Source organism: Melozone crissalis, unplaced genomic scaffold, assembly GCF_028551555.1.
Source record: "Melozone crissalis strain CALT ecotype California unplaced genomic scaffold, PUWL_Pcris_2 ptg000014l_1, whole genome shotgun sequence".
Lineage (NCBI taxonomy): Eukaryota > Metazoa > Chordata > Aves > Passeriformes > Passerellidae > Melozone > Melozone crissalis.
The window spans coordinates 8,715,441-8,786,918 of NW_026535792.1; the positions used below are offsets into that span (position 1 = coordinate 8,715,441).

Here is a 71,478-nt window from a genome sequence, read left to right on the forward strand (position 1 = left end):
GGCTGGGAGCTCAGTGACCTCCATTCCCCTGCTCCAATCCAGTGGAGTCAGACTCTCACAGGAGCAGAGAGGATCCCCAAGACACACAGAGAGGGGCAGAAACACACCACCTTTGGGGAACTTGACATATTCTAGGTACTTTCAAACTTTGCCCTGAAATAGGGTCTTGCTAGGAAATCCCTGGAGTTCCAATAATCAAGGAACAAGTTTCTGAAGCATTAGGGATTTTGTTTTGGGAAAAGAGACATAAGGGCTGAACAATAATAGGACTGGTGTGATAGAAAATATGATGGAAATCTGAAGAAGCATTACCTATCCAAAAACACCAGAAAAGACTGCACAAATAAACATCCTTCTCCCTGGGACATCTCGGATGCACCTGAAAATTATTTTGTTTTTACAAATTCAAGCAAATTCAGATTCATGCTGAACTGTGAATTTCTCCAGCAATGCCATGTAGCTCCTTTAGGCAGATGCTCAGTGGCATAGTGTTTATCATCTGTTTTTGTTCTTCCTGTTTAATTGTATAAGGAAAAAACCCCAAGAAAAATAATCCTGCAGCTTTATTACCAGGCTGAATTGGATTTATTATCCTGGCTTGGTCTGAGTTTGTAGGACTGTGTTTATTATTGTGGCTGCAAGGAGCCTTTAGAAAATCTGCCTTCTTTGTCTGTATCACCAGTGGAACTTCAGGTACAAAATGCATACATACATATCTTCTTAATTCTGCATCGAAACAGGGGAAAAAACCCCAAACCAAATGCAACAACCCAGTTAAGAGCGCAATGGAAAAACTTTTTCTCTCAATAGGATACCTGAAAATGCTTTTCAAACTACATTGATTTTCAGTCTTGTGTATAACACCTACAGCATCTTTGATTTATGCAAGTACTTACATTTCAATCGGTATCTTCTCTAGAATTGCAACACTGGTATCAGTTAGGTTCTGTGAGGAGAATAGAAAAGTTTGTGTAGTAAATATTATGATAGAGCTTAGGTGAGAGAGTCAAAGTAATTAATTTAGACATCCTCTTGTTGAATGTTTAAGCTGACACATACCTACCATAGCATTTCTGGAAAAAAATTTTTGAGAGAGTTTTAACTACTTTGTTATCTTAAAATGCTCATTATGTTACTCATTTTACAAAAGCTCCAAATTTTGCTATATTTTGATTGTATATATTTTTTACAGTTTATCTTAATTTTATATGTTGAATCATGTGCTGAAACAAACCATTTCTGCAATAGGACACTTTTTGATTGATGTACTGGAGGTGTATTCCTTTATAGAATTCAATCTCTAATCAGATATTCACATCTTAAGTGCTTCACTGGATCCCTCTGTTACTCTTAAATGCACTGTCTAAAGTGAGTTCTGGTTTGCAAAGGTGGAAGCTTTATGGCAGCCTGACATCCCTTACTCTCTCAAGGCTAAGACCGACTTTTGCTAAACCACTTACAACTCGGATGTGCCAGGCAGAGAATTTAGAGTTGACAATTTGATTAATCTTCTTTGTATTATAGTGGTTTCATGAATCAAACTTCAGAAGGAGCTTCTTCTTTCCAAATAATATTAGGAGGATAGAGTAATGCTTTTAAAGTATCTTCCTTTTCAATTTGGGATTTCAACATGCAAATTCAGCAGATGCCCAAAGCAAGCAGACAATGGCAGCATCACAAACATTTATTAAAAGCACTCCACTCTGCTTGGGTAACATGGCAAGAGAATGAAAAGGTGAAGGAGGATCTAGGAGAACTCTGCACAGAAGCAGAATTAGCAAGTCATGAGATATCACGTGGCTGTTCTCAGACTGAAAGGCTCTGTTGATTCGATTTATTCATTAGGGCTTTCCAGTAGCGTAGGTTATTAAGTGGGAGAAAGTAGGGTATATTACAACTTACTTTTATATTTCCTTTCCTGGAGGATATTTAGCACCACAGAAGCAGAGAAAACTACTGAAAGTATCATGCCACATAAATGGGAGAATGATAGGAAAAAGAGCAGCAGCTCTCTGAAGATGGATCAAAAGAACAGTGCTGGGAACAGGAAGTCAAGAAAGTTTCGCTCCATTTCAAGATCCCTCATACTCTGCAATGCCAAAACCAGCGATGATGGGTCGAGTCCCGATGAGAAATACCCTGATCCATTGGAGAGCTCTACAAGCTGGGGTCAAGAGGATTTTAACTGCTGTCCCAGAACTCAGCTGCCATACACAGCAGAGGCAGAGGACAGCCCACCTGATCCTCCACGTGTGGTCACCAGCATCCTCCAGTCCAAAGCTGCAGCAAACGAGAACTGCAACAACACGAGAAGAAAGTTCCTCACCAAGGTAGGCAACTCGTGCTGGGTATTGTAACGCTTCCCACTGCAGTAGTTCCTAAATGGGTTAATTACTATTTCTCAGGAACTTAGGGCTCTACTTGGCTTTTTCAGAGCCTATGAACCTGCAGTGTTCCTGCTCTGCATAAAAGGCATGAAAATATACTGGCTTCCCTGCTGTGCTGTTGCACTCTGCTGATGCACAGCCTGCTGAAATCAGTGCCTCTAGGCCACTGTCAGTGTTCAGACAAGGACAGCTGGCGTGCTCTATCTGCAAGAGACTCTTCAGCTCAAAACATAAACCTGTCACTGTAGCAAAGTGCTCTTGTAGTGTGATACCATGATATCTCACAAGCCAGGCAAGCATGAATTATATTAATACTGTGTCAGAAACAGGAGAATCAGTAGGCAGATGCTCTTTCCCTCTGATTCAGGGAGAAGGTAGTGATGGCTCTAAAACCACCAGAGATGTCACATTTCTTAGAGATGTGAAAAGTCTGAGCCTCTTATTACAATGTTATATTTAACCAGCTATGTGAACCCAAACAATCTGAACAATTTTTCAGTCTGAGTAATATATTTTAGATAGCTTTAGAAAGTTCTTCCAGTAGGATAACCTAATTTTTCCACTTTCTCTCTACCTGTTGCTGTGATGTGTAAAAGGGACCTCACTGCAAGTGTCATCCTGGCACCTCCTTTATTACCTTATGCCTTTATCTATGCAGATACATGCTTACCTGAAAGAACTGATTCTTTCACCTAAATAGTTTTCTTTGTATATTCTATTTTATTTTACATAAAATAAAATATATATTGGCTAAAATTAGACATCTATGTCTAAACACAGAGTGGCACAAGTGGTACTGAAAATCAGAATCTCCCCTTACCCTTGATGATGACGACAGTATGCCCAGAACCACAAAGACTACAGCAGGATGAATCAAGGTGTTTCCACTCTTGACAAAGTCCCTACAGAAAGATAAAACCAAACCAACCTGCTATTGCATTCTGACAGAAAACAAGAGCCAAGGCCCAAAACTCACTCAGTCCCCTGCAAAACCATGCCAACTCCTCCTTTTTGGAAACAGTCCTTATGCACCCTGCTGATGTCTCTGAGTGAAGGAGCTGGCCTCTGTGCACTCCCCATATTTTCTTTTCAAAAGCTGAAGCACTCAGGTGCCACAGTCTATTTCCTTGCACATCTCCCAAGTGTGCAGGGTTCCAATTACTGCTGTGATCCATATCCCCATGCAACTCCTCAGTATCTTATCTCAGACTGGAAGTTTAGGTTGTTTGCTTTTATAGCTGGCAAGCAGCTAAAACAGGGATCTGAGGAACAGAGTAAGCCCCAAAATGCCTTTTCACATATCAAATAGAACTGCTAAGGATACAAATCCACTCTTAGGCTGAAGCATCAGTGTCACTGAAGAGCATGTGTCAATGCTGACATGATTAGTCAGCAGCTCAGTCCCTCACAGCAGCATTGGGGTTGCTTAGTGCTGCTGTAGGCTATGAGTACCATTAAATTCCCACTCCAGAGCTCTCATAGCAATCTAAACCTCTTCAAATGCTACTTGCTAATCTTCCATACCTTTCAGAGTCACGGATCAATGAGTGATTCTGAAGTCTTGGCTTGCTAAGTAGGATGAACATTGGTAACAGCCACACCAACCCTGTCCTGTGCTGCTGAGGCTTTCCCCTGGAGTATGAAAGCAGTGATCTCTACCTTCCATACAGCACAAGCCTGTCAGAACAATCTTCTGTACCACACGTCTTACAAAGCTTAAGCCTTCTCTCTTTAAGAAGTCAAACAGGCATTTTTTCATGTCCCAGTGTAATTCTCTCTCCTCCATCTAAATGTGACACTTCAGAAATTCATGATGTGTGACTCAGAGCCTAAGAATCCTTGTCTTTGTTCAAGGAAATTGATTCCATTCTTTCTGTGGTGTTCTTGAGGATATTCCATTATTCTTCTCCTTTCCAGCACCTCCAGTCCTAAGCGTGACTCTGAAGGTGTTAATAACTCCCACAGAACTGAACAACTTAATATTGCTGTCACAAGGAAGGAGAGAAGAATGCCTAAAAGTGCTGCATGATTTAATGCTCCCTGTGTATTTCTTCTCCAGAGTAAGGGGGAACCTCTGCAATCAGTATTCAAAATGCAAATTCCTTTTTTTCTGTTGAACACCATAAGTGCCTCTCTGAGCCATACTCTTCTGACTGCATGGGATACACCATAAGCAATAAATTATTAGCAAATCAGTGTTGCAGGACTAAATAATAGATTTTTTTTTCCTCCTCTAATATTCTGCCAGCAGTGAAAGCAGATGAACTGTCTTTTAATTAATTTAGCTTCTGTGGCCCACTATTCACTTATATTGACTGTTACTTGCTGTGTCTAGAGGCCCAGGGTTACCCTGCTGACACTTGTTCAGACACTTTCTGAGATGAGGTGTGCTTGATCTGGTATGGTATGGTATGTTGGACTGCCAGCTGGTCTATGTATAAACAAGCAGACCTCCTTCACAGTTTGCTTCTCACAAAATCAGCAATTTTCACATGGCCTGAAAGAAAAGAAACCAAAGAAAAGGTAAGCAGTATCTGATACCCTGAGCATGGACACAGCAGACACTGTGGAAGATGTCTGTGCCTGCTCAGAATGAAATCACTCCAGTTGTTGGAGAACTGGGCAGGAGCAGATGATATCAGCTCCTTCAGAGAACAGCAGTCTCTGCTGAGTGTGAGAGCTGCTGCAAGAAGCACTTCTACTACTCCAAGAAGCATTCCATTACATCTTCCCAACACCCCAAACCCCTGGGAAGTGCTGAGAGCTACAGTGGGGCTGGCAGCAGGGTTGAAATTTCATCTAGAATAAACTAGAATAGAAAAGGGCTGAATTCTGATGAAATAAATGCAAGAACTAAGCTGACCTGACTGCATGGCTTTACTTAGTTCTAGAAACTTCTGCATCCCTTTTATCCTTTAGTCCCTGACTCTCTGCTTGAAAAAGGGAAAAAAGCAAAAGGTAATTTTTCTCCTTTGGTCATCAGCAGAATATAATTTTATTAACTTGCCTTGATGCAAACACCAGTTAGCTGGCCCTTTGGTACCAGGACAAGTGCTATGGCAACAGACTGTAATGTCTCAAACACGAGCCCACGGGCAGGATGGAAAAGCAAAGCCAGGAGAAGAGACTGTATTTATTTAGATATTTATGTGTTCTCCTCAGTTTTCACACTTCTCTCTTTCTGTCTGCCCAGCCTTCTTGCCTTTGGTGCCCATCACCAGGTCATCCTCAGAGCAAGCTGGGAGAGGAGCTGTTCCATTAATGCAGCATGTGGTGCAAAATGCAGGCCAGCAGAGGCTCCCAGGAAAACACACCAAATGGCAGATGGCAGGGGAAAGCTCCTTCTGTAACATCTGCTGTGCTGAACTGTCAGTCTAGGGCACGGCTTGATCTCATGCCCTGCTCCCTGCATCATCCTGGCTTTCCAGCTTCTGCCATTTTACTGGTTTCAAAGGGAATATGCTGCTGGGAAAATGAATTACACCTACTATAAATACTTTTAAAAGACCATGGCATTGGGCTAGGATACGTCAGAGTCAGTGGAGTGAGTTTATGCCAGAGAGACTTTGGCCCTTTCTGTCAGAACTGAGGCAGAAAAAAATTTCTCCTTGAAGAAAGTCCCCAAAGATCATATTCTCTCAGAAATCCCAGCCATTTCACAGTCATAAGACTGTGAAAGACCAGAAAAGCTAAATATTTTAATAAATTATTGTCCTGCTGTTAGATATATTTTTCCTTTTATTTTTTCCTTTTTTTTAAACCAGCAGTCAATTAGCTCATTGTCATGCACTTGGTTAACTGAGTCCAAGACCTTACTTGAACTAGCCTTGTATAACATTTCAATTCAGACAATCTAACTACTGTGTCTTACTTTAAGAGTGCACAAAAGTTTTTCAGTTTTCCACAGATGCCATGGTTACCCTTATTTCTAAACAACATCTGGAATTAGATGTTTTGAGATGGGACTCTGGGTTAGAAATGTCTAATGAAAGCATGAAGGAAAAAAGAATCTTTTAAATGGCAGATAAAAAACATTCTCAGAAGCTTCGCATTTTGGATGACAAAAAAATGGGAACAGGAAGAGAGAGTTGGCCGGGATGTACCAATTATTTTTCCAGAAAAAACACAAGAAAAGTTAATCTATTCTCACCTGTGTAACATTCCAGAAGGCTCTTAAAGTCCTTTACTTTTTATCTTTCAGCCAAGCAGACTCAGTTTAAATACAAATTTTGCTTTGAGTGGAATGTGCAATGAAGATAAAAGTTTCCTCAGAGTCCTTCCAGCACAGAAGAAAAAGCAGAGGGTTTATTCACTGGCAGAAAATATATGTTTAAATATATGTTCTAATAATGATGAGACAAGGCTGACCTAGGATCCACCTGCCCCCACCTCAAATCTGACAATCTTCTTTTTAGCAAATTTTCAGTACTCACTGTATTCAGACCTACAAATCCCCTTTCAAAACAAACAGAACAAAAAAAAAGGATCCTTTAAAAAGGAAAAGGATGTAAAAATAAATACTGTCTTAACTCTTGGAACCATCAGCAGTATCTCTATGCATAAAATAATCAGAGACAGGAAAAAAAATATTAAAGAACTAAACCCAAAGCAAATTGACTGTGCGCACAAGAATTGGTCAAACATTTATTTTTCTGAAGAACAGCTTTTATTAATTTTCTGTCATGTTGCAACAACTTGGATATGAATATCATGATCTATATCCAGGACCCAAAAAATACAGATGTTGACAACATACAGATATTTGCCACATGTCCATAGACCAATAAAAACTTATTTTTTTAAGCAATTCACCTAAATGAATTGCAGCAATGATTGAGACACAAAGCTAATTTGAAATATATCCCAACTGGGTAATATGACTACAAATCTAAACAAAAATTGTTCCCAGGATTTTTCTGCTGTGTACAAGGGATTTAACCTCTACTTTCCTGGTGACTAAGTGCATGCAACTCACAGTTCTTGGAAAAATCTTCATATCAGTTTATATTTGGTGATGTTTCATATGGATGTCCCAATAAAACCCAGAATTTCCAGCCTGGCACATGTCCCATTGTACAGAATACAATCTCTTCCCCAAAAGACTTTCACAGTGTTGCAATGAAAAGCCTCAGAGCCAAACCCACTGCTCTCTGTGATGTCCTGTGAAACTGGGCAGAGACACAACACTTTTGGACAATTAATTAGGAGGATATTTATAAACAGGATGAACACAGTAGCTATATAATGTGAACAAGCTATAGGAAAGGCAGGACTCAGCTTTTATCAGAGATGAGCTGGGAACAGTCTGAAAAGGCCTATGAAAATCAATAAAATGAAGTGTGGAGAACAGCTGTGCAAAGTTGTCTGTGTGTGTCTGACAGGTGTCTGTGAGAAGATATGTGTATCTTTCAAGGGAGCATTTCACAAGAGTAGGGATTCCTAAGAAGAGAAGCTGGCAAGTCCAAACTTGAATTCTGACTACAGGAAAAAGGAAGAAAATTACTTGCTTAAACACTGAGTTTTAAATACCATTATTCTTTCACAACAGCCCCAATCCACAAGCAGCTGACATCTCAGAAATACTCAGCCAAATGGCAGAATAATTTCCTGCCTTTAATATCTATCTTACATCTCTCATGTTTTACAACAAGCACATCGCCTTATTGAAAAACCTGTGAGTTTCAGTGGATGCTCCATGTATGCAGAATCTGACTTCTAATGTCATAATCATGCCTGAAATAAAGGACAGTGCAAACAAACAGAAAAGGAACTCACATTTTTTGCTACTCAAGATCTCAAATTTTAAGGCATCAGAATGTTAATCTTTATTTTGTTACCATGCTGAAGACTTCAAAGAACTGCCATAAGATCATGAAAAAAAAAGAACATAATGTAATCCTGATTTCAAGTAAGCATTTCCCAAGATATTTATCTTGGGTGAAAAGTAAATATAAAAGCTCCAAAACTAATATTACAGTTCAAGCCAACTGGTTTAAGATAGAACTCTGTCCATGCTTATATCCTTACCAACATATTACTCACCAGAAAAATTCTTCAGGAACAAAAAAGGCTTCGTGAAATTCAGACACTCCTCATCAAAGGCAGACAATCTGGAATGCAAGCAAACCCACAGAGTTAACGAGTCAGTCAATACAAGTATAGCCCTTATCCATTACCTACTGAACTCAGCCCAGGGCCCCAAGTTAAGTATTTCATTCATTCACAGCCTTAGATTCACTCTGGCAGGTTTCAGAATGGGAGCCAGGCTTCGGCAGTCAGCCTGAAAGATAATAACCTTTATTGACATTGCTGTAATTTGCATTTTGTGTTTGCTGTCACTTAGGAATGATGCAATACCTATTGATTTTTGGTGAAGCAGCACAATGATTCTCATCCTCAGGGCTGGATGAGCTCTGCCTAGGGAGGAAATGAAGCCCTACTGATGGTGAAAGTGGCTACACAGCTTTCCTTGTGCTCTCAGAGGACTACAGATTACTGGAAAAAGTTTATGCACTTTGACCAGGGGCCCTGGGAGCAGCACAGACAGTTGACCACTGTTATGTTTTGTGGCCTGTCCTAACATATGAAATTTGCCTCCCCTTCAGAAATCTATACCTCAGTCACACAAATCTCTTGGGAACAAGCCTGGATCCAGGATACACTGAGAGCCCTCTTCACTTTGTGGAGTATGGAGAGGCTGGCGAGGGCAGAGGAGGTGGGTTCAGCTGGGAGCAGAATAAGGGAGAAATTAATGATTCTCTTCAATCAGGAGAAATACTAAGCAAATGGAAAATAAACTGTGTGCTAACTTTCCGGCTTTCCTCGTCTCTTTAAAATTTCTAGGTGTTCACATTTGTGCCACAGGAGTGTAGTTCCTAGTCAAATGTGTTGTGCTTCATGTGCTTAGTTGCTCCATTCTTTGCTTTCCATATATGTCTCAAAGCACTACTTCTCCTTCTGAATGGCCCTGTGTTAATGATTCATAACTGCATTAAAGATGTGCTTACAATTAGTCCTCCAGATGCAATGCAGACTACAGCAATTTCAACCAGTCTGGAGTGGACAAAAAATTTTCCACTGCTGCAGACCTCTCTGGTCCCCTGCCCCCACTTAACAAGTCAGCAGCAGGGGTGGAGCTTCTAGTGTTTTGTATACACTTATTTTACTTATTTTCCATTCTGACCTCTTCTGTTTTCCAGAGCATTTAATTTTCTGGCATGTGTATATTTTCCTCCCTGTCTATTCTTACAATAGTTAGCATAGGCAAAGTCTACCCAGTTACTATGAAAAGTCTGTTATTTGTTCTCTTCCCCTCATGCAAAGGGACACTGTATTGTAATTCTTCCCTCTTGTAGCCAGAAGCCACTGAAGTCCTAAGGAAAATAACTTCTGTAAAACACTCACTCTATAACACCATTGTTTTTTCTCAAATGGACAGTGTTAAAGGTTCCTGTTCTCCTGGGAGGCAACCTGGTTCTAAGCCTTTCTTAAAAAGATTCAGAATAAGTGTAAGTAACTTTTAACAGTTTAAGTACATTTTTGCTCATGCAAACTTTTATCTTCTGGATCAGGACAGCTGTATCTGCAGGCTGTGCTCAACATCAGGGAGCAGCAGCTTGGGAATGAAGCTCTCCAGGAGCCCGAGATGTGCATCTTTCTGGAAAGGATTAACAGGCAGCCATGTGCCTGCTGAGGGCCCAGCAAACAGGTACAGTACATGAGGAGTTAGCAAGTTATTATAGAGACATTTGTTTGCACTGAGTTTGCACAACCAGCTTTTTGTGACAAGCTATGCCTTGAGCTCAGTTCCAGAGAAAAGAAATGGTGTCTGGGAATCATTCCTTACATTGCTTCCAGTTGGGGACACAGGTCAAGATTGTAGAAAAATAAAACTGTGACCACTCAGGGATCTATGCTGCTCAATTACACCAAGAAATGAAACCTGGAAGAAGAGAAAGCGTACATAACATCAGGTTTTCAAATGGTGATTCCTTGTTAAAGGGCAGTGTAGGCTGGCATCAGTCCCACAAGGCCACTGGAAAGCAATGTGAGCCAATATGACAGGAAGTAAATGTAGTCTTTGATCAATTTTTCAGTGCAAGACAGCAAGAAGGGAGGAATGTCTTGCCTGAATGTCAGCTGTGTGATCACCAGGCAGCCAGTGATCACCAGGACTAGGCAGAAGAGAGAAGCAACTGGGGAAAATCCTAGCAGGGGATGGGGGTATCACAAACCCAGGCACCTCATGGCAGCACAGGTCAAGGCAGAGGCAGAACTGCACTGACTCCTCAGATGGTGAGACAGGTAGCACATGGAACAGGGGCATATTATTCTTTGTGAAATTATATACAAATTATTCTTTTTTTCCTTTAAGGGATGGTTGCCTGAGCCCAAGGGATGAACTGTTAGCACTAAATGAACAATCACTGAAAGACCTGCCCAGAAAGGAGGCTGAGTCTCTCATTTCCCCACCAACACAGCTGGTGAACATCATGATGGCTCACAAAGTAAGCATGAGCAACTGTGGGGTGATGGGACATTTACTTTAGAGAGGAGGGAATTTTCTCATCAGACATTTGAAGATGGTTTTGCCTTTCATGACAAAACCCGAAACCTCCTGTGGTCAGACTCGGGTGTCTTTCAGCACAGCTTTTTCCCAGATAAACAGAGGCTGTGGGGAAGCCAAGGCTCTGGGAAACTCTAGCAAGGGCTGTTCAAACCCTTCTTTAGAAACACACAGCTTGCCAATGTTAATTTTCCATTTAGAAGAAAGGCAGAACTGGATTTTAGGGAAGATCCATAAATCCCAGAGAAGCCAGAGAGCAGGCCCTGTAACAAATAGTTCTGTGAATCTAGGATCCATAGTTAATAGCAAAGACTTTTCAGCCAGCTAGCTTGGCAAGAGAAACATTGCAAAATCATTTCCAAAATTCATCTTTAAGGATCTTCTCCGTGTTTCTAATTCTGAGGAGTTCCCTAAGGGAAAAGCCCGAGTAGGATTTTGCTACTTGGCAATACCCCCACCTGCTGTCCAAGAGGAAAATTAGCATTCCATAGGCCTTGTATCTCCAACAGAACTCCTGAATGCTCTGACACTGCTCCTGTCTCAGCTCCTGCAGAATAACACTGAGCAAAAATTTGGCATATTGTTTCATTTATATCAGTTTCCATATGGTGTCTGTAGTAAATAATGTTATTCCTTTAACTGGGATTCCCTCAGGATCAAAATAATTGTGTCACAGAAACAGGATCAGAATCAGGACTAGCAGGAACAACTCAAAAATTATTCCTAAGATCAACTGTTGTTCAGATGTGATTATGTAGTTATTTTCCAACAGCTCTAAAAGCCTGTATTTAGAAAGCTAGTTTTTAAATGCTAGAATTAGGGGCCACATTTTCAAAAGCAACAGGAGATTCCAACTGGAAGGTACTGATTTTTTTGAAAGCTCTTGAACTTAGTCCTCAGAGGTTTTTGAATGCTCAGATTGTATTTTTACTGAAAAACATCCATCTGAATCACAAGTTAGACACCTATCCACCATTGCATAGATGGGATTAGGAATTTTTCTCTTGAATTTAACACTTCCCTAAGATATGTAAGGAAGGGTAGCTCATATTAAAAAGTATGAGCTACCTCCAGAAATTAGATAAGCATGGCTATTTCTTACCCATCCATCAAGCTATTCATCTGTCTGGACCAACTGGGGGGGTCCAATTAATTTTCTGTTCATTTTATCTAAGGACCTGAATCTCTTTCTATCTTATCACTTTGTTGTAATCATTTTTATAGCAAACTTTTGAGCTTCATTCCCCTTTATCCTGCTATTTATTTTAAATAATGAATTTTGCTCCATGTTTTTTTTAGATTCAGGCTGAAATCTGTGCAAGCCAAATTAGAAGAAATTTGGTTTTTTAAGAATAGATCACTTTGGAAATTTCTTGCATAGCCATGGCTTTTGTTTGTTGGGGTTTTGTTTGTTTGTTTTAGGAAACACCAACACGTAAGGACAGGCCTTTGGAAATACAGAATGGTTTTCTGCACGGTAAGGCTGCATGCCAGCGGACTCGCAGTAACTCCACCAGTAAGTTGCAGAGAAATAATCTGTTTTCTTGCAATACTCAAGGGGTGCAGATCACCCCATTGGGTGATGGTGCTATGGTGCTAAAAGAAATGTTGAGCATTGTCCAAATTTATCCTGGGATCCTTAGCCAAGAATTGCTGATACATAAAATCATCAGCTGCTGTATTCAGAATATCCTGCATTCTGGTTTAGTGCATAAGGTTTCATTTTATGGTTTGGGGCTTTTTTTTAATTATGTATTCTAAACAGGCCAACACATTTTTGGTAGGGGATGCATGCTTTTCACTATATTTAATATTAATTACTGTTGCCAAAGTGACAACTGAAAACATCAATCCCTTCAAAACGAGATTTACAATGGGAAAACCATTTCTGGGTAACATTTGCCTAACATGCCTGTGCTGTTTGCCCAAGCCTTGTGCAGTAACCGGGCTCTCTGCCCACCCTCAGGTGCAAGCCCGCTCTGGGCCGGGGCTGTGGAGGGCCCGGCACCACGCAGAGCTGGGCCCCTCAGGGAGCGCCCGCCCCACGGCCTCCACGCTGGCCGAAAATCGCTGTCACAGCAGCTGGACTGCCCTGCAGGGAGAGCCCCGGTGAGTGCCACAGAGACACCTGAGGAACACACGGTGCTGTCCCCAACAGGGCTCTCTACATGACCGTGGCACATCCTGCCAGATCCCCCTGCCCCACAGGCCCTGCTGAGGCGACGGTCACTCTGCCTCCTTTCTGCCCCCAACATCTCCTCTCTGAGGAGTGGAAGAGAAGGAAAGGCTCCATGCCAGCAAACCCCCATTTCTGCATGTTCTCCTTCCCATTGCCCAGCAGGTTCTATGGTGTGGCTAAATTCCCAAGGGTGGTTTACACCACCCCGCTCTGAGCTCCAGTGCCACCAGTCTCCCCTGGCACCTGAGATGGCCCGGTCATCACCAAAGGCGGGTATGGACTGACCATGGCCCCACTGAAAAAGACAGATTTAAACACCTGTTAAAGGAGGCTGGAGACTGGCTCAGGTGCTCTCCAGATAGATGCCAACTGATCCATGAGATGTTGGGAAATGTTTCAAGTATTTATGGTCCCCAGACTCAGATGTGGAGAAGGAGATGGAGGCAAAGCTCCTCACATTCAGCTCCCACCTCCCTCCCTGCCTTCTCCTGGCCCATCACCAACCCTGAGGGACACAAGGGTTTAACAGGAATAAGGAGGTTGCAAACCAGAGCACAAACCCAACCAAACCACACCTGAGTGCACAGACAGGTCCTCAGGGATTCACTGGCTTTCCTTCTCCTCAAAGCTCCTGCATGGCTCCCATTTGACGAGGCTCCTTGGCAGCATCCTGGCTTTGGGTATTGCTACCCATCACAAACAGAAATAAAAAATACACCTTCTCACACAGAAACAAAGGAAATTTGAAAATTTCCTGTTTCAGATTCAGAAGACTCATACCAGAATAAACAGTCATACTGGTCTGACAGAGGAATGCATTCTGGAGAGTGTGGTTTTGGTGTTGCATACCTGTTCACCTCTTAGTCCCATTCCAAATCACATATTGAATAGATAAGCCGGTTTTCATGTCAAAATTGAGATTCTCACATATGCAGAAGCCATAATTTTGGCCAATTTTTCACTCTTCAACACCTGCTAGTTTCACTTTGCTGCATAAAAAAAAAGAAAAAAAAAGTGTTGAACTCTCTCAGATGTGTAATGAGTGCAATTAACTCTGACCCTGCTGAACTTCATGCGTAGCTAGCTTTGGGTAATGACTTCTGTCAGTGCTTAAATTATCTTGTAATACCCAATTGCGTGTTGAAATAGGAGGTTTTCATTAAATATTTCACTAAATATTTCATTAAAAGTTTATTAAAATGGGACAAATCTCAGAGGCTGAATTTAGGAAATCCAGCAGAAATTCATATTTTGGGGAAAATGCTGAAAACAGGTTTGGTATGTGCCAAGATAAAGTTTTTAGTCACAAGATGAAGGAAAGATTTTGAATGTCTTGATTCTAGTTCAGTTCTTGAAAGCAAAAATTATAATACTTGTTTATATTCCCTAATGACCACAAATGGGGTTTTGGCATGGGGACTCAAGCCAGAGCACAAATATATCTTTCTACACCATTGTGCCACTTGAAGGACCAACATTCTAATTTTTCTCCGATTTAGTCCCTACAGGAAAAATTCAGTGAGCAGAGATTTTCTGAATAACAAATACATTATGAAAATTACAAGGATTTTTTTAAAGAATTTTTAGTACGATCAATTATAAGGAAGAAAATTTCAAATAAGCAAGTTGCTGCAATGTATGTTCAAGAATTTCTGTTTACGCATAAAAGAAAATGGTGGGTTTTGTTGTTTTTTTTTTTTTTAATGTTCACAGGCAATTTCGAGGCCATCTAGATCCCTAAGTACAGCACAACTTGTGCACATATCCTGTGGCTCACAGGCTTCAGTAATTTCAAACATTGTATTGATGAAAGGACAAGGGAAGGTAAGACTGGCTCTGTTGATTTACTGTGAGTTTTACTTCATGTCACAAATGTGATCTGCAATGTGCAGAGAAGTGACTACAGGTTGCTACTTTTGGGCTGCCAGTTCATATCCAAGAAAAAATTTAAAAAATAATTTAGACACCTTGCTATGTGCATGCAATGTGGATTAATTGATTGGAAAAAACAAAAAGCAAAACATGAGAGGATTCTGCTGAAATTCCCATTTACACTTACTACAGGAATGTGATTGACTATTTTTTCATGTGTTATACTAACCCACTGACAATACTGCCCATGTAGGTAATGCAGAAGGAACTGCAAAGGAACTGTTATGAAAACTGAACATGGGTTCTCACACACTTTTCCTTTCACAAATTAGGGTTTGGGCTTCAGTATTGTTGGTGGTAAAGACAGCATTTATGGACCAATAGGCATCTATGTCAAAACCATCTTTCCTGGTGGAGCAGCTGCTGCTGATGGGAGGCTACAAGAAGGTGGGAAATATCTCTTCTCTCCCTTTTCCCACTTCCCAAAAAAATGACTGAAAGACAGATTGAAGCTGAAATGAGCCCTAAGTGACTTTTACACCTGCATCCATTTTTGCATTTGCAAGAGTCTTTTGGAGTGCATGTATTTTATCATGTAACTTATTGCACAATACAGTAATAGTAATATAAATTTTCTCTTTTGAAAAAGGTGATGAAATCCTGGAACTGAATGGAGAATCCATGCATGGATTAACACATTATGATGCTTTGCAGAAATTTAAGGTTATGTATTCTCCCTCCAGAACAACCTCTGGTTTTAGACACAATGTGCGTGTGAGCTCAACCCATTCACTCACTGTCTGTTCTTTCCAGCAGGCCAAAAAGGGTCTTCTGACACTTACAGTCAGGACAAGCTTCAGCACACCTCATTCTGCTTCCAGCTGTCAGTCACCCCTCCTGTGTCAGTCACTGAGCTCCAGTACATGCATAACCAAGGAAAACAGCTCTTTCAGCTCAGAAAATGGAGCATTCTCCTTAAATCCTACAAAGCCCAATGACAGGGTCATAATGGAAGTTACCCTAAACAAAGGTGAGTGCTGACATTAACTGAGCACTGCCAACAAAGCACTGACTGACAGACCACTGTTCATTTGCTCTGTGAATGTCTTCCCTCACAAACCTGATTCTTTTCCTGAACCAAGTTTTTTTAATACACTAAATTAGATCTTGGTGCCTGTCAGTGCTAACAAGTATCTATCAACAACAGGATTTTGAACTCCATCTGTCCTCAAGAGCCAATCATTGAGGAGTTTTTGCTCTCAAGCATTAGAGTCACATTCATATCCTTCACTTGAAAGAGTAAAGCTCTTGCCAAAAAATGCCTCTTATTAAGCAGACTGTGCAACGCTTACCCATAATTATGCAAGAAGTTAATTTCACTCTTGAAAAGGCTTAAAACCAAATAAAATAAGTATCTACATCTTCTTGTAGTTCTTTCACCTCCTCTCTAACTGTCATCATCTTGTTTTTATAAACAACTACTGGCACAATGAAATAAACTTTTAAATATGGGAACATCAGAGCAACAAACAAAGCAAAGCCTCTATGAGGTACCAGTGACTTACCAAACACACAGGATGGGATCTGACATCAGTGATTGTCCAGAGCAAGAGGGTAAACTCACAGAAGTCTTCATCTGTATTACATAAAACAGAAAGAAGGCTGAAATTATATAGCTAACAGTAGCCATATATCCTTAATTTTAGCTTTTCTTCCCTGTTAATTTTAGCTCCTAATTTTTTTTCTATTCTCTCTCCTTGTAAATTCATTTGAATTCTTCTATAATGACAGGTATTTTGCAAAATAAAACTGCATTCCATATTGTCTGTTACATTTTAATCATGAGGGGGACAAAAGCCCCCATAACAAGCCCACAATAAAACAATAGAAAGGTATAGAAAAATGCAGTGGAAGCAGCAACAAATACTGAATGTGGAACACTCATGAAGACAAGGCTTTGGTTCTGGTTTGTGCAGAAAAAAGAATTAAATTTAATTAATTTTTAGAAGATTCTTCAATGGTTTGCTTTGCTTTGACTGTTTCTTATGGAGTTTTTTTAATTATTATTGATCCTTTCAGAGCCAGGTGTTGGCCTTGGAATTGGGCTATGTAGCATCCCTTACTTCCAGTGTATTTCAGGGATCTTTATTCACACCCTCTCACCAGGCTCAGTGGCACATATGGATGGGAGACTCAGGTAGGATGAGAAAGGCTGGCTGTCTTATGCTACAAATTTCTCATTGATCTGTTTTATGGGTTTGTTTTTGACCTATTTGAGTAGGAAGAAATACTGATTTCTGGGAATTTGGGGTTTAAAGCACATGTGCTATTCTCAGGGTTGGAGCATGTCTTCAGGATATATGGGATTTCCAGAAATACAGCAACCCAGTGAAATCTCTTCCTCTTGTCTAAGCTGTGCTAACTTTGAAGGTATCAGACAAACTACTGGAGGAGATCTACAAACGAGAAAGTATTTGGAAATACCTAAACACATCACATAACTTGGCTTGTTTGAGCGCTCAATTTTTTTCCTGATACTAGCTCCTCAAATTCTATCACTTCTTGCCCAACAGAAAAACAGATTTGCTGAAATGAGCTTTAGTGAGAGTGTAGAAATTCACTTTCAGAGATTTTTGATCAACTAGTAGTGTTGAACATATTGAGAATTGAACTGACCACAGCAGTTTCAGTGAAGTATTTTTGATTTAAGTTTAGGTGTTCTGTAATCCTCCTCTCTAATACTTTAGCTGAAAGACTGTAGTCTTAAATGATTTGAATATTTGTATGATGCAAATCAGTGCCTTCAGTCAGGCTCCTAATGTGTGTGAGAACTAGAGCAGAGCAAGGCAATCTCAGTTTCCATATGAGCCAAATTTTGATTTCATCTATAAAGATCCAGTTTAGCAGATTTTGATAGTTTGTCATTGGAATTTTTCTTTTAACAGGTTATTCACCTATGTAGCAGAAAGATAACATCGTTTCTGACCTTAAATAGCACTAACATAATATAAAGACATGAGAAGTGAAGTGTTAACTGGAAAGGAAGGTGTGGGTGGAAGCCACAGCTGAGCTGCAGACAGCAGAAAGAACACCAAGTGTGCACAGCTGAACACGCAGAAAGCTCAGAAGTTGCATGCAACATGGCAGATCAAAACCCCTTGACATTCAACTCATTCCCATTCCATTTTCTGTAACAGGACAGAAAGACAGATTTAATCTGTAAGAAAATTAATTAGGTCAACCTTATGAATTTGCTTTTTTTATATTTTCACATGAGTAAGATGAGGTCAGGAGAAAAATCTTTCTTCACATTCTCTCTTTTTTTTTTTTAATATCTCTCTAGGTGTGGAGATGAAATTCTTGAAATTAATGAAACTTCAGTACAAAATACAACCCTTAATGAAGTTTATGCTGTGCTGAGCCATTGCGATCCTGGTGCAGTACAAATCATTGTTAGCAGACACCCTGAACCACAGGTAGCACAGTCTGTATTCTTTCTGAATTTCAATATAGCACATATTGAGAACTAAGATGGAGGAAATGCTGATCTAACACAGGTGGAAAAATGTTGACTACAAAGATGCTTATCACTTTATGATCATCCCTGCACACACAAAAAAACCTGAGATATGCACTCTCTTAAGTAGAATCATTTAAGATTTGAAGATCACTGGTGACAGTCTTACATGAGTTTCCATGCACTGAATAAGGAAGCTACAGAAATAGCATTTAAAGAATAGCCCAAAACATAATTCTTATGTAAGAAAGAATTGACAATAATAAGTAAATAATTTGAAAGAAGGAACATACCTCCCCAAGGAAAAAAAAATATTTACACACTGTCTTTAAATTTAAACTAAAATTTAGGTCTTTCTCTGCCAATATTTATAATTAAATTGATATTGCAGTATAATGTTTTATTCCTGCAAGGTTTTTCAACAAAATGCTTCCTAACACCAAATACTGTAGAAATTATTATTAAGTTTAAATTGTTACATAAACTATGCTGTATTGAGTTACCTTATACTGGTGAATCTAGGACTCCACTTCTAGTGAAATCTGCAAAAGAATGTTTATCTTTGAAAGGTCCCATTTTACCTAAACAGCCACTAAAAAGAGCATATCCATAGATATATTTCATATTACTAGGATATATACAAATATAATGGTGTGCAATTAATTCACCTCATGAGAGTAAAATGACATCATATTTCCTAGGTGTCTGAACAACAGCTAAAAGAAGCTGTTGCACAAGCTGTGGAAAGCAACAGGTTTGGAAAGGAGAGACATCAATGGAGTACTGAAGGTAAGGGAATACATGCATTCCCAGACATGGTAATTTTGACTTAAAAGATGTCAAGGATGAGTACACACTGTATTACAATCCTTAAAAACAGTCAAGTGACCCAAAGCAGAAAGAAAGAGGAGGAAACCTTACAGGACAGCCCTCCTAACATGTCTCCATGATACATTACCAGAGTGATGAGAACAGACCAAGTCTGTCTGATTACCAACAAAAATTTCTTGTGCAAACTTCCTCTCACAGTTGCTTATCCTCTCTAATTCACAAGCCCTGCTTAGAGCTCTTCAAACCACTGTCTGTAGGTGACAGAACTATGACAACAAAGAACTATGAAGGTGATGTCCTAGGAGTAAACCTTGTTAATTCCTTTTTTTGTGAGGAAATGCAGTCATGGCTTGAGGTATTTGCCCAGCTCAGTTATGATAAGCTCTTCCAGTAATGATACTCCTTTGAGTGTCTTCTAAAGAACCAACAGGTAACAGTCAGCATCAGTAAAATGATAGTGCTGACATATCTATATATAGGGAAAATATTATTTGGTTGTTCAGGAACTTGGCTGTTGACTCTTCACCCTACAAGCCTTCATTGCATAAATCACACCTTCGCATGCACGGAGGATGATACTTAGGGGCAGATTTCATCAGCTGAATCAGAAGCGAGCACTCTGCCTGTACTGAGCAGACATTTGTCCATGTTCCTGGTGCAGGTGCTAAGAGGCTGGAGCTGAGCTGGCACGGGAGGCAGCCCTGTGAGAAGCACACGGACAGGAGCACGGGCTGCTGCAGCCGCAGGGCTCAGCGGCTCATGACCCGCTCCAGCAGCGACAGCAGCTGCACCCCCCGGGCCTCCTGTGCCCCTGCTGCTGCTGTGCACCAGCTCACAGACCTGACAGCAAGGGTACACAGCATAGATGTACCAATCACCCAGCAGCCTGGACTGCTCTACTCATTCTCTGCCAGTAATTCAGGGAGGAATTCCCCTCCCACCTGTAGTGAAACTGGTCGAGCCTTGCAAAACACTAAGAAGTCATCAGAGATCCTCGTTAGAAAACCTAAATCATCAAAGCCCAAACCTCCACCAAGGAAATACTTCAAGCAGGACTGCACATGTGATGACCAGGGTAATGCAGACAGAAAAGAAAAGCTTGCATCAGAAGTGGCTGCATCACCTTCTGCAAGTGTGCAGGTAAAGTAAAATTTACAACATTTTGCTTGTGTCTGCGTATTTGTGAGGCAGGGGAAGGAGGAAGGCAAAGTGGCTTTGCATGGGAGCAAGAAGAAGAGTAGGAAAGAAAGAGAAAGCAAAGTGGCATTGCATGGCAGCAAGAAGAAGAGTAGGAAAGAAAGAGAAAGCAAAGTGGCTTTGCATGGCAGCAGGAAGAAGATTAGGAAAGAAAGAGAAAATATATATACATGTGAGAATGAGGCTCTTCTGTTTTGAAAATAAGGTGTGTATCTTAGTGAAGCCAGTATAGCGCAGAATGTTCAAAGTAAGGTCAGAAGGCAGAGAATTGTCTGAAGAAAATCTTCATACTAAGGTATCTGAGTTAAAATCCCAGTGAGAGCAGCTGCAAGAATGAATCTGAGTCCCTGCCTCTCCTCACAAGCATGTGCCATTGGTGGTAATCAAGCATGCTCTGCTGCCAGGGTTTTGCCCTAGGCTGGGCCTGGAGGGGTTTACACAGTCTCTGATGCCAGCTTGGTGAGGCTCACCACAACTACCTGTGTCACAGAGTTATATCATTTATGGAAGTAGTCATGAAACAATAATTTCTTTGTTTCAGTAGTGGATTTTTATTGGAAGAAAGCACTAACATTATGTGCAGCAGGGAATCTTGGGCTCAGATACATTTCTTGAAACCAGGAGGTATTAAATAAAACCATTTAAATTGTGGTGCATATACATCTTTGTTGATGAGCTACAGTATTTAAAAACAGTGTACATTTGTATATTACTAAATTTCAGTTCCTTCTCTTATCTAGGGCAACAGAGTGTGTTTCACTTTTACATGAGCATGCAGGATTGTGAGATCTGCATGTTGAAACAAAATTGTGGTTTGTTTGAAACTGAAACTTCTTTTCTTCAGGTTTAGTAATATGGGAGTAGAAATGAACTGCTCTCAATGCAATGCAAAGGAAAAATACAAAAAAAAAAATCACAGAAAAAACTAAAACAAAACACCAAATAACCAAACCAAACACAAAACCCACAAACTGCCCCCCCCAACCATTCCCAAGCTGCAAAGATCAATACAAAATTATACAGAGCAAACTGAAGTCCACATATAATGTTAATATCTAAGAAAACTTCAGCTAAGCTTCTTAGGTAAGGTCATTTTTAGCATCCCCTAAGTAGAAATCACTGCTAGAAAATCAACTTTCAGAAGGAAAATTAAGGGCAATAAGTACTTGTTGAACTTACCACTCCCTGCAACTTCTTACTCTTCGTACTTAGTCATTCTAGGTGAGAAAAGCCTAAATCTTAAGATCAATAAAATCCATGAAAAATCAAGATCTGTTCAGGAAGACAACTTCCTCTATTAAGATTGTCTTTATATCTGTATATACCCAAGTCAGAAAGTTTCTGGTCAGAATGTATTTCAGATCATTAAGAAAAGGTTTTATTAGTGCTTTAAATTTTTTTTAACCCTTATCCCCCACAAATTTTGTATTACTCAGTCTGAGACCTGCATACCACAATTTTAAATAGGGCTTCTAGTTTTTTTCGCAGATTCAAATATTTTTTCAGATTCATATATAGTGTGGTTTGCATAGTTGCATTCTGACACACTTCTCTTTCCTGTTTGTTCAGCAGGAAGTTGGAGAAGCAATGCTAGAGGGACATCAAACCCATGTAACCCACAGTGTCTTCACCACTTCTCCTACTGCATGTGATAAGGAGCACACAGCTGCTGCTCCAGGGGTCAGAGATCAAGAAAGAAAAGAAAAATTAGGTATGTTTAATTCAATTAACTTGTTTCCCCCAGCTAAATATATAGTATTTAGTTTGGATTCCAAAATGGGTATTGAGCTGACTTCACTTTCTCTTTAAATATAGTCTTCAAACCACATCTCTAAATTTTGGGATGAACAGATGAAATTTCAAATTATTGATTAATCTCTGTAAAGAAAAGGAAAGTAGATCAAAATCAGCATAAGAGATGATTTATTGTAATTTTTAAAAATCATTAATCTTTGTAAAAAGATAATCTAGATCAAAAGCAGCATAAGAGGTGATTTATTGTAAAAAATGTTAATGGACAAGTACAGTATTTCTGTATTGCTTCAGATGAAATTGCTTAGTTATTCTGAACATCTCACATTAAAGCTTAGTCTTAGCATTTCTAAAGGATATTTTTATGCACAATTTCAAGACCCTAGTGTTGCAATGGTACAAACCACTGATAAGTTACTTTTCTGCTGTGCTAGTTAGAATTAAGGAAACTTACTGTTAAGGGAACAAGACAATCTCAAGAGGTCTCTTACAACATACAGACTTATGTAATTCTGTAAGTTATGGCTCAGATAATTAAAAAAAGTAAAACTGTTACCTTAAAAAAAGTTCACACTGAAGCAGAAAACAGCACCTGTGCAGATGCACAAACAGAACTTTGCTGCCATTCAGCTCCACCATGTCTAACATTAAAAGGCTTAATTGCTTTCTGAAGTAAAAAATATTCCCATATTAGAATTAGAAATTTGAGGAAGCATAAATATAGAAGATCTTCCCATGATAGTCTTTATAGAATAGGATATACTTATAAATGTAGGAAATAAATGTTTTTTAAAAGAATCTACTGTAACACCAGCTTTTTCTCTAGGCTGCAAAAAACATTGCAATTTTAACTTTCTATTTTAGCTGTTACATCCTGTATCAAGATTTCAGCACCCCAGAATGTCAGTATTTGTAAACCCTCTAAAAAAACAATCTCGTATTTAAGTGTGCAAGAGCCTGTTTTGCAGTTAATTTCAGTGTCTGAATTAAGAACGTATGGATCAAGAATTATGAATTTTTAAATGTTTAAATTTTTTAGAAACTTCAAAAAAATTGATCAGAGGCTTGAATGAAATTCAAGGTTAATGAATCAATAATGATGCAGCGAGAAGTGGACGGATGGTTGTTTATAATCCATGTCTTTTTATTACAGGGAATCCACTTTCATCAATACAAAGGCCTGTACTTAAAAGACAAGCACGGGTAGATTATAGTCTTGATACAACAGAAGACCCCTGGGTTAAAATTTCTGACTGCATAAAAAGCTTATTTAATCCCACCATGAGTGAAAACAACGTCCACTTAGATTTGCAACATGGCACAGACAAAAAAAAGGAGAATCAAAATCGAAGCAGCTCAGAGACAGTTCTGAAGAAATCAGAATCGGAGGGTTCCAAAGTGCTGAAGTCAGATGAAAATGACAGTGTGAAAAAGGGTCCTCCTGTTGCACCAAAGCCCACCTGGTTCCGCCAAAGTCTGAAAGGATTGAGGAAAACAAATTCAGATCTAAAACCACAGGCAGATCAAAGTCCTCCCAACCAGGACAGTGTTTCCAGCAAAAAACAGCAATCCATCTTCTCACGTGTGTCTCCTGGAGGATCATCAATAAAACAAAGAATAAGCTCATTTGAATCCTTGAGTGCTCCACAGTCACCTGAAAAAACCCCCCGAAGGCTGAGCCTAAAACCATCGGTGCAGAAAGAACCTTCTCGCCCTGCAGCAGGGGCAGCTCCAGCCTGTTCAAACCAACCCTTCCACCCACATTGTGAAAACAGCCACCAACAGCCACCTGTGGCTACAAAGAGCCTGGATAGATCTTCCTCTCGCAGGGAGAGCATTGACAGGCCAGAGAAAAGCAGCTCAGAGAAAAGCAGCACTGAATGTTCATCAAGTCTCCTCACTGCAGGGGCTGTAAACTCCCATCTTGTGTCAGTAGCAAAAGCACACAGCCTGAGGTCACGGAGCTTCCCTCTCACTGCTGCCCAGGCTTGTGAGATAATGAAGCCATTTGATGAGAAGTGTAGCAAAATCTATTCCATCAGCAGCCAGGTGTCATCTGCTTTAATGAAATCATTGCTTTGCCTTCCTCAGTCCCCAGCCTCTTCTGGAAACAGTGCATGGGAAACTCTGGACACAGTGTCTCAGTCCTCCATGGAGGAGGATGGGCCTTCCACCTCAGCTGCGAGTGAGAACCATCACCTGGACACTGGCTTTTCCCTAAAGTAAGATACCACATTTAAAACACATTTACAGGTCACTGATGAGCAGCTGCACTGATTCACTGACAGATTAAAGTTCTAAGGTAGCAACACACAAAAGTAAAGCACAGACTAAGTTAAGAACTTTTTAGAGCACGAAGGTTAAATGACTCATGACTGTTAATCTTGTTTTTGATTTGTATTATATCCATACATGGACATTTCAAACATCCTGCTATTTAAGGAGCATTATTTCTACTATCTCCACGGTAAGGCAGATTAAGTGCATTTGCCTGAGGCCATGAAATTTTTCTCATTCTTTTATGCAATGGATTGTACTTCCTTTAAGTGAACACGATTAATTTCCATTTGCCTGTATTTATAATAGTTGTGGGAGTTACCACCTGAATTACATGCTAATAAGATGAAAAGATGACTTATCCAAAATTGCCCTTTACTTTAGTGGGTATATTCTCTCATAGCTCAATGTTTCTTTTTTGCTCTTGTCACAATGGGATAGCCTCTCAGAGCTGAGAGAATACACAGTGAGCCTGGCAGACAAAGGGAAGGAGGAAGACAAACAGGAACAGGGCTCACCTCAAGCATCCGGTGTGTTGGGGCAGTCAGTCATTTCTCTGCTTTCCCCTGAGGAGCTGGCAAAGCTTATAGAGGAAGTCAAAGCCCTAGATGAAGAAACCTTAAAGGTAAACCTGCATTTTTTTTTTCTTTTTTCATGCATGATTTTCAGAAAGCTGTAGAATGAATGTGTCTGGTTAACTTTGCAACTTAATATTATGCTTATGCCACTAAGTCTCATTAAAAAATGCAAAACAGACTTTCTAATCATTGTGACATATCTTCTGGGAAGTTCTTGACTTTATTCCTTTCTCTGCCTAGGAACTTGATGATATTCATGTTACAGTTCTGCATAAAGAAGAAGATACTGGGCTTGGATTCAGCGTGGCAGGGGGCATTGATCTAGAAAACAAAGTGGTAACAGTAAGTAGCATCTTAAAAAATACTCTCAAAACAATGCTCTATCTAAAAATACATACCTTACTGGTTTTCTACTACAGGTTTTGGCTTTTAGATAATCAAAGCAGGCAGCTGTATTGATAGGGTTGGAAGGACCATAGTGAGTGAAAACAGGTTCCTTCTGCACAGAGCTGCCTCTCCAGGTGTCTGGTAGCAGTGTCCTGCTTCCTTGGGTGCCTCCTCCTCAGCAGCTCTGAAAGCTGAGGCAGAACACACAGCCTTCAGCAGGAAATAACCAACACCTTACTCACATGCTTATAGAAGACCATGCAGGATGGTCTGGAAAAATGAGGTGGGTAAAACATATCAGGGGTCTGGAAGTTAGAGATAAGTCTCACACCTCCTTCCTCTCACGAGCAGCAAGAGGGTCAGGAAGTAGAATATGCAAGGTACATAGCACAGGTAGCACAGCTTTAGCCATCTGGTACCAGGGCCAAACTGCTGCCCTGGCTGCTTGAGGAGGGATGTGCACAGGAAAGCTTCTCAGTGCAAATTTATTCATCCTCCATCCTGAAATGTGATAGAAGCAACTTATTCCTGGCAAAGAATGAAAAATGCACATGGTGTAGTGTTAACTAAGGGATTTAGTGATGTCCTCTTTTCCCTTCTGTGTGTGTGTGGTGACTGGACTCTTCAATAGGTTCACAAAGTATTTCCCAATGGCCTGGCCTGTCAGGAAGGAACCATTCAGAAAGGAGATGAAGTACTCTCCATTAATGGGAAGTGTCTGAAAGGTGCAACTCACGGTGATGCCTCAGCAATCATGCGACAGGCCCGGCAAGCCAGACAAGCTGTTGTTGTCACCAGAAAACCCAAAGATGGAGAAAAAAATCTCAATGCTTCAATCAGCTCTAGTACATCATCAGTAGCAAGTGATGTCTCACAAGAGTCTGGTAAGTTTAGAGGTATTATCTTGCAGCCCCCTCTTGATAAGTGTTTACTCATCACCTGAAATCCAGGTGTTCATAAAACAGCAGTGGCTGTATAAATCTGTGAAACCTGATTAAAGACAGAACAACTAATAAAGCATTCTGAAATATACATTGAAATATTTGAAATAACTTTACTGAAAAGGGAAAGAATTAATGGATTTCTAAAATAAAAGAACTCCTAAAACAACTCAAGCATGATTCTCTATGTGTATTTCTGGAGATGTACAAAGATGGCTATTGTAGCACACCATCTAATTGAAGGTATAATGACAACTCAGTGAACAGTGATTCTTTATTCTAATATTGTTACATGACTTGTTCTCCATGAAAGAGAATTTCAGTTTGAACAAACAATATGCTATTGTTTGACATAGCAGGTGGCTACATCTGAAACACAGCAAGGTCAGAGTTTTGCAGAATATTTCACTTTCAGAATAGTTTTGTTTTGATTTGGTTTTGGTTTTTTTTCTACAGCATGAACTGGAGATCTGTAGCTTTATTTCCATACTGCAAATTAGCAGCCTGGTAGTCAATAACAACTTCCTAACTAATATGAAGTCAAATATTTCCCTTAGATTTTGTTCATTTAACAGATTTTTATAATTCTAGTAAATATCTCAAATTTCCATTCTCCCATATTATTCAAACATAACTTTTTTTCTCCAGCTTCCCAGAGGGCCTTAAAATGACATAATGAGAAACTAAAAGCTTTAGTTTTCTCTTTCATTTGGCAGTTTATAGAACCTTTGCAAACAATCCAAAAGTTAATTTCTTGTAACAGATGTTTGAGCTTTTTAGACTGTGTGCTGTCCATGTGGTAACTTTCCATTTGTTTCCAGCCACTGGGGATACAATCTGCACTGTAACTCTAGAAAAAACATCTGCTGGTTTAGGATTCAGTCTGGAAGGAGGGAAAGGCTCTATTCAGGGAGATAAACCCATCATCATCAACAGGATATTTAAAGGTAAACACACTTAACATGTTCCCAACTCATGCAGCCTTGTGGGGTTCATAACTGACTGCTGATTTATAACTGTGGAAATGTTATTTTCTCAAATGCAGCATTATATTGTTCAGTGCCAATAATTTGTTGCCTGCTGGGACCAGGTGGTTTTTAGCAAACATGCTGGTGATCCACTCACTAGTAAGTGAAAGATCCATTAAAATTTCCGCCACAGAAAGAATTAAAGGGAATTCATTTTCTGTCCCCAGGGACTGCACTGGAGCAGAGCAGCCCTGTTCAGCCTGGTGATGAGCTCCTACAAGTGCACACAACTGCCATGCAAGGACTCACTCGTTTTGAGGCGTGGAATGCAATCAAGGCATTACCTGATGGGCCCATCACAGCCATCATCAAGAGGAAGAATCACAGCTCTGTTACCAGCAAGTCATCCAAAACTTTGTAAGAGGAGGGATTAGACTACTGCCAATATTCAAACAAAGGATTTTATTACTTGCAGGCACTTGGCTGCCTCAGCAAGATACTCAGAAAGCACCCACGAGGAGTACGCTGGAGCTTACTGCCAGTTACAGAGAAAGCTGTCTGGGATTAACTAAAACGTGCAGGAAACAGGCATGATTCTTATTTCAACCTTCAGAAACAGATGTTACAAAGTGTATAATTATAAAATAATGACTTTGTTAATAATATAGTGGTTGTAATAAAATCCTTCATAGCTATAGTACTCTCCTATTTTAAGCTATTAACTCAATGAGTATCAGAAGCAAATCCTGTGCTGAATTTTCAGTGCTACTCTCCAAGGCCTGTTCCCTACCTTACCTTCCCAGCAACAAGAAATGTGTCTGAGCCTACAACTAAACACTTAGAGAATGGGTAGGGCAGAGAAAGGGGTTGCAATTCTGTGTGTCAAAACATTCCCTAGAAAATTCCAGCTTTCCTATGAAAAACAGAGAACATTCAGGACAGCCAAAACCTGTAAAAGTGACTTTCTACTAGCAGCTGACAGAGCCATCTCAACTGCAGCAGGCAAACACAGGGTGGAAAGGAGTTCTCATGGTATTCCAAGGGGGAGGCAGGAAGATGAGGGTAATGTAGTGGAAGTTTTCCTAACCTTCCTCTGGCCAGAGGTCTCAAGAGGACTACAGCAGGAGAATAACAAGGCCATTCAGAACAAAATCTTACCTTGCAACAATACTTTTTTCTTTTAAATGTCTGTGTTCATTTTGCAAGGGAAAGTACCAGCAGGAGTAATTGTGAATCCAAGTACTTCTGAACTGAGATGTTTACTCTGGAAAGGCTAAATAACTCTGAGACAAATCCATGCTTCAGACACTGCTTCCTATATGCACTGTATGGAATACTGCCAGCAGCAGAGGTACCTATGGCAAGATGGTCTCATGCACACACTTGGTCTTTGACCTGCTTCATTAAAGGGAGAGAGAGAGAGATGCAAGGGCAGGATGGAAGTGGTGACTCCCCAGCTGAGAGCCAGATGGCTGATTTGGTTACTGTCCTTGGCTGCTCACCTTCCTGGAGATGGGAATTTTCTGTACTCTTCTTTGGTTACCTAATTTCACCAGGAAGAAGTTAAGGAGCTCAGGAGCTGTCTTCCATACACTTAAAACAATGCCTTAAAAACAGCAGTTAAGAGAAAGGGAAGGAGAACAGGCAGGTTATTAATTAAATCCAGGCATTGAACTTGCTGTGGCCTTTTCTCACAAGACAACTGTACATTAATCCTTGAAAAAACATTCTTGACAAGCCATCTGTCCCCACACTTACTCAGCTGAGCTCTCTTTCCCAAAGGATAACCTCTATCTCAAAACAAAAATTTTATTAGTTGGGTAGCAACCAAAATAAGAGAAAAATGTGAGAGTAAATAATCTTACACTTTTTTGAATTAGTACCCACATAAAAGTCTTTGCCAAAACATCTCCAGCTCCAATTTGGCAGGGCAGAAGGCTGAATATGAAGAGCTCTTGATTCCTGGGTAGAAAGTGATGGGCACTCAGAAAAAGGGTTCTTAAGTTATTCCATGAAGTGTCTCACCACCTTTATTGCTCAAAGCAATAAAAAAGAAATCATAAATAGCTAAAAAAGCCGCATTATTGCAAAAATAATATGCATTACTTGCAGAATAATGAGTCGTGACTGCAGCTGTGCTTCTTGAACTTTCTGCTAATTAAATTTATGATGATCCTGGCAAGACTTGGCAAGATATTAGAAGTTATGCCTAAAAAGTTCAGTACACTTACAAAAAGATATATAAGACTCTGCAGTATCAAGACCCACATCTCTTCTCATTGAACTTGTTATTCATCGTAAGTATAGAAAGCTGCAATTGGAAAAAAAGACCAACCAAGGGCAGAAAACCTTGAGGGTAAGTGTTCTCACCAAAACACCTCTTCCCTAGGTAGTGGACATCATCAGGGAAGGCCTTTTCCCTCTCTTTGCCTTAAATTCAGAGACATGCTGGAGGTCTAAGCAGCTGTTTGGCTTCCCTGATGGCAGAACAGTGTATGAGGAACCATTTCAAAGGATGATACAGGAAAAACAGTAAGATGTAGCACAAAAAATATTTATTTCACCACACTCACACAGGTTTTTACATCTTTGCATACAAAGGAGACCGGACTAAAAACTATCTCCTTGAAAAACTAATCCATAGGGTGAGGTTTACAGTGGGAAACTTATTGTGCAAGTCCATGTCCTATACCAAAGATAAAAAAAATACAGGGGCAGAAAGCAGAGCATATAAACCTTGTTAAATAATCGAGTCACCACAGTAAAATCACAACCTGCATTTAACTTCCTCACTCAGCAATTATTTTTATTTTTGTAATTATATGTAATCCACAGTAATGTCTGACTTTCTTGCAGCAACCAGCACCATAGATATCTCTTAAAATGGACACACCTTGGCACAAAACTCAGGTGCTGATTTCCCAATGTAATGTTGGGAGGCAAACCAGTCATAGAAAAAAGCAACATCCTTAACGCCTGTCAAGGTAAAGCTAATTAAAAGATTATTTACCCGTTAAACCTCTCCCCACAGGAAACCAAAAAACATTCAAATACAGTTCAAAGTGGTCATTTCATAAGCCTTTTAAAAAATGGCAATTAAAGTGCTTAATCCTCTTATTTTATTGCCTCTATTTAGTTCAGTTTGTGTCATGACACTGTGAAACCACTGGTTTTGGTACCAGAGAGGGGAAATGGAGAGAGTCCATCTGCCAGCCCACACACCTGTGCATTGATTAGCACTGCTGGACCTTGACCCAAAAAAAAAAAAAAAAGCACTTAAGGCATATTTACCATCAATATTGCTGTCTGCTGGAACAAACAAGTGAAATCCTTTACATAATCCCATTTGTTCTGGCTTTCACAATGTGCTGGCTGGACCCACTGAGGCATCGCAGCAGCTCTAGAAGTGCTGGCAGCAGGAGGGATACATCTTCTTTTGGGGGAGAAACATTTTTCTACAGGAATCTACAGGAGTTTCAGAGACCAAACAGAGCTGACCTGCACCTGGATGTGGTGCTAAGTGGATTTTAGCAATGCTTCACCTCACAGACACTGACAAAGAGTGGGCAAGAACAGATCCAGTATGTGCCTTTCTTCCTGCAGTCACCACTGCTGCCTCCAGGATTCTTCCAGCCTCAGATGTGGTATTTTTCTAATCATTAAAGTGAAGATTTTCATATTACATAAGAATGCATTGTTCTGCAATGAGTCAGAAAATGCTGGTTTAAAAATATATTGTACTCAGTTCATTGTTTCATGTCATCTTTTTTTCTATCTTAGCAGATAGAAAAGCCCTGAGACCAACTTTGTCTTTTTACCCACGAGCTGACAGGTTGTTTCCTACCCTCAGCTGGTGATGAAACAACAACTCATCTTGTCATGCTTTTAATGCCTTAACAGCTTTGGTCAGGTTGCTGTAAAATCCAGATATGCTAGATGGAAAAAAGGAATCCACCACTGTTTGGGGAAGATAGCCACCAAGATCAGTCTGGAAGAAAGTGAGGAGTTCAGTCCTGTTTGGCTCCCTGCAAAGACAATGAAAGTCATTTTATAGACAGTGGTTTAAGAGCATCAAGAACTTTTCAGTGACTCTTACTTGTATTACAATAGATACTTCCAAAAGCTTTTCTTTTTTTAAACAAAACAGACAAATTTCAGTGAATTTCAGTAGCTAAAAAGTTTAAATTTATCCAGGCCCTAATTAGCTACATGACTGTCTATAAATTATGGCAAATCAACCAGATACTCATTTACCAAAAAATAAGACCATACTTGTATGGTCTTATTTTGCTGAATTTCTAAATTTCAAGAGGTCAGGGAGAATTGCACCATGACAACAGTTTCTGTAACTGTAAATACTTCCCTCTAGGAAATGAAGATAAGCTAATTCATTGCACAAAAATGAGAACAAGAAGGGCACTCAGCCATAATGATTACTGGAAGGCAGAAATATACCATTGCCAAGAAGTTACAGGTCACATGTGGCTACATACACATAAACACACCACACAATGGATAAGGAGGGCTTTAGAGTTTACACCATTCAAGCAGGATGTTTCTTACCCTGGAACAGGTATGCAGAAACAGCCACAAGGATAATTAAAACCTCTCACAAAATTTGGTTGAGGAGGACACAGCGGGTGTTCCACATTGGTGGCTGAAAGAAAAAGCATTGAAGGAAAGTGTCATTCTTCCAGCAGACAGGAAAGAGTCCTTGGCAGGCAAAGCTCCAGATGGGAAGCAAAGTCACTATTCAAAATGTATTTAAAAAGAACCGCAGTATAACCTCTTCAGTGTGGGGCTGACAAGTGGCCAGAAAAGACCATTAAAAGGAACCACTTTGGCCTTAGAATGGAGAAATCAAAGAAGTGCTGAATTTAGAAGCAATTGTTGCTGAGCTCTGAAGGAGGAAACACTGACATTTGACACAGTTTCATCAAGGCCACCTTATGTGAGGGCACCGCTTTTCTTGAGAGGTCATTTGGGCTGCTTCCAACAAATCCACATCACACAGATACATCACTTGGCTGCTGAAAAGCTGCACTCCAGCAAATATATAAATTCCTGACAAGGTTTTTCTGAACAGGATAGGAAAATGGGACACCTGAACAGTGGGGCAATAAAAGCTCAGACCTGTAACAGTTAAACAACAGAATGAAAGTGAAAAACCAAAGAAACATATGGCGGCAGCCCCTTAAAAATCAGCATTATTTGTTTTCATAAAACCAATTATTTTCACATACAGGAGTAGTACATTTACTTAATGGCTTCACTGAACCCTGTGCAGGAAATGTTAAGACAGGATTTAAATGGGACTCCTTTCAGAGTCTTAAAACAACAAAAAAGCCACATTCCAAATACCCCAGAATTTAACAGTAAATTAAATACTTATTCAAGCTCAAAAGCATAGCAAGGGAACAAGCCATAGGCCAGTCTTATCAATATCTGAGTCTTCAGATGATTTATATACTCTGGGAACAACAATGTAGAGAGATTACTATTTTCTCTTCTGATTAAGATCAGGTCAACAAGTTCTGACCAGCTTGTTACTTAATTTTAATTTGATGCTTATTTCTGTAGCTTTTATCGTTATCTCCAGTAGCTGTTGGTTATCTCCAAATGTAATATGAACCTGTTCAGAACACAAGTGCCTCACCAGCAGACAGCATTGTCCCATCTTCGTATTGCTTCATCACTACTACATCTACAAACTCCCTCGGTGAAATAATCCTCATGCAAGCTGAAGGGGTTGTGGTTCTGCATATAGAGACAGTCTGGAAATCACAAAACAGAGTTATGTCAGTTATGTTTTCAAAAGTAAAGAAAAATCACTGTACTTTCTGGTAATCCTTTAGTTATACTTTCTAAACTCCATCAAGGTGTTCTACATCCTTTGTTGATGTAAAACATCACAGTTAAAAGGCACCACCATGATCAATCAAGGACAGGAAAAAACCAGAGTGACAAGGTGTTGCTTCCATGTTCAGAGGGGACAGATACCACAAGAGATGCTGAAATGCAAATCTGGCACACCCGTGCTCCCAGGATAGTTAAAATCCTTGTCCTCCCCAGGACACTGGCAAAGAATTTTTTTGTGTGGTATACACAGAATACAACTTGATAACCCAGTTTGTTACACTACACAAACATTAACCCTACCATCTGCCTCCCTGACTGGCTCCCAAAACAGAAGTTTCTACCACATTGGTAGGTCCTGGCAAGTCTGTGAATTTCTAGTGGCAGGCTGCAGCATTCCTGAAGTTTTCTATAATGAGTACTAAATGCCTACAGGATTTCCCCAAGAAAAATAAACTTCCTGGAACTTCCATAAACATTTCTGAGACTAGTTGTGTTTGCACCTGGCTGCCTCCAAGCACATACGACCACTTCAGATTGGTGATCGAAATCCAACATCCTTTTAATTTTCCCACATGCTTTAGAAAAAGGAATTAGACTGTACAAGCGTGCCAGCAGAAGCTGCTGCTCATAGACAGCCCTGCTCATCTGTCTGCTCAAATTGCAGCATCTCCATTTTAATGACAGATGCAAAGCACTGGGTGCTGAGGCCAGCTGAAGGCAGGGTGTGATGTGCAGGGCAGAGCGTCACTGCTGCCATGGTGAAAGATGGGGCCTGAATTGATGGCTGGTGACGTGAATGCCTCATTGCTTAGCTAAGTCTGTGTACTCTCTAAACCTATTCTTACATCACACTGAGCTTGCTAAAAACAATCATTCTTAACTTGATTTGCAGCATTAACAACAATGTAGTGCAATAATATTTAATATATATTTAACGTTATACATACATGTATATATGTATGTATATACATGTTATACATTTGCATATTTTTAGCCAAGAATGATTTTCCTTTCCTTCCAGAAAGATAAGCTATTGTCTATACATATATATGTTAACAAAATGTATAAAGTGTATGCAAAAGGATAAAGAAAATAAGAAACAAAACTAAAGGAAAAAAGGTTTCTTAACCCAGCATCATTCAACTGATCCAGCCAGAAACACAATACAACTTAAGACTTGCTTAAGACTCCCAGCACATAACATCGGCTGTCTCATAAGGCCCAAACGCAGCACAAATCTCACCAGAACAGTTTTTAAGGAACTTACATCACTGATGGCTTCGATGACCTCGAAGTCCTTCACGTTTTGGTCCCACTTGGTCCTGAGCCCGCCGGCCACAGGCTTTATGCACTCCCAGACCTTCTGCGGGCTGGCGGGCAGGACGCCCTCTCCCTTGTACCTGCGGGGGACGAAACGAAACCGAACCGCGCTGCTCTACCCTGCCCGGCCCCGGCAGCACCGCGGGCAGGACCCCGCGCCCCGGGAACGAGCATTACTCACAGATTGCCAGCGAACTCTGCCGAGGGTCTCCAGGACACCGCCACCTCACCCTGCGGGACGGGAAGCGTTCAGTCCCCGGGCCGGCTCCCGCCCGTCCCCGCCGCAGCCCCCCGACCCACCGTGCTGCGGCAGCCCCTGACTCACCGTGCTGCGGCAGCCCCGCCAGCCCTCGGGGTCCCGTCGGTAGAGCCGCAGCTGCTCGGCCGCCTCCTCAGCGCGCCCCGCGCAGTCCATGGCGGGCGGGCGGGGCCGCTGCGGCGCCGCTTTGAGCGCCCGCGCCGCGCCGCCCCTGGGCCGATGGCGGCGCCGCCCCTCACCTGAGGGTGACGCTGGCCCGGCCCGGCCGCGCCTCACGGGACAGCGAGCGCGGGGCTGGGGAGCGGCGGAGCCCCGACAGCGGGGCAGGCACGGCGGGGATGTGGTAACGTGTGTGGGATCGGAGGCGGAGCGGCGCTGCCTCAGAGATGGGGCCGCCCCGCGCTCGTCACTGGTGTAATCCCAATCCCAGTGACGCGGAGAGAAACAAGCGAAAAACCAACCAAGGAATCTTCAGTATCTAAAGGAAGTGCGAAATTGCAGCGGTGTGTGAAAAACCCTATAGAATTTGGAAACTGCGAGTAATAAAGTGAGTCTTTTAAAGGCCACGCATCGAAAGTTTGCCCCTGAGAAGGTTACCAGGCTGGTCTGAGGATCACCAGAAAATTAATAGAGGATCTAGGATTTAATCTGGAAGTCTGACTCACGTTGTCAAATAACTCCCCTGCCCTTGTGATACACTCTAAAGAAACTCACTATTCTCTCTAGTTAACATTTTTTCCTGGTTTGTTCGGGCCACAGCATATTCAAACAAGGCACAGCAAGATCTACTCTAAGTAGCAACTCGGTTTGCAGGAAGCTGATTCCCTGCTGAATTTATTCAGGAAGCATCTTCAGCTCTGGCTGCATCAGATAAAAAGGAGCCTGATCTGATGTATTTCTGTATTGTTTTAATTGAAGTGCCCCAAGTACATTGCTTTTGATTTTCCAGTAGGCAGAGATTTTGGGTTTTGACAGCGTAACAGTAGGGAATAAATTGGAATAACCTTCTTTTCTTAGATTTGCGACATATCAGTTGTGATATTAAAGCAAGGTACAATAAAGAGTAAAAACACAAGACTTTTTCCAACTTGAGCGGCTGCATACATGACTTTTACAAGAACTACATTGCAGTTACTCTGACAGACCTCCAACAGCAAATAAAGCACAACTGCACATACACCGGCTCAAAACACAATGAGGCAGGGGCACTTTCTCAGACATTTGAGCACACCAGTTCACTAGGCTCAGACATACTTAGATCAACACTGTTTTTAGATTTCTTTTTGGCAAGTTTTGCCCCAGTTTTTGGATACTTGTCCTTGGTATGAATGACCTGGATGTACTGGTCATTGCTGCTGTTCTGCGGATCACTGCTGGATTCAATGGAAATGGAATCAGACTCTGTTAGAGATTGCTCCAGCTTTTGCTTTGATTTTGGTTTCACACGTGGCTCAGGATAATTCAGGTGTACTTTCTTGTAAGCATATGGAGGCCTGTCCAGGTCCAACTCAAAACCATCATCCCAGGATTTGTAATGCACTCTGGCTAGATCTTTGCTCATTAGAATGTGGCCATCAGCTCGATCCCCAATGTAAAACCGTGATGCTGGCCGAAGGTCAGACAGCGAGCGAGGGCGATGGGATCTGTTCATGAATTCTTTCTCAAGTTCTTCTTCATCCTCCTCATCTTCACTGGGATGAGGGGAATACATCTGGTGTGGTGTCCGAACCACGTATCTCCTGACATGGCGTGGATACAACTCAATAATGTCTCCTGCTTCCTCCTTTCTGAAATGCCTTTGGAGTCGGGAGGTAGAACGCAGCGATTTTTTGCGGGACTCGTTTTCATTAACCAGAAAATACCTGGTAGCATACGGTCTGCATCCCAAAAATACAGGAGCCCCTGCCCCAATGGCATCTGAATTTACCTGCCGAATGGCTTTTCTGAAGAGAGGGTCAGAATGAATATCTTCGGTGTGCTTTTTGAAAGTCACTGGTGTGTAGGGCTTTGTTTTGCACAGCTCACTTGCACTCCTATGAACAACACTTGGGTATCTTTAGGAAGGAAGGAAAAGAGAGGAAATACTGATATACACACTTATAAATTAATGGAAATTAATATAGAAGAATTCACTGCTGTGTAAATCAAAGACTAGGTTGACAAAGTAGAGATTATCATATCTCCACTGTTCCAAATTTTTAGAACAATTTTTAGAAACATATCCTAGAAATTAGGAGATATATTTGTTGTTCTCTAGGAAAAGAATTCACATTTGTCCTCTCAAATTATATTCCCTTTCTGTTTTCTTATTGTTCTGAGAATTGTTCTTTATCCACTTGGAAAAAAACCCCAGCAGGTAGTTTAAAGCATCCATCTACTGATAGGCCAGACTGGTTTTTTTTATAACTAAAGCTGCATAGACATTCTGCAGAGAGTTCCTTCACTCTATATTTGTTTTGGTCATGGAGATGGTATCCTGCACAAAGTATTTTAGTTATGTGCCTGAGGGCAAGTCTAGTATTTACCTTTGCTTGAGCTGTGTGTAAACTCCATCAACTACATAATTTCAAAAGGTTTATAATCCCATCTCTGTTAAGGGAGAGTTAAGGATGTGGTGTCACCAATTATATCAATAGTACCTGTGAATGAATCTGCCTTTGAAAAATTCCTCTGCTGTCTTACAGCTCCAGACAGTCTGAATGCATAGCTGTTTTGAAAATAAACATGTATGGCATGGAGCTGCTGGAATAAATGCCATTTCAAAACCAAAGCAGTCTTACCTGTTTGTGATATGATCATTTCTTGGTTTCTGTACACTTGACACAGAGGGAGCTGGTGTTAAAGAGGTCGAAGTTGTGGGAGTTGCATTGGCAGGTCTCACAACATCAGTTGCTGGCACAGCTTGGGGCACAGACTGGGAAATGGTTTGAATTCTGGTGCCTTTGCTCACAGGAGATTCAAAGTTCAAGACACTGCCATTCTTTCCGGGTGTTGAGGACCGAGCAGAAGACTCCTGGCTGATAATATCGGTTTCTTGCTCTGGTCTTTTGTCATTAGCATCCAGATTTTGGATTCTGGCTAGAAAACAGAAATTTTTATAGGAACTTTCCAGGTCTCTACATTTAGAAACTGCTGTGCAAATTCAGTGGCTTGAATTCCCCCTTAAATCAGGGATCCAAGGCCAACAGAACCCCCTGTGTTCAGAAAAGAGAAACTAGAGAGAAAGATAAACTTGGTGTCATACTGGGAGACTTGGTGATAAAGGGGTAGATCTTCATACATAGCAAATAGAGTATTTGGGACACAGAAAAATACTGAATGTTGCATTACAGGATTGCAAAAGGGGCAACAAGCCAATTTTTCATCTGCCTGCCAGACTCTGAATTCCATGCAAAGTCTGAGATGATTTGAATTATCAAAGATGCATCCCAGGTTTTTCCCTGTTGGTGATAAAAGCAGGAAAATACCCAGTCTAAATATTCCAGGTGAATTCAGGTTTAAACTATGCACAATGCCTTTCAGTGTTGCCAAGATTGGGTCAAACTGAGCTCAGAAACCATCTAAAAGGAGGATTCTACAGGAAATACAGTTTTAAAAATGTAATTGTACTTCCCTATATGTATGAGAAATCAAAATGAGTTTACATCCAAATACTTTATTAATAGTGGCATTTCTAAAGGTCACCAACTTACCTACTGCCATCTGAGCCACCTTTTTCTTATCTTCAGTTCTTTCCTAAAATACATTCAGAAGAATGAGAATTTGTAAATTATTATGGATTAGAGAATAAATCCCCAGCTCTGTAAGGATTAAAAATACAGGATTTGTTTTATTTTGTGAAAGACTAGAAGTGACTTTAGAGATTTAATTAGGCTCATACTTTACTGAAGACCCCTCAAATTACATGTAAAAGTGCTTTTCACCATACTTACTGTTTGTATCTTCATTCTCAGTTGGTTGTTGGTGAATTTTAATGATCTTGCAATACTTTGTAGGTAGTAGATTAGCATGCTAGAAGAGAAAGGGGTGATTATGAGTCATTTCAGACATTCTTGGCAGCTTCTTTTTAAGGGTTTTTAGGTCAAAATAATGTACAAATTCAGCTGCTGCTCTGTAACTTTTTCTTATATTGTAATAATGGATTACAGCCTTCTTTCAAGCAAATATAGATGAAAGAAATGACACTCAAAACAGCTTTAACAGCAGTTCTAATTTCACCTGTAGTTTTTGCAGGTACTTTCATTGTGCATGTAACCTGGGATGCATTTCCAACTGGTTTTGTTTTGGTTTTTTTACTTCTAGACAAATAATTTTGACAGATATTGTTTTGTTTTTTTCCAGTTCAAGGTTACAGAACAGGGACACCATAGTTACAGCTGAGTTTGCACAACCATACCAATGCAATTTTGTTGGCTGGCTGAAATAACACCTTGTTTGCCCTGGCACAGATGAGATCAGATCCTGGCAGATTATGGCCTGACAAAATGGATTGCAGTGGCTTTCAGACAAAGTCTTATAGCTGGATCTCATACCAGAAACAATTACATACTGCATATGTCAGTTTGAAGCAGTCAGAAGGAATACTTAAATTTGTAAATGTTGCATGGCTGGGACCTTAGAGGAAAAAGTTACAAATAAGAAGTGATGCTTTGGTCTTTCTGTTTTGAAAAGCTGCCAGTGGGACAAGCTCTGCCTTTGCAGTTTGCACAAGAAGAAAATGGTACAAAGATACAAACAAAACAAAATAGAACTTTTCAGAGAAGCAAAGTGAATTTCAAACAGCTCAAAATCAATATTATTTCCCAACTGTGAACAATTATTTATAACCCAAATAAGAAAAGACTTCCACTGGAGAGTCTGCAGGAAGTTATATTAAATTAACACTTAAGAGCAGACCTTCATAATTGATTTATCTTGTCATAAATCTGGATGACTGAGTAGCTTCTTTAAATGACAGACTGAGTCCTGCTCAGTGTCAGAAACTGAACTAATGACCATGAAGAAATGGAAAATTTATTTCTGAGGAGTTCTTAAGAGGGAAGAGGTTCTTAAACTTCCTGGAACCATCAGCACTGCAAGCCTTGACACAATGCAGTGCTCTAACAAAGTATCCAGAAGGAGAAATTCCTTTTGAAAGTCTTTTAAACATACTTTGATTCCTGTCTGGTCCATATACCACACATTCAGTGTTGGAATTGTTGTTTCAGTTATGTTTAATGAAACTACAACAGTGCAATGTTTGTTCCTCAGTATCTACATTTGCCTCTCCAGAGATAAGGCCAGTATTAATACAATCAATTTACCCTGCCTACAAAAACCAAAGTACTTACAATAACAGTAGTAGTGCAGGCAGGACAACCACAGGACTGCTGATGTAAGTAATCACTGTGTTGAACCATGTGGGAAAATCATTTTGAATCGTTTCTGAAACAATATCATATATTTTTTCTTGACCACTACAGGAGGCGTGGGAAGAAAAAAAAAGTAAAATTAAGTTGTAAGGAATCCTGAATATATTTGTTAAGAAGTGTTGCATTGAATAATAAACAATCTTGGAGGGTGCTTGAATGCAGACATAAGACAGTGGTGTTTGGGAGATTTCTCAGTGGCACATTGCATTATGTAAATATAAACTAATTAAATTATGTATATAAAGCAAATCAACTCAGGACTTTGTCCTATTCACCTTATTAAACCATAAAAAATAAAATATTGGTAGCAGAAAAGCATTGTCCTCTCAACTTGTTTTGAATTTACATCCATAATTTATGTGTTATGAAACATAACAAGTTTATTAAGAAGGGGAAATAAAATCTTTGCCATTTTCATTGTCCATCATACCTTACCTGAAGGGGCCACAGCTTAAGGATGGCTTATACCGGGCAATAGCGAAAATTGTTGGTAACATGCACAAGAACAGCATAAACAGCAACATGGCCAAGTAGAAATTATTGGATCTGCAAGAAGGTGTAACATGTTTCAGATTCTACTTGTCAGAGAGGAAACCAGAGACAACATAAAAGTCTAAATCTACCAATCCAATTCAAGATCAAGATGTCTAAAAGATTAAAATCATTCTGCTATAATTAGAAAGTCTGAACAGAGATGGTTTCAACAGACTCCTAATGATCAAAATTCTATTTTCACTGCTTTCCAGATACCACTGCTGCAGCCAGAGAACTGGTTACTGAACCCTTTGACAAAAGCTGCCCTTACTGCCCAGTTGTGTTGGAGAAAAAGAACAGCATCAGAAGTCAATTCGTCTTAAAAAAAGTTAAAAATGACTGATTATTAAGAATTAAAGATGCCCAAAATTATTTGCATTTTGAATAAACCATCAAGATATTCATCATGATAGAAGAAAAATTAGGAAGTCTGTTGTGCAATGTGCAATGGACAAAAGCAGATATTGCATAGCTTTTAAAGAGAGAAACATCAAGAAATAAGACTTGCAACAGTTAACACATACAGGTTATTATGCTCTGTCAGACTTCTATGGAAATAAAGCATTTATGTTCGGCCATAATAGCTATCTAGGAACATTTCCTGACTTGCACATCTTCAACGACCTTGCTTCACAAACCCTCCAGTTTCCCAGTAACTGTCCTTTTTCCTCAGATCTTTGCTATCAGTGGTAGTGTGAAATTTTATTGTCAGCTTTTAGAGCTAAAATTTCCTGTAATTTTCTTCATATTGATGGAAGATATTTTCATTGCCTGCATTTGATTTTTTTCCTTCTCTTTCACTCTCATTTTGACTCACCGAGATGCTCTGAAAACCTGCTGATGTGGTACATTGCATGTGAGCACAGCCCAGCTCCTCAGGTACATGAGTCCAATCAACTTGAGTACATTGAATGCTGGTAAGCAAGGTGAAAAGAAAGCTCCCATCCTGAAAAATCATATAATATCATATCATGGCAGTGCTCAGTGTTTCCAGAAGCCATTTTGATAGCAATAGAATAAACTAAAAAAAAACCCCTAACCTCACACCAGGTAAACAGAATAATAGCTCACTATTAACAGATTATCTCTTAATATAAAAGATTACCCTGTCAATATCCTAATTAAATAGGTTTCATTTAAATAATCAGATTGATTTAGCAATCAGCCAACAAAGGACAAGAAAAAACACATAAGGACTTCATACCAGATCATTCCTTGGTTGTAGACCAAATGCAATACGTTCTCTGCAATTTTGAATTCTCCATATTCTGGCTACAAGAAACACAGTGTAAGATGAATGCTTTTGTCTTAGTCTCATTTTCAGGCCATTTATTAGGTTCATTTGACTGAATCAGTTTGCAGACAGTACAGTACATCCAGATCAAAAACCAACCGCTGGCAGGCAGTGGGAACACAGCAAAACCTTCTCTGCACTGGGGATTAAACGAATTTATTCCTCTTTAGTTTACTTCACATCTTTAAGGACAAACAGTCCACAGCCTTTCACGCCAACAACTTCTTGCAAACCAAGTATTACCCACTGTAATTTTCTTAGAGGGCTGTGTGGTGTTAGTTACTGTTTTTTGGACCACTATCTACATTAAGTAAAGATGTTAGAGCTGCAGAAAAGAGGATGTGGGCAACAACTATGTGCCCTCTGTGTCACCTCAGACTGTGGGAACTGTGCTATGATATTATTTTGTGAAAACCAAACATTTTTGCTTCAGAGCCATGTGAGTAGGCTTGAGAAAAACATTCATCTCAACGTTTATCCTATATCCTCCAATTTTAACTCAGTGTGAGCTGTGCCTTTGTAGATGTGTGCTACCAAGAAATTATTCATCTGTGGAAAGACTTTAAGGACATTTAGTACTGAGGGAAGGAGCCTACCAATCTTCCACATCTTAGCTTGATAAAATAAGGACTGTACTTACAAACTTGCTTTCTAGATCCCAGCACCAGCAATCACTCAGATACCGGACACACAGCCCACGGAAAAAATCAATTAGCAGGATGCTTGCCACTGTGAAAATCATGTCGATAATTGAAAGCTTGAGCATCTCCTGAAATGCACATTGTTCACACATACTGAGTCATTCTGAAAGCAAATGGACTGCATATGGCTCTTTTGCATTTGTAATTCTATTTTTGGCTCAAGCTCAATATTCTGATAAAATATGAATTGAATATATGAATAATTTCCTTTTAAAATTTTCATGTTTGATTTTTCCCTTACTTGTCTTTGTTCTGTTAAAGAGAATAAATATGATCAAGCTTCCATGGTGCCTTCTATTGCTTGCAGCAGTAAAATTCTGGTCGTGATGGTATCAAAATTTCTTTTTAATTACTTTCTTTTTAATGTTCTAAAAATGTATCTAGCTAAACTGAAATGTTTTTTTTTTTTGTATCAAACCCATTCTTTTATTAAGCTGACTCTTGTAATAGGTATTTGTAAAGTGTTTCACCATGAGAAAAATCTTAAAATAGGAAAAATTCAGTTCTATACATCTCTAGGCTATTCTGGGGAAAAAAGAAAACATTAAAACCCTCTATCTTCTATGAGATTGTGCAGAAAGGATATAAAAGAACAGAAATCAGGCTAATAAACCTCAGAGGGGGTCCTTTCTTCCTGATGTCTAAACAAGACCTTTAATATTCCTCGTTCTGGAACAAGAAGCTCAGAAAATCAGAAGCAGCCTAACATGGTTCTTCATCCAGTGGCCTAGACATGAATGTGACACTGTCAGAGACCACAGTGACATCTTGTGCATTTTTGTGGTTAAAATTTCTCTCTGAATGTATTAATGCCCCTGGAAGTCACAAGCAATGTACTCTTCACATGTAAGGAAGCAAGAGGTGTCATATTAAATCTAAAGATTTTCTGCACCCCAAATGTGAGAACATGGCACTGCCATCCAACTTTCCCCATTCCTAAAACTGATGGGATTTTGAAACCTTTTGTTGTTGTTCTCTCTCCCTCTGAAAAAGTGAAGAGCACTTGATTGTATAGAGATTTATTGAAGCAGACACTTCTGGTACTGTACAAATGACCAAGAGCACAATCTCGTGCTTGTTTCAGATGCATCTCCATCTCTTGAGGCAGCAATCTGAATCTGCACACAGTGCATTTTGCTGCTTATATATCTGTGTAGTCTTGTTTCTCTGTAGGAGGGGTTAGAAGCATGCACCATGTTAAAATAGGATCCATATCACAGATCTGTACAGATCCGCCTGTGCAGAGCTGAAGACAGAGAACAAAACCTGGCAAAAGAACATTTGAACAGCACTAAACATACTGCAGAACAAAACCCAAAGCTTGTATCTGTGGCCATAGCACTTTGCACAATCTCTTCCTACATCATCCTTGGCTAAATTCTGGAATTTATGCAAAGAAAAGTTCTAAGATTAAACACAGCACAACACAATTTTAATTTTTTATCAAATGTGAATTAAGTGGAGTAAGTTGATGACAATAAAACTATTACATACTTGACCAACATATGTCTCCCAGCACTGATCCTGTGGGTTCTGGGTGTTAAGGGAAATTGTTTGGTTAACCAGTGAGTCTGTCAGGCCTTGGGTGCGATGCTCTTCTGACATGACAAAGCCATTTCTCTTAATTTGTACATTAGGAATGGTTACATTGTCATCCTTAGAAAGAGTGTTGGTTGCCAAGGAGGTGGTAGAATTACTTGCATTGTTGTTCACATCAGAGTCCTGAAATAATAAATGTCCCAAAAGCTACTTTTTAACTGTAAATAGATGCAGATATCTGCACCTTCTACAGCATACACTCACACACAGACATTTTTTTCATATATTTCCAAGCAGCAGTTAGGCAACTGTTAAACAGCTGTCAATGGACAGAGTCAGATGGAACACCAAAGGGCAGGACTTAAAGCTAATTTAGGTAGGTGGAAATATTTCAAATGGATCAAGTTATCCTTAAAAATTAATAATTAAATTAAAATTAATAATTAAAAAGACTCTATAAATAGTTGTAAATAAACATTACTATCTAAACTTAACTTTGCAATCCTATCAACCCATAATATTTTAATAAATTTCAAACAAATTTTTATCTAACTTTATATACTTCACAATAAACAGAATTCTGTCTATGAAGTGTACTAGCTTTACACATTAGAAGACATCAAGTTAAGCTTACAGTGACACTCATACTGTCCACTTTATCCAGAAGGGCAATGATTAAACTGTAGAGGTTTCCCAGGTACAGGACAAGAACCCTGAAAAGAGAATAAAATACAAATTACCAGCACTGGTAATCATTGACTTCTCATGCATTCTCCGGTTTGGCTGTACTAAAACATGAACCAGAACACACCTCTCCTTTCCTCCTTTTCTCTCCACATATTTTTACACTGCAAAATGCCCATACCTGGCAAGCTGGAAGCGAAGAGTGGTCCTTGGATGGTACATCTCCAGAGCTGCCACAAGTTCAAAAGCAGAGGGTGCAATCATTGTGATCAGCGACACAACTACACTGACCTGTGGAACAGAAACATGCAGTGCTTGATGATGGCCTTCTGTGGAATCTTGGCCTGATGGAAATACTGCTGAGGCACATGCTTTGGTGATTGCTTTTCTTGGAGGAGATGCTTTAAAGAGTTATTATTGACATTAGTAATAACAGTAGTCATGATCAAAAGTTATAGATTTGGAATACCATCCAGGAATCCTTACTGCAGATATTGTAGCTTCAAAGTTCTACTTTATTAATTGAAATTAAAGTAGGAAATATGAAATCATGTAGGAAATATAATGCTGGCATCTTCCTCTGGAATGGGTGAGTGGCTTTTTCATGCCTATTCACTTTCTACTCACTCATTCCTCTGAATTGGAAATCGTCACAGAACTTTCAGTATCCCCTGATACTGAATCAGTTACTGTTATCAAAGTCAATTCATTTCTAGTCCATCAGCCCAGGGTTTGGTCAGCTCTGTCCTAGGTGTAAAAGTAGATTTGAAAGTGACAGGAAAGCTTTGTGCTCACAAAATAGGGACCTGCTAGAACTGCCCAGCTCAGCTGCACTAACACCTGGCTGCAGAGCTGAGGGAGCAAGCGCACCAAGGCAGATCCACTCTGCCCACTAATTCCTCATTTCTCCTGGCTCATCTCTTGCTATTTACACCCCTGTGCACACTAATGCTGCAGAAAGCCCCCAGACAGCAATCCTGCTTCTAACACAGAGGTGACATAAAGAGAGAGTACCTCATTTTTTTCCCAAAGGGTCAATTCCTTCTTGGTGCGCTCCAACCTTTGGGATCGATCCACAACAAAGTAGATGATGTAAATACTTCCAGCAAGGGATAGAAGCACAAGGATGTTTGCAATAATTCTTAAGCTTATGGTCACTGCCCTAGGAAAAAGATTTATACAGTCTTAATGACACCTTGGTAATTTCTAACAGGTTTTGGAAGTATAAGACAAGCAGATTAGCACTGATATCTGCATTGAAACAGTGCTTTGAAAAGTATCTCTTATCTCATATACATACAAGTTTTTGCTTTTCTTCTTTTCCTGCTCTTCCAATATAGCTTCCTTGAAAGAAACACAGCATTACCATTTTAATAACGTTCAGTGAAAATAATGTACATATCTTTCACAGAAATTAAAGTATACTAATAAAAAACCATCACATCCTGGAGGTGCAAGCAGATAAATGCCACTGTCCTTATAGATTTATAGCACTGATATGTGATATTAAAAACTGATGGAGATTTCTGAGAAACAAATACATAGTAATCAGATACTTGGGCATTTTCAGTCATGCATGTTCAAGGAGATACAACAAGAGGGTTACGCTTCCAGATTTTTTGGCAGGATGAGCCTTTAAAATCTGGGTGTCAATTACATAATACAGTACTGTCAAAGGTTATCCTCAGTCATTGAAATAACTAAACAGCAAAACTTATTAATTTACCCGTAATTTACAATTTGAAGTAATTTTTTTTCAATGATAACGAGAATATACCAAATTTGGGAAATAAGTTACTTTTGATAAAACCACATATGATCTTAAATTCTAGATGCAAAACATCTATATTTTTAACAGTTTTCTAATATTGAGAGACTTGTAATATGTCCCTCCATTTGTTATGGAGAGATGAAATAAACCATAGAATCATCAAATATCTCAAGTTGGGAAGGACCCATAAATATCATTGAGTCCAACTTCCTGATACTCAGAGGAATTCTTAAAACTAAACCATTTCACTAAAAGCATCATCCAGATGCTCCTTGGACTCCAACAGGCTTGATGCCATGACCACTTCCCTGGGGAGCCTGATTAAAAGCTGATATAATAAAGAAGAAAAAACAATAAATTGTATGCAGAAAGTTATAAACCAAAGAGAGAGATATAAAACTTATTATCATGTAAAAAAGCATCTTGTAAAATATGAGCTGTTGTACATGGATTCCCTGAGGCATAAAACTCTTCCTTTGCATAAAAGCAATTATACATTCTATAAATTTGTTTATTTTCCTGCCAAATCAATTTGATTCCAACACTCAGTGAAATTTCATCACTAGCAGATTTGTTTCTGGTTATCTAACTTGTTGTCACACGTACAGGCACATTAAATAAAACTCTCCCAAGGAAGGACACAATGGCCTTGCTGGGATGTCAGCAAATATGATGTGCCTCTAATACCACACAGATGTGATATAGCCCTCCCCTAGGCAAATAGGTATGCAAATAAATACAAAAAAAAAACAATAGGAAGTGCAAGGGGATGAGTGGAAAAACCTACATGGCTTACAGTTTAACAAGTAAATCCACTTGAAATAATTCAAAGGTCAGTTGCTCACCCTGATGCTGTTGACTATGGCTGCAGCTTTGCTCTCTGCAGCCTCAGGGTTTCCTATTAAATAGTCCCAAGCACAGAACAGTCTCCAGCAGAAAGTGTAATTTTCATCAGAGGCACTTGCTAAACTCATTCTTGAGTTCTTTGCCATTCTGTTAAAAAATAACAGGTATTTAACTGCTTCTGGTGTGTGAAGATAGTAATGAAGGAAGTCACTGGTTTGGTTCATGGTTTTAAGATGTTTACACATTTAGAGCTACCAAAGGTTGCAGAAATTAGCATCACTGTTGGCAGCTTTCTGAAGAACATAAAACAGGGTGAGGTGCAGCTCATGAACTTGAATTTACATCTAAAGAGCAATGACTCACTGTGGAAAAGCATTTCAATATTTACAGTCTTTACAACTGACAAATAAAGCAAATAAATCTTACTAAATGTGGGTTACACCTATTTCAGTTTTACAACCTCAAGATAGGATCCAGCTGAAATAGATAATCACTAAGATCGCTGTTACAGGAATTAAATCTAGTTTGGCATAACTAGTGATTGTGCACAAGGTTTTTTGTTTGCTGTACTATTTTAGCCCTCAAAATATATATTGCTGTCAAATAGAAACCCAGGGCCATTTTACAGACCTGGGGAAAAAGAAAGAAAACCCCTCCTACTCATGTCAGGTGAGCAAGGTGGCAGAATATTGCAGAACATAGGAAATGAAATGAAGATTAATAGCTTATGAAAGAAAGGGCATCTGAAAGGACAACATTAAAGGGGAGCTGTACAAGCTAAGAAAAGGATCATTGAGCTAAGTCAGAAGAAAAGCTGATCCTATCTAGAAATTACAGATGTGTAGATCAGTGTCAAATATACCAGTGACCCTTGGCACAAACCAGCAGGTAGATTAAAAATAAATGAAAAAGGAAGGTTTGACCTCAAAACTGACAGCTATTACAGACAGCAATGAAAACATCCCTGGACTGCACTGTGCCAGATGAATAGGTATCCAGAAGGGAAGAAGAGAAAGAAAATCAGGAGAGGATAGAGTGACCTTGTCCCTTCTCCAAGCATTGCACATCCCTGGATTTATGGTCAGCTCAGGCAGTCTTGCTCTCTCTGCTGAGTAACTCCCACTCCTTCCCTTCCACAGCAAAGAAATTAAGCTTACATTCCAATGGGCTGCCACGTACCCACTAAAGCAATGCAAATGATTTTACACCTAGGATGGCACTTTTATATTAGTATTTCAATAGAGGGGAATATTAATAATGCTGAAAGCATTACACTTAAAATATAAATTTCTGTCATAACAATATTTATAACAGAAAAGAGGGGAAAGGACTTCCACAGAGACAAAGCTTAGAGATGACCTGTGCTGCCCTTCTTTTAAAAGCTAGGAAATGGAACAGAGAATGAGGATTACAGCAAGATAAAGGGCAGTCTAGAGTTGAACTCATTCTGCCTCCATGTTAATAGCAGAGGTGAATGTGTTAATAGAACTACACAAAATAAAGAGGAAGTGGAGTAAATACCATTGCTGATTGCCTGGTTTATGAACAGCAGTAAATAAATGGGCAGCCTTACTTTTTTAGAAGGATGATGAAGCTGTAAGCAAACACAGCCATTCCAACAAGGAAGTAGGCAAGAGGCAGCCGGTATCCAGCTTTCCCAATCTTCCTGTCCCGGCCATAATAGCCATAAAACAGAACAGAGTACTGGAGGTAGCCCTGCAAAGACCAGAGCCCATCAGTAAGAGCAGTAACCAACAATCACAACAGAACAGTGACAGCAAAATAACAAGGAGTGGTTTGAGTCTTGCCCCAAGGGACCAGATGGTGTCCAGGTCCTGAGCAGATGCAATGTGCTCCTTGGGAATGGTCTTGCTGAGCGTGCTGCCGAACGGGGCTCCGGCCAGGAGCTGCAAGAGAGAGGAGGTGTCAGGACATAGGGAAAAGAGAGAGAGAAGGTCTCAGGAGATGGGGAAAACAGAGAAAAGGTCTCAGGAGCTCCACGAGCCCATCTGAGCCAGGGCAGCACAGTGGAGCCCATCAAGAGCTGCCCGCATGGGTGGTGCTCTCAGGGTAGCGAGCACTGTGTCAGAACTGTGCCAGCTTTAAATGCCATGCTTTCAACGTGAGCGTTTTAAAATTAAATGCTATCTCAAAATTAATTTGTTAAATTAATTTATTAAATTAAATTTAAAACTATCTCAAAATTATAGTTCAGGATTAAATTTACTTTTCCTTAAAAATTAAAAAGTGAATGTGAATACCTTTTTTTTTCTGGTTTATTTTTTATTTGTTCGAGGGATATTTACTTTTTTATTTTGTGCAGTGAGAATAAAACCATGTGTTCAGATAACAGTATTAAAGCACAGGGTAGGTGAGGCAAAATAATATGTATGAATAATTGAACAAAGTTAACAAATTGCCTTACTCGTATGCAAGAGCTAAACAAAGTTGTGGCTGTTCAGAACTTTTAGGAAATGCTTTCTAATGGACAATAACCCAGAGTCTGGAGAGGGATGCTTTGTTTTTCTTGGTGTCATTTAAACTTCTCATTAGTGAAAATGACACTAATAGGACTTAAGTGTACTCAACACCCACTACATCTTGTAAGAATGGATTCTTTATTTTAGTAATCAGATAAAAACATATTCTCTAAAAACATTAGTACCATGTTGACAAAATACAAACTCGAACACTAACAGAGAAAGTCTGCTATCCTTTGGCAAAGAACAACCTCTTAATAGAGGAATTTATTTTAAATAATTCATTTTGCAGTGTACATTTTAAATTGATGCATGAGTTAAAGTGTGGTGTTTGTTCCATTGAGAAAGGAAAGTTCAACAGTAAATGTTTCTCTGTAAATATGAACAGTGTGTCCTTACCTCTGGTAGTACTACAAATGCTCCTGTCATTATGGTAAGGACAATATTGATTCCAAACAGCCATCTCAGGAAGATGAAGTAAGAGGCAACTCCAGACCCAAAATGACCTTAAACCACAAGAAACCATTACGTGACCTGCACAGCCTATAAAAGCTTCTATCATTTATCCTTGAAGTGGTTGAATAACAGGCAAAAAGAAAAACCTTTCTTATGGAGGGCATTCAGCAAACTAGAGAATTTTTTCATTTTCAGAATCCCAAAAGGACAAAATTGACTTTTCAAAAGTTACCCCCCAACTAAGACCATCAATGAGAACTGTGCAGTTTCTGAGGCACGAGGAAAAGATTAAAAAACAAAATTTAAAATAAAGATTTCACTGCTGAAAATATGCATTCAACTCCCTCCCAAATATTTAATTCAGTGCATTAAAAAAATAAATCAAAAGACTCAGCATTTTAACATGTGTTTTACTAGTACCATGAAATCTTTATACTTACTCTCGATTTTCTTTATTCTCATTTCCCAAGGAATAAAGATTACCACAAAATTGTATGCAAGTCGAATGAACTTCTTCCAAAGCTGAGAAAAAAAGCAGAGAAATATGACACTTCTTCACATGAAAAAAATAATTTAAAATAAAGTGCTGGGTATTTTGCTCATGTCTTTTCTTTTATCACAAGAATTGCTACATACATTGATGACTAAGGTCTTATTAGGAGCATAATGCCTCAAAGGAAATTCTCTTAGAGAAAAAATATGCTTTTTTTATTCAACAGCAGCAAATTTAACTACTTTATTCTCAGCTCTACGTTGTGCAGTCAACAACTGCAGAAATCTTGTGGTTATATTTTGTAGTCTTTATTCAACCTCTATTTTTGCCTGGCCAGATGCTTTTCCTGCACATGCTGTACACCTGGGGGAGAAATAGTAAAGTCCACCTGTGCAAAAGTGAGAGCAGTTTTTGAATTGTTGAGTTAGAGCTATAACTTCACAGTGTCTACAGGAAAAAAAAAATGTATTCCAAGCATTATAAAGTATTTTTCTTACTTCTAGATGTTAAAATCCCACCTATATTTTAAGGCATATTTTGCAAATATGAAAAGCTTATGTAAATACATATACGCCTAGTAGCTGCATTTTTTTCTTAGCGCGTGTTCAACCACTGAGTTCTTAATTTTGATGATGTAGTGCTTGTTTTGTTGTCCTACAGTTTTTTGTCTCCTTGGTCACCATGTTATTCTGTAAGAAAATATGTGGGGAAAAAAAAATCTCTTCCAGTTAAAAAAAACAAAACAAAACAAAACAAAACAACCAAAAAAACCCCAAACAAACAACAAAACAAAAACAAAACAAAACTCCAAAACAAACAAACAAAAAAAACCCCAAAAAAACAAAAAAAAAACACCCCAAAAAACCCACACCAAAGAAAGGCAGCTCATTCTGTTGCTGTTGCTGAATTTAGCCCTAATGTAAAGTCTATACCCCTAATTTGTGCTAGGATAAAAGAGTACAGATCCCCTACACATAATGAGTGGTACTAATTAACTGCTGAATTACATCCCTGTGCTGAATGTCTTCTAGCAAATACAACAGAGGCAATTATATTAGACACAAACTTTTTTTCACTGTGAACTCTAATTTAAAAGCTTTTGTTTTTGTATAGGAAGAATTATATGAGCAAGCACCGAGCCCGATCTCTGATTTACTGATATTCTGATTTAGCATTTTCTTTCTAGCTAAAGTCCTAGTTCCACTCATATCAAAGGCAAAAAATAGTGTTTATTTTACCAGCATTTTCACTTCACTGCATTTTCCACACATGCAAAGCAAAACTTACTCTTTCTACATTGGAAAGTGCTCTGAGATGGGGGCCAGCATCTCAGAGCACCAGATACATGTGCAGCTCTTCACTTGTTCACATGAATAAAATGCTTGGAGTTCTATTGGCCTAACCCTGCCTTTTTGCATTAAGATAAATTAGTAATTAAAAGTGATGATGACAAAAATATTCTTGTTATAATGACAAAAATATTCTGACTGCTTAGATGACTAAAGAATTCTTCTCTTCGTTGCTCATTAAATACAATTTCCTGAATATTATAAATTTCCAGAAACTCAGGCCAGTGTCTATTTTCAGTGGTGTAAATAGATTTGCTAAGATTTGATTCAAATTCTCTGAGTACTATGCAAGCAAATTCCTTCTTTAATAATGTATTTAACATAAGCTATTGTAGGATTGTCTTCCAAACTAAAAGCCAGACACATTTTTCATGCTAAGCTATTGAACTGTGGCCCCAGTTTGCTCAAAGAGCTCTTCAGAGGATACTGCATCATGTTTGTTGTTTTCCCTTTCACATCATCCCCTCTAACAGGCATCAATATTTGTAGGCTGTCTGAAAAGAAAGCTTATACTGCATTAACAGAAGGATATTCATCCCTCAACACATGAAATTAGTCTGCAAAAATGTAATTACTAAAATTACAATGGAAAAGAGAAGAAGAAAAAAAAATAAAGAAGCTTTTAACTGCTTTTTTCTCTCTCTACAGTCCCAAGCTGAAGTATCAGGAGTGCAGAGCAAGCACAGACTTCTTTGAATCAGAGCTGCAAATGGCTATTGGTGGGAAGCAGAAATTTCAGAGAAATTTCAGAGGTTTGCGCCCAAGCAGCCTTACCTCTGCCCCAGCAGCAAAAATGTCAGAGGTTTGAGCCCAAGCAGCCTTACCTCTGCCCCAGCAGCCTGGTACCCTCTGGTTCTGGTGAGCCTCCCCTCGTACTTGAGCACGATCTCCTTGGCCTGCCTGCGTGAGAGGGGAGGTCAGTCTGCATCGCTCACATCTCTCATTCTGCACCAACAGCACCTGCCAGAGGGCTCAGATGCTCTGAAATACAGCCGTGGGCTGTCCCACCATCAGCTCCTAACACAGGCAATGCTTTTTTTCTCTGACTATTGAGCTTTTTACTGATACTTTAAAACCACTCAGATTTTGCCTGAGATAATTTGGCATTCAAGAGTTTGACTGCAGGGAGAGTTTTCTGTTCCTCTAATTTATTTCTCTGTCCTTTTGTTTCAAAGTCTTTCTTTTAAAATGATAGAACCCAGACGAGTAAAATAGCAAGATCCCATTTACAGTTGGCAATCTCCTGTGGATACTGACACCCCTTCTGCAGGTATGGTCTTGTGAGAGTTACATGTTTATCTGGTCATACACAGTCTATGACCTCAGCAGAAGGCGGATTGGGACCACCAAGATCTGATCAAAAGGAACAGGAAAGCAGGAAGTCACAGACCCTAAGAGGGAAAAACCTCTCTTTGCTTCCCAGATAACACAAGAGCTCTTGGTAGGGTAGAGATTCCTCACGGCTGCATTGTCATCTGAGCACCATACAGGGTTTGGAGAGAAAACGCCAGATCAAAAGGGGAAAAACAACGCAAACATCACAGAGATCATGAGGTGAAAGACCTGACATAGTTTAGACAGATGGGCCTGAAGAGTTAGTCACATGCTCTTTATTTGGAAATCAGGAATTATAATAATTGAAATCCTAAACTGTGAAACATGTTTTTACTACACTGACCATACTTTTTAAGCTTACAAGTGTCCAGTATTTGCTTCATTTACAATGTGTTGCCTGAAGCTATGACCAGCTTCTGTTCTCATACCACATAATTACCTTAAAAAGGCAGGCTGGTTCTCCTTTTTGGGACACAGTGAAACAATTTACCTTAAAAACATATTATGGAGCATTACCAATAGCCTTCCTTGAGACCAATTAATAGCTGACAGTCTCTTTTAGCAGTTAATAGCCAAAGCATGATTTCTTGCTCTTTTTTTGTTCTGTGACTTTCTAAAGGGAGCCACAGGCACGCACCAGAGACAACTTCACTTACAGACTGTCCACCCAGAGGCTGCTGTGTCAGCCAGCCCTCATATCCTCCCAGAGCATCCTCATGGAACACTTTCCTAGCAGCTCTAAATCATCCCTGTTCTCCCTCCTGAGGCTGGGAGCACTGTGACAGCCACTGAGCCTGAAAATCTCTGCACAGGCACCTTTACCTGAGCGCCCTCAGCTTCTGCCGCATGGGCCACGGCCGGCAGCGGATGTTGGACATGATCTCCTTCTGGTACTGGATGTTCTGAAAGATCTGCTCTGGGTCATGGCTCTCAGCCTTCTCTTCACCAGCATCGTCTTCTGAGTTGCTGGCAGGCAGCACATACCCCATGAGAGCAAAAGGAGACAAGTTATTGCTGTGGATTCCCAGCAAAGCACTGGCTCACACAGGATACAACCTCTTGGAGCATTGTAAGAACGAGGGAACTCACACAACCTTCTTGTTTTAAAGTTGATTACTAATTTGGATGGTTTCTCCATATCCAGGACATACCTCTTCCCCTCCCCACCACTTGCTGTTCAGACATAAATTATCCCCACTCCTGACCATGAATCCCAGTCTTTCTTATTCAAGCATTTCCAGCCATTCAGCTTGTACATCATGCTAGTAAGACTCTCTGTATATTTTTCTGGAACAAAGTGCTGTCTAAACATTTCCAGAAAGACTAGATAACATTCACTTATTAATCATACCCATTATTTTATTGTTAGAATGGGGGGAGCAGGTGATTCAGTCATGGTCACCATTTAATCCTCTTCCCTGCTGAGGGGCACAGGGGTGTGGGACCCCACATACCAAGAATTACTTGTCCCTGTGAAAAGATTGCTGTGCTTTGAAGCACATTTCTGTGGATGATTATTAAATCATCTTTTCTGATGCTGTCACCACATTTGCTAAGCTACAGCTCTTGCTGTAGCTGTGTTGGTCTATGAAACAGCAGCAATATTCATTTTTACAGAGGCTTAGGTCTAAAAGCCTGTGGTGACTGTTTCTCCCTGAGTGGCATGAAGGGATCCGATGTACTGCAGCAACCACCAGCCAGGAACTTCCCCAATTGTATGGCTATGTATTTGCTGGGAAAGTTCCCTGCAATTTTGCTGAAAAGGCAGCCTTTTAGTCACTTAGAAATAAATCATAACCTAAACCATGCCATGGAATAATATTTGGGGGACATACTTCATCAGACCACTAATCTGTTAGTCTGCACTCCTGTCCCTTCAGTCACAGGGGACATTCAAGGGAAATTTATAGTTACACAGGAAAATAATGAGAGACTTCTTACCATGCTATACTCTGAACTCTTTGGAGTTACTTTGCTTTATGTACAGTGTTTATATTTCAGTATGAAATATGAGTTTGACAAAATAAAGAAAAACAAAGAGGTTTGAAACACATCTTCAAATACAGAGAAGGATTTTTCTCATGCCCATTTCCATATGACCACACTGTTACTCAAACCAGGCTACCTTCCCCAGCCTGACACACACCCTGTCTGCATGGAAGTGAAAAGAGAAGCTCCCACTGCTGTGCTGGACAAAGCAGCCTGTCCCTTGAGGAGAGGGGGATCCCTTACCTGTGGGGAGGCTCCTGGTAGGTGTAGATGCCGGTTTGCCGCTTCACCGTGCGCTGCTTCTTGCAGGACTTGGCAGCTCTGGGTGCAGGGGAGCCTGGAGCTGCTGCCATGGAGCAGGTGGGACTGTGCAGGGCTGGAGGCAGCCTGCAGCTCGCTGGGCAGGCGTCTCAGCAGCAGCCAAATGTTATTAAGCAGAGAGCAGCGAGCCCTGTGGAGCACAGGATCACTGCCCGCTGCTCCAGCCGGGAGAAGCTGCTGCTGCCCGGCACTGCCTTAAAGCCACAGCACACTGCAGCCCCTCCACTGCCCCTCAAGGCCAGATCAAGGTGGGAAGCAGAGCTCAAAGGAGGCCCAGCTTAATTCACAGCCGGGTTTGCCTTGTTGTGGATGAGGGACATCCCTCATCACACCACTGCACTGGCTCTGGGTGGTGTTTCCAACAAACCCTCTGTAGGTGCTGTTGATGTTCCTGCTTCCTGTGCTTGGCACAAGGTTCTTGCTCAGGAAAAGCAAGATGGTGTTTTGGCCTTTAGCAACAGAGAAACATGCAATGTCATCGTCCCACAGGGCTTCCAGTTTTAGTGGTGGAGAGTCCCCTGACATCCTTTCTATGGTCAGCACCAACACAACCTCTGTCAGCCTCTCTGTGATGCTGGCCTTGTTTTCCAGGATAGAATAAACTGCTCCAGGTTCTGCTGGGGCCAGGGAAGTGAGTTTTTAGAGCTTTTCTCCATCATAGAAGTTACAGATATTCTGGTGCCATTATTAAAACATAGCAAAGCAGATCAAAAATACAATATATTAATAGTTCCTGCGGCCATAATTTGATGCTCAGAAAATGGGAGTGGAAGGAAGAGTTCGAAGAGAGTTTTTACTTGTTCCTAACTTGGTATTTTCTCTCCTTAATAGCTGTGCACACAGTGCAGCAACAATTTTGATTGCATAAATCAATGGTCTGTTGTAGTTAGCTTTCCCTTGCAGCGTCCGACAAAAAGAACATTTAGTTCTTGCTTCTAAATTTCCTGTAGAGAATAGCACAGACTGCTTTTTCTCTCCATTCTGAATTAAGCTAAAGTACTGCCACTTGGTGAAAAGTTTTACGTTTTTACTGTCTATTGTTCTAGACTTATTCAGTTAAATAACTGAATTGCTAAGTGGTCACAAGCCTTTTCTTTTGTTACAGTATTGAAAGAGTAAATTCATTTGGTGTAATTCACTGAATTTCTGAGATGACCAGATAAATATGATTCTGCATTTACAAAATGTATATCTCACAATAAAGCCTAGAGTTTTCTTGCTGGGTGAAGTTTCCCTAGAAATCTGAGAGTTCCATTAGCACAAATCAGAACGATAAAAATATTCCCCTATTCAGAGCTCAGCTGTATTCTGCACCACAGAATGTGTCATATGCATGACTATTAAAGCCTGCTAAAACCCATTTATTGTGTGGGGCTTTTTCTGAAAAAGCCAGATTCTCTAGTGCCAGCTTCACTCTGAGCATCTCTTGCACCCACCTCCTTTAGCCCCAGTAGAGACTGAAGCCTCTGGACTCCAATTTTCAGCTTGCCATGGATGCATCACAGAAAAATTTAGTTTTTCTTTTTACTGTATTTTTTTTGTTTGAAGTCTGTAAAATAAAGACTGTTAGAGCTTTGACATCTCAGTCTTTCTGTACCATTCCTAAATCCACAAGCCTCTGAATGGCTTTCCTATTTGGCTTCCAGTTCACATGATGAAGAAAATATCCCACTACCCTCTCTCTGTCAGACCATTCATCAAGTGAAAGCAAACAGCCAAAAGGAATAGGTATCAGCCCAGAAGCACATCTCCATTAAAAGTCTGATCATCTCTTCCTAGCTGGAAAAACAAAAGAACTATTCTGGATGCCAGGAACGCCCTTCAGAGCTTTGATGCTCACAGAACTGCAAACACACCCACATCACCACATTTTTTGACATGCCACAAGATATTTTCAGTTATATAATTCAAAAGCAGGAATATGTTAGTTAAAATGTCCTTCCTTGGCTGTAGTTATTTTCCTTTGCATCTCAGCCAGTGGCACAGCACTGGAGGCAGGTTCTGCTGCCTCAGCTCATGAGGATAAGTGCCCCTCTACCACAGTCCACCAGCTCCTTGCTTATTCCAGCTTTGTGTATAAATGTATCTCATGTTGCAGATAAACACTCTCCCAAAAGACAGGTTTTGACACAGTAATGGCCTGAATTCCCCAGAATACATAAGCTAGATCTTCAAAATCTGCAGGAGAGAAACACAAACTCCTGTACTACCATTCCTGCCTCATTGTTTTCCCTGAGATTTTAGATGTCCTACTTTTCATCTAAAGGAACCACAGTGGAGAGATTAACATCATTTATAGTTCCTAGATATGACTATTTCACAAATAAAGCAGTATTCTTCAATGCCATGGTGTTACAGCACTACCAAACCCATTAAAACACTAACATTGCTGATTTACATGGATTTAATTGGCTGGTGCATGTTAATGTGTCAACAAGGCAGACAAATTTTGTTCCCCTTTGTTAGAAGAAAGCTGAGAGTCTAAAAAAAAACAAAGGGACAATTTAAGGCTGACATTTATACAGCTCTAATAGTGCCAGTGCTGGAGGCACACACATCATGAGAAGTTACTACCAAACACTAAAAGCACAATGAGCAGCAAGAGACTTATGAATTCTGAGCCCATCTGACAGAAGGATACAGGGAAAATGGAAAGCAGGCTTCAAGGGCTCAGCCCTGAAGCTGGCAATATCCTCTGTTGTCCATGGTCCCTGCAACAGCCTCTGAAGAATTCAAGTGTTAACTCAGATCACAAAGAGGGTTTTGGTTTTGCTTTTCGACTCAGCCAGCAGTTCAGCAACCAGAACACCCAGCTGCCCATTTCAATCTGCTCTATTGAATCCAGAAACCTGCTTGGGTTTGTTTTAGTCTGAGTGAATACTACAGGGGTTATAGATTTGATTTCAATTGCCATTAACAGGATGTAAAACAGGACATTAGCCTTTTACTGCAAAACTTTCAGCTCTCTGTGTGTAATAGGAAGACTCACATTTGATCCACAGGATCATTTTGCATTTTCAAACACTTACCCGGAAGGAGCTGGGCTGGTGAACTCTGCTTACTGACAATTCAAGGAAACAGTAGGCTTTATCCTTTCCCATATGCTCCATTCCCATAGAGGTAGAGTTTAAATTTTACCCATCATTCCAGCACTGCAGTTCAACTCAGGACCTTTTCAAAATCTCCCTGCTTGGGAGATTCAGAACATTGCTGACCTCAATTTCAAGGTAAAAAATTAAGATAGGGACAAATTTTCCAGTCATCTTTGTAAGAAAAAGAGAATATTATCCCTCCACATCCTTAAGCACAGAAAACCAAGGTGGGGAAAAAGCATTTGGAAACACTGACCAAGACATCTTGTGTATTTTTAAGTGAAGTAGTTATCAGTAGTGCTGAAAACATTCACAGACCCCAGTGATAAGTAATGGTGCTGAAGAGCATCCAGGTTTGTGTGAAAACACTGAAGCTCCTCATAGCTAGAGTACCTTGACTTGTAGAGCTGAAAGAACTGAGATCAAAAGTTAGACTTCACTTAGACTTCAAAGGCAGACATTTAATTCTCAAATTGCAATCTCAGTTCACCTGTTTAGTCCCCAGATAGGCAGCTGGACATAAGAGCAGTTATGGGATTTCCAGGGTGACAGTGCCAAAGCCATCGTTTTCACTTACTGAGAATAAAATTGATCTACTGAGCTCTGGTAAATCATTCTCTCCCGCTAAGTTTGTTTGGACAGCCTAATTTCATACGGTAGGTTCTGCTCTTCAATTTCAGCATGCTCATAACTCTTGCTGACATTTATCACACTTGGATCAAGGGGAATGCTCCCACTGTAGTTCAATTTTCTTTGTGAATTCACATCCCACATAAAAAAAAAAAAAATCCATTTAAAAAAGCTCCTCCTGTGCAGTTAACTGATCTTACAGCATCATGAGATGACTAGTTTTATTCTTGGATGAGTTTCATGACTATTAAAATATACATTTCTCTGACAGTACAACTCAAAAGAAAATATATCGAAATCAGGAAATTTTCAGGAGTGTTTTAGAGACCAATGCTAAGACAGAGGCTAAGGAAGAAAACCAAAGGAAGAAAAGGGGGCTGAAAACAAAGAGAAACAGCCCCATGCCAAGCCAAACACTCATGGAGGGGCAGAACAAGCATTAAAGCTTTCACAGCCAGCTCAGCTGATGCCCTGGCTTGCAGCCCTGCCTGGCTCACTGTCCCTGGGACTTGCAGCTCTCAACTTTCAGGTGGCAAAAAAGCAATTGGACACCATCAGAAAACTGATTTTTCAAGAATAATACATAATCTGCAGCTTCTTCTGCTATGAGGAAATCAGTATTTTCTTTTTCTAATGATGAAATGAGTATTTTCTTTGCCAGCAGCCTGACATGCATCCCACAGACGTGTGCATTTCACCAGAGACCTTTTTGAAAGCCCTGTAACCAAATTATTTTCCAGACTTACGTGAGTCGCTACAAGCCAGACCTAGGAGTCAGTGAAAATGAAGAAGATAATTTTAGATTATTCAATAAATAGATTAAAAAAAAAAAGAAGAAGAAATTTCTCATTTTAGAAGAAGAGAGGAAAAAAATCCAGGAACTGACAATGGCAGAAAGTAACTGAATAGCCAGAACTTTCCAGAGTGGTGATATTTGGGACAACCTTGCTAGTCAAGAGCCTGGAAGAGGTGGGATGTATCTGGAGCAGACATCCATAAAAATCTATTTTTGGTTTCCTTGGGTTTTGTAACATCCCTTCAATTTCCTAGGCTAGAATCCCACCCTAATTTTAAAGGGTTTGGCATTGGAATAGTAAAATTAGTTCACCTACATTTATTGGCTAACATCTTTACAAAGGAAATGTTCATAAAAAATGGACAAGGAAATTCAGATGAGCTTAATTCACTGCATAAGGAATGTAAGTAATCCTATTAAAACCCAGGAGATTGTTTAGGTACACAATACTTAACTCATTAGCAAACAGTAATCATCATTTGTCCAAGAAAAAAACACAAATGCAGCTCCTCAAATTACTGTCTGCAAAGAGATCAGTTTATTCCTCTTGCCCTCCAGGATGTTGCATCAACACTGTGCTTGGGAAAGGCTGTGGATACAGGATCACCCGAATGCAGCACCTAGCACATTAGTTAAAAAAAAAAACAGATCTAGAAATTGATCAAGAAACTATGAGGGAAAAACTCTGAAAGGGTATGAAAACGAAAAGAAAATATTTGGAGACCTCAAAATATTACACTCCTGTAGAAAATTACTTTAAATATTCTTCACAGAAAGACAGTGTGGTATAAATACTGCAATAACTCAATGCAATAAAATTGGTCATTTCTTCTTATCCTACCCCAAAGACACACCTCTAAAGCTAAAAAAAATGATGTTCAGACTGATGTTTATTAAACGTAGGCAAAATGTTATTAATTTTATGCAGTCTCAGAAGCACTGTGATGCCTGAGCTTACTGAATATCAGATGACCTTGAAAGTGCCTGAGTCATGGGCAGTTCAAGCTGCAGCCTAAACAACCATCCTAAATCTTATACATCGTCACCTACTCATTATCTGGGCTTTGTACTTTCCTACCACTGAGGGATTTTCACATAAATTATACAGGAAATGAAGCAAAATGCAATTACATTCTCCAACAGCTCCAAGGCAGATAGATAGCAAAGGCATGCAGCACAGTTCAAGAGTCAGCTTTCAACAAATGTCACCTATTAGGGGGAATCTAAATGAAACATATATCACTAAGCCTCCCACTTCTAAATTATATCATTATCTCATCACTAGGACAAGCAGTTATAAGGTTACAGCAATTTCAAATAATCAGCTTTCAAACAGATTTCTCAAAGGGACTTTTCATCTTTGCTTTTACACATCACCATTTGGACTTTCACATATACTAGAAAATTCTATTCTATTCTATTATATTAAATTGAGTTATCTCAATGAAAACATCTCTAGTAAGGTTAACCCAGACACTTAATAATCCATTAGCACCCTTGGTTTTTCAATATAACAAGTTTTCTCATAATGGCTTTTCAGCCTCAAAAGGAAAAGACACAGCTATGGAACTTCTGAGTGTTCTGGATTGATGGGATTCAGCTGAACAGTGGGAACACTGCAACGATGAATAAAACCACATTTTTTCCCCTGCCTTCAGTGGATGGTAAGTAGGGCCAACAGCCTTTGCATTAATCGAGGTCCCAGGAGACCACATGGAACACTCACATCTTCAAGGGATGATCCCTTCTTAACCCACTTTTTAAAGTAAGGATCTTGGACTTTTTTGTGGTTTGCATTTGGGGTCTTTTATGGGTGCTACCCTCAGTGCAAAAGCATTAAAAAACAACACAAAATGCAGTTTACAAACATTGGGTAAACACTAACAATATCTTGATACAAATATTTCAAACAGTCCTTTTTTCCCAGGATCTCACCATGCAAATACCTTTATCTGCTGCTGAATTAATTATCACTGAGCTTATGGACATCAAATGTTTGAGGCCAAAAGTTACAAGAAAAGTCTCAAATCATAAAGCAGTGAAGAGACTTTCTTAGTTACTGTGGTGATGATCTTCCTGCCAGCACACATTAAACACGTGCTGGCTTTTGGAAGTTCATCTATTGTGTTCACTGGTCTCATGATACATTTTATTTCCGCTGTAGGTGGAATGTTTTGAGAAAGCTCTTTAATAGCCAGCATGGGCTTTGCTAAATGAACCCATCTAGGATTTGAGATGTGCTGTGAAGATGCATATGAGCAGCCTCTAAGGCTCAGCTCAAGCAAAACAGTTTAAATCTTAATAAGAAAATTATGACTCACAACCTATCATTAATATTTAGCTTTTTATTATTATTATTACACAACAAACTAAGTCTGTTTTCTTTTTTTTTCACTTCCATTTCTTGTATTTCCTGCTCATGATATAATCATTAAGTTCTCATTACAGTGTTTAATTTTCACACTTCTAAACAACAGCATACAGACTTCTCAAGATTTTAAGATGTACAGTTCTTCACTATTAAAATATTTCTAAGATGACACCTATTTGCATAAAAAATATCAAAAGAATTGAATAAATTTTTTTAGGTTTAATTAAATGAGTGCAATCTCTTTGCAACTTGTAAATCACCTTAGCTGTAACTAATCCTGATTTGTTTAATTGGGTTACTGGCTTAAATGCTTAAAGGACTAAACTAAACCAGCTCCAATGTAGGAAGCTATTTAATTCAGCCTGTGCAAACCTTTAGATTTGTATTGCATTTCAAAGCACATAAAGGTGAACAAGAATAAACTACTGAAAATATTGGTTTATGGTTTAATTAGTCCTTTTAGGATGTGTACTTGTTTTCAAATAGATAACATCTATCAATAGGAAAGAAAAAGTTATGAAAGCGGTGACATCTGGGAAAAAAACACAAAAAGAACATGAGTGAAAGTTTTTATAAAAAGTCTTACTTTTCATGAATAAAAGGATTTTCCTTTGAGGCTCCGTTTCTATTATCACACAATGACTCTTCTGCCCTCACAAACACAGATGTTCCCTTAACTCTGCACAATGCCAAAAGCTTTGTCTTAATATCCACTCTGGGAGGGCTCCTATGTTAATGAGGGTGTATTAACAATTTATTAAGCAAAGTTCCTGCATCTCTGCTGGTCCTCAGCCTGGCCCTTCTGTGTGGTCCAAGTCAGGCACTGCCCAAGGTGAGCCTGGAGGAAGGCAAAGCACATCATGAGCTTTGTAAGGGAACAGGGTGAGGACAGCACCCAGCCCCTGTCTGTACCATAAATGTGTTTGTGGGAAGAACTGGATGCACCCAGGGGTGATCAGTAGGATGAGAACCCCTTCACCTGAATGTGGCAGGAGGATAAGATGCTGCAGTCCTGATGCTGAAGGCAAGCTGGATTTGCTGCCTGAATTAAACACCCTGGTAATTATTTTAACCATTAGATGCTGTTTCCAGACCTGGGAGGGGGCAAAGCCATTCCCACCCTTATTGCACGTATGAGCACAAATCACCGTAAAGATCAGATCGGTGCTCCCGGGAGAACTTACAGGACCTGCAGCATCCCTCTCTGCTGGAGGCTCCTGGCAGGCAGCAGCGTTTGGGTTTTCCCTGCAGAGATCCGAACGCTCCACCGTGTGGCCAAGCTGCTCCCTCCGCACGGCTGCGTTGGGAATGCTGCTTTCTGCACTGGGAATGGTGCTTTGCCTCCAAGGAAATTTAGATTAACTCTAGGGAAAGAAACAAAACATTATGAAAAACAAAACCAAAAATCCTCAAAAATTTCTCCAGATATAGTCCCATGTATCTGGTTTAATTGCAGAGCATTGGATGGCCATAGATAAACGTGAGAGCACTAAAATCACAGAAAAAATGATGTAAAAGGCTTGAAAGAGTTAAATCCCCACTCAAAGTCCATATCAGAGTTTAAAAATCGTAGGCCATTCTTTTCATTTGTTAATAAGGTGTGAGCAACTAAGTAGGAAAAAAAAACCCACCTATACATTATTTAAAATGCTATCATCCTTCTTCTCTCTGAGTTATATAAACTACACCACTTTTTCACTTAGGGTTGGGGGTTTTTTCTTTACTTTTTAATATAAGAAGCATTAAGAATAGAATATTTTTCGCTTTAACTTTTTTGCTCAATTCTTTACTGAACTTTTTAAGCACTACTTCTTCCATATAGCATAAATATTCGTTGCCACATTAAGTGCTTAGTATCCACAGGTGACTAAGAAAATAAATACTATTATTAACATTTATCAACAAAGCAATCAAAAAGAAGGGATATTTAGGCTCCCACTTAGAGAAATAACATCTTCTGCTGAAATGTGAAGTTCTTGTAAATAATTAGATGTTTTTGATACCAAAGGGAGGCATTTGATTCTAATGAGTAATGTTTCCCAGAAATGTGACTCCATTGTCTAATTTTCATAGAACTAATCTCTTCTTCTCATAATGATGAATAATAAAATCAATATATTGGAAATGTCAGAACAGAAAACAAGCTTGGAGTGCAGAACATGTGATTTGTCACATTCGTGGTCCTTTTTGTAGAAGGTAAATGAAACAAATGAAACAGCATTGATACTTCAACTGCCAGAGCATACTTCTGAAAATTACTTTCTCAAACCATTAGTATAATCCACTGTTTACTTACTGTGAAGTGTCTCCTTGAAATAAAATCAAGGGGTGGTGCATTCAATGCTGACTGCTCTGCTGCTCCTGCACACACAAACCAGACAAATTCTGTAAAATATAAGTTTTTAAGTACCAAGTCCAGACATATAAGTGTTCTGTTTAAACACAAGGAGCTAATCTGATTTTCTTGTAACCTGATTTGAAATTTGTAACATAATCTAAAATAAAGTAACCAAATCAATGAGATTAGGAACCTGTACTTTGAGAAAAAAACCAGCAGAATAGATATGCACAGAAACAAAACAACTGGAATCTGAGATGAATGCAGCTAAACAAGATTCTCTCATTTGAGATGACATACACTGATTTCGTGGAACATTTAACATCAATGTGATTTGCTGCAGATCAGTTAGAAACCAAGAATACCTGAAAGGGAAAGGTTCAAGTCACTGGATCATAAATCTCAATTTTAGAAGGTGAAAATTCTCAAGCACCCGTACCTGAAGGTCACATCCTCCCTGTGGCCAGGGCAGAACCTTGCAAGAAATTCCATAGTGGAAAGAAAAATGAAGGCAGGAAAGCAAAGCCTAAAACATTTGTCCCCTGATTAGGGGAAGTGTCTGCAAAATACAACTTGACAGAAGTGGGAAATGTAGCAGGGCAACAACCAGACAGCAACAGGAAAGACTGAGGGGAACAGGTTTCATCAGAAACTGTTTTCCAGTGCTGGAACCCAGGATGCTCTGAGTCACACCACATCCAAACCAGTCTGAAAGGGATTCTTCTGAGACAGTGCTGGGATAAACAGATGTTGTCTGAGTTTCCAGATCTCGGAATGTGTGAAAGATCATTTAGCAACGAGTTTCACTGGTTGTTTGTGGACCATGTGTGTTTCAGCAAATAACGTGAGCAACACATAAAGAGAAATTATCAGGTTAGGAAAATTCTTGAGAGATTCCAAGGAACAGAAGTTATAGGGGGAACTTTGAGATGTGTGAAGATTTTCTTTTAGTAATGAAGATTTCTGAGAACCCAGGTAGCCACATCAATAATTACTACACCTCTGGAAATTGCACTTCTATTTCGCTCTCATATCTCATCCCACATCTCAGATCTGGTAGACAACTGCTTAATCAATTTTTGGTGATTTTTACACAAACATAGGTGGTTTTGCTCTATAATCCTTTTCATGCATCTGTGGGGGATACTAGTCTCTGAGCAATTAAATGAGTCCCTGATCAAACTGCAAGAAAAGTATTTTTTTTAAATCATTTTCTGTGCTTCAACTGAAGCACAGCTGAGAGAATAACTTCAGTGGGGGACCAAGGCCAGAGAATTGAGAAGGCAACAAAGGCTTCAGCTTCTGCAGCTACTCAGCTCTTCACAAAGCCTTCTGCCATGACCTCCCATACATTTAGAACACAGGCATTTATCACCAAGAAATCATTTCCACTCTGCCCACCAGGCCAAGGAAACAAGGTTATTCAGAACCAAACCTGAGGACTGGAATCCTCCCATTGTCAAGTGGATGGTTAAAGATGGTCAGCTCACCTGGGAATGGTGGTGGTGGGCCAGCTTGCTAGGGATCTGCAGGAACTGCCCCTAAGGATTCAAAGAAATTGTACTCAGTGTGGTGAACATATTTCTGCCTGGCTGGGTGAACTTGTGATACCTTTGTGTCCCAAGCTGCTGGTGAATCACTGGAAGCAGCAAGGGAAGCTTCTCCTGGAATATTTAACAGCACCTGCTGGGGCTAAAGGCTGACTGCTGGCAGTGGGAAGAGCATAGTCAAAAGGCATTAATAGTCCTTAGAGAAGAATCCATGTAGTGAATTTCCTGTACCTTCATCACTTCATCCTGTCAGGACAAATCAGCCTGCTTGGTCTCTGCCTTTCTGTAAGCTGAATAAACAAAACCCTCAGGAAAACAATTGCTATTTCCAGTGAAATGAGCAGCCTTTCTTTCACTGACTTGCCAAGCAAAAACCTGCCAAGAAGATAGAGAGAGGAAGACAGTCAAACAGTTATGAAAAAGGAAATACCGTCCCCAAGTTGAATTTGGCTGGTTGAGTTGGCAGGATGGGATCAGAAAGGGTATAATCAGAGAGAACAGAATAACAGAATGAATCTGAGTCGACTGGAGGAGGAAACAGAAATAGATTGTTCAGCCTTGCAGCCTATTGGTGCTGCTGTCAGACACAGCCAACCCTTCCAAGGCTCTTTTGGGAAGCTGTGTGCTCTGCCAGGACACAAGAGATGGAGCTCCAGCATGAAAGGGATCTTTCCTGCTTTCAGCCAGTGCCCCAGGCTCTGCATGCTCACCCTGTAGTAACTCTGTGATGATGAGGGAGGGAAAAACGCCCAGGATTTGAATGCAAGTGAGAAATCACCTACCAGTACGAGCAGTCACTACTCACTGACATCTGCTGTAGGACTCTGCCTACTGCGCCCAAGAAAAAACTCATTGTGACAGGGAAGCAAAGCCTGGAGATGAGCCTGTCCCAGGCAGGCTGTGCTGCTGCCCAGCTCAGTGTGCCAGCCTGCTCTGCTGATGACCAGGCACAGTGTCCCCACGAGATGGCTGCAGAGGCTGCGGCATCGCAGCAAGCACACAGAGCCCGCAGCTGCAGGGCTCTGAGTGCCTCAAATGCATGGGGCACTGCAAGAAGTTCCTCTTTCAAAAATGCAAGTCCTTGAGACATTTGTCAAAACATCATTAAAAATGATTTTTTTTAAAAAGCAGAATTAATTAATTCTCCTGTTGTTTATATTTTTTTCCCTTCCTGTTTGGCATTTTGTTCTGCTCAGTTTTTGGTTATATGCTCCATACAATTCAATCAGCATCAGATTATTTTTTCTTTCTGCTTTTTTAAAATCAATCTCTTTTTGGGAAGTCCTTTTAAAGCTTCTGCATCTCTGTTTTCTGCAATTAGGCTTTTTGTGTTAATTACACTGATTGCCAAACCTTCCATCTCTCCCATGCTTGGCTGCCACTCCCTGCTCACGGTGCCTGTTCACTACACCGCCCATTCCTTCTCATTTTGGATTTTTTGGTAACTGGCCATGCCATTCCCTAGCTTGACACCAGCTGTGGGTCTTAAGCTCCAAGGAACATATGCATAACTCTAAACACAAGCTTGAGCAGGAAAAGCTTGGCTGGTCACCTAGCCCTGGAAACGTTGCCCTGACAAGGAAGATCAACAGCAGCTAAACAGCAACCTCAGCCAAGGACTCCCACTCCCTGTGAGTGTGGGCAGCTAAATCCAAGTTCTGTCTCACCTGTCTGAAGCAGTTTTAGCATGGGTAACACAAACACTTTAGTCCAGGGACAACTACTTGCCTTTATAATTATAATTTTCTGAGGTCTGAAGGACACAGTGCTGATTTTAGCCCGGAAACTTCTTCTGTAATGGGCATTAAATGTCAACCCAGAATCCCTTTCTTAGCCTATATCTAATAACAGCCTTAGTTTGGTAAGTCCCACAGAAAAACCCTACACATGATTTCTCCAAAATCCATCTCTATCCCACCCCTAGTTGAACCCTGGCTCATTGTCAGGTTTCTCTGCTGTTCAGAATTGCTACACTTGTTCAAATCCATTAATTATGCCAATATTGGAGCAAACTTTGACTAAACAGTAAACCAAAGCCTACCTACTTCTACCCAGCCCATCTTTAGGCATGATTACTTACAGATTTACATCCCCATTTTTACCATGAACCCATTTTTCAGACTGATTCTTCTAAAGTTTAAACAAACAATTTATGCCAGCCTTAACCACAACCTCAGCATAGAAGCCAACATCCCATTTTATCCTTTAATTGTGCCCAACCATTAACCAATAAAAAAAAAAAAAACTATCATCACACATATATTTAGCACATTTGGGTTTTTTACATCCCTTTTTTTTCTGCCCCAAGAGGGAACAAAATTATTCAGTGTCAGACTTCCATGGACCTTGTTCATCAGGGGAAAAAAAAGCTCTGGTCTGGATTTTGACCATGAATAAACCTTCATGGCCTCATCTAAATCCAGTGCCTTAATTTTCATTATTACAGTGTGTGCAAAGCATGTGAGTCACACAGATATCCCCTCTGCATAAGGCCACAAAGGCTTTGTTCTAAGCCCAAATGTGCACATTTCACCTTCTGAAATCAATCCACGTGGCCATTACTAGCTGTTGTTTCATGCTTGTGGATTTGAGGCTTGGCTCTTATTGGAGAGTTGATTGATTAATTTCAACATTGCAAAAGCCTCATTTAGCCAGGGGGGCATTTATGGAGTTCAATTTTCTAACTGAAAACCAACCATAAGAGTACATTAAAATTATCTAATTTTAAGCCTCTGAATCTTTTCATGAGAACTTGCATATCAGCATCTTTCCCATTTATTGTTTAAAAATACTTTCAGTCATTTTGTCATTGAAATTAGACATGTATATGATTTTTCCCCCCTATTTCTAATTCTAGAATCTAAAAAGGATTCTCTTGCAGCTTGCTATTTACAACCTCTAAAAAGTGTGACCTCAAACAAGGTCCAGAACATGCCATGTATAGGTTGAGGTTCTAGAACTGGGCATAAATATATAAGACAAGTGCTAAACCAGGCAAAACTGTTTATTTTAGAAAGATCTCATTACTGAAGCAGAAAGGACAGTTAATCACTTTGCTTCTGTTTCCCTGGGAAACTGTTCCATTAATGGCATTTCCCACCAAGTTAGCACTTTATTAATATTTTATTTGAAATTAAATCAAATTATGATCATTTGAAGAAAGTAATATAATTGCAATTTAATCTCTTTTCCATTTTCCCTTCTAATTTAATTCAATATGTGATAAAGAGTGTGAAAACAGAGGGGGTGGATTTTTTATATCTATACCTCTTAGTTGCGAGAAAAGAGTGGGTAGTAGTAAATATTTGTGGAAACTTTAAATCTTAAAAAATGAATATGAAAACATGGAACACTTTCATGTGCAATTCAAAAATCAGCCTTTGAAGTGAAACAAAGTGTGCTGCAACATTCTCAGACTTTTAAAAGCAGTTATAATTTTTTATCCAGGCTTGGGAACAAAGGAAGCTGCAAAAGAAAGATTTATCAATAAGCACACAGATATGAAGAATTGTAACAGCAGATGATGGGTAAAAAAAGATTTACTTCCCCTGCTCAAAAAATTACTGTTTTCTCCCTTTCACTGAAGTTCTGTAGTGGTTGACTGGAGAGTTTAAAAAAACTTGCTGAGAAACAATTTTATTTTTTATATATATAAATACACATACATATATATGTATACATACATACATATATATATATATGTGTGCATATATATATATAAAATACATAACAAGCATTTTCAATTAGTAATGAACGCTAAAATTTTTAGAATATTTTACATTCTGAAGTAGGATTTCTTTTCCAAATGATGACACATGGATTTTAAATATTAGTAAGAAATTATTATTGAAATATATTATGAATATAAACATTACCTTTAAATCCATTTGTTTTAAACCAAAAAATATCCTGCATGTATTTCATTTTTTTACATGTGACATTAATATTAATGTATCTGTATATTGTACAAAATTATGGAAATAACTGGAATATTAAGATTACTATGAAATTGTATGCATTCATACCACTTACATCTGCTGTCTGAAAGGGCTGTATCAGATATTCTGAGCAGAATAATCAAGTGCTGTTGGCTTTTCTAGTTATCTCTTTTTCCAGATATTACTGTACTCATTACAAGTGACACAACAAACTAAGCACTGAACAAAAGACAACTCTTGGACTGAAAATAAATCTTATCTAGCTGGAAAAAAAAAATCATGCATTGAGAGTAATTCCTTCTCAAGACAGAAATGTAAACTGATTTCCAGACAACAGCAGTCCCAGGAATCTCAGGAGTCTTGGGGGAATCCTGGCAGGGCAGCAGTGCTGTGGGTGAGGAGGATGGGATGTCCTCTGCAGCACTCATCTCCTCTTCATCTTGTCCAAGAAAGCCACATTTGTCACCTCCTCTGAAAAGGACAGCCGTGCCCTAGAGGTGGTTAACTCATAGGATCCAAGAAATATCTGTACATGAAAAAGAAATGCACTCCGTCCCTTATTTGGCTAATTGAGGAGAAAACCAGTCTTAGCAGTTTTGAGAAAATCCAAGACAAATTTAAGCATCTGGTATTTTCCACTCATCTCTTCATTTGGGCTTTCTTGGCATAT

General features: G+C 39.7%; 3 protein-coding genes across 5 annotated transcripts; 1 reads left to right on the forward strand and 2 right to left on the reverse strand.

Moving 5' to 3' along the window:
- Positions 1–2,003: 2,003 nt before the first annotated feature.
- IL16 (interleukin 16) lies at positions 2,004–28,248 on the forward strand. Of its 3 annotated transcripts, none has more exons than XM_054272775.1 (20): positions 2,004–2,330; positions 9,959–10,095; positions 10,762–10,894; positions 12,376–12,469; positions 12,920–13,062; positions 14,846–14,956; positions 15,337–15,451; positions 15,654–15,727; positions 15,818–16,034; positions 17,084–17,201; positions 18,348–18,480; positions 19,223–19,310; positions 20,014–20,492; positions 22,119–22,260; positions 23,455–24,523; positions 25,020–25,203; positions 25,397–25,498; positions 26,175–26,427; positions 27,306–27,431; positions 27,680–28,248. In XM_054272775.1, the coding sequence occupies exons 1-20, from the start codon at positions 2,019–2,021 to the stop codon at positions 27,871–27,873; spliced, it is 4,224 nt and encodes a 1,407-aa protein (XP_054128750.1). In that variant the 5' UTR covers positions 2,004–2,018; the 3' UTR covers positions 27,874–28,248. The 3 variants fall into 3 exon arrangements, with proteins under 3 accessions (XP_054128750.1, XP_054128752.1, XP_054128751.1); XM_054272777.1 differs by having other exon boundaries at positions 15,821–16,034; XM_054272776.1 differs by having other exon boundaries at positions 10,762–10,870; positions 15,821–16,034; positions 22,122–22,260.
- A 1,742-nt stretch (positions 28,249–29,990) lies between these two features.
- STARD5 (StAR related lipid transfer domain containing 5) lies at positions 29,991–35,062 on the reverse strand. Its single transcript, XM_054272727.1, has 6 exons — positions 34,957–35,062; positions 34,813–34,862; positions 34,579–34,711; positions 33,109–33,226; positions 32,016–32,109; positions 29,991–31,477 (listed from the first exon to the last, which is right to left on the reverse strand). The coding sequence occupies exons 1-6, from the start codon at positions 35,044–35,046 to the stop codon at positions 31,330–31,332; spliced, it is 633 nt and encodes a 210-aa protein (XP_054128702.1). The 5' UTR covers positions 35,047–35,062; the 3' UTR covers positions 29,991–31,329.
- A 927-nt stretch (positions 35,063–35,989) lies between these two features.
- On the reverse strand, positions 35,990–56,125 carry TMC3 (transmembrane channel like 3). The gene is made up of 22 exons (XM_054272841.1): positions 56,016–56,125; positions 54,606–54,749; positions 53,273–53,348; positions 51,047–51,128; positions 50,550–50,656; positions 49,479–49,577; positions 49,244–49,386; positions 47,670–47,817; positions 46,354–46,397; positions 46,068–46,215; positions 45,235–45,344; positions 45,004–45,082; positions 44,325–44,552; positions 42,770–42,898; positions 42,040–42,107; positions 41,653–41,781; positions 40,737–40,847; positions 40,221–40,346; positions 38,823–38,901; positions 38,583–38,625; positions 37,671–37,968; positions 35,990–36,944 (listed from the first exon to the last, which is right to left on the reverse strand). Exons 1-22 carry the CDS (start codon positions 56,123–56,125, stop codon positions 36,104–36,106), a joined length of 3,342 nt encoding a protein of 1,113 aa, XP_054128816.1. The 3' UTR covers positions 35,990–36,103.
- Positions 56,126–71,478: the final 15,353 nt, after the last annotated feature.

Excerpts from the sequence above, each read along its gene's own strand:
- STARD5 (XM_054272727.1), bottom strand. The coding sequence starts at position 35,046 with ATGGACTGCGCGGGGCGCGCTGAGGAGGCGGCCGAGCAGCTGCGGCTC. Across the intron at positions 34,863-34,956 it reads GGCGGGGCTGCCGCAGCACG|GGTGAGGTGGCGGTGTCCTG; the intron begins GTGAGTCAGGGG and ends CCCGTCCCGCAG. Across the intron at positions 34,712-34,812 it reads GCAGAGTTCGCTGGCAATCT|GTACAAGGGAGAGGGCGTCC; the intron begins GTGAGTAATGCT and ends CGTCCCCCGCAG.
- TMC3 (XM_054272841.1), bottom strand. The coding sequence starts at position 56,125 with ATGGCAGCAGCTCCAGGCTCCCCTGCACCCAGAGCTGCCAAGTCCTGC. Across the intron at positions 51,129-53,272 it reads ACCAGGCTGCTGGGGCAGAG|CTTTGGAAGAAGTTCATTCG; the intron begins GTAAGGCTGCTT and ends TTTTTTTCTCAG. Across the intron at positions 40,347-40,736 it reads TTAAGCTGTGGCCCCTTCAG|TGGTCAAGAAAAAATATATG; the intron begins GTAAGGTATGAT and ends CGCCTCCTGTAG.
- IL16 (XM_054272775.1), top strand. The coding sequence starts at position 2,019 with ATGGATCAAAAGAACAGTGCTGGGAACAGGAAGTCAAGAAAGTTTCGC. Across the intron at positions 19,311-20,013 it reads ACATCAATGGAGTACTGAAG|GTGCTAAGAGGCTGGAGCTG; the intron begins GTAAGGGAATAC and ends TTCCTGGTGCAG. Across the intron at positions 27,432-27,679 it reads CATCAACAGGATATTTAAAG|GGACTGCACTGGAGCAGAGC; the intron begins GTAAACACACTT and ends TTCTGTCCCCAG.